Source organism: Lathamus discolor, chromosome 1 (genome assembly GCF_037157495.1).
Source record: "Lathamus discolor isolate bLatDis1 chromosome 1, bLatDis1.hap1, whole genome shotgun sequence".
Lineage (NCBI taxonomy): Eukaryota > Metazoa > Chordata > Aves > Psittaciformes > Psittacidae > Lathamus > Lathamus discolor.
In genome coordinates this window covers 85,942,382-86,003,329 of record NC_088884.1, presented here as the reverse complement: position 1 = coordinate 86,003,329, position 60,948 = coordinate 85,942,382, and the positions used below count along the sequence as shown (strand labels likewise).

Sequence of the window (60,948 nt, the reverse complement as noted above, 5' to 3'; positions counted from 1 at the left end):
GAGAAAGGAAGAGCTTGGGAACTATCTGCAATGTCTGCTTTAGCAAGTAGTATAAAGCAGTAATAGTTTATATGTGCTTTGAGACTCAGTTCAGAAGTGCGTTCTTGATCTGAGCTGAAATTTTATATGGATGCATTTGGACCATTAGTCAAACACTTGATACTAGTAAAAAATCCTTGCTGGAATAAATAATCAACAAGTTAGGTAAGCACATAAAAGAAATCAAAGCAATTAATAGCAGTCAATAATAACTTACCTAGAACGAGTCAAGTAAGTATAATTTCAACCTACAAAACCAGGCCTGTGGCTAGAGGAAAGTAAATACCATGTACCTTAAGCTTAGTAAAACTCTTGACAAGGTCTCACATAGCTTTCACATAAATAAACTAGAGGAATGTGGTTTACATGAAAATATTTTAAGATAGGGATAGATCTGGTTGCTGCAGGAATAAATTCAAGATAATGCACTTGGGCAGATACAGCCAGATGCAAAGGCAGAGGTTGGAAGCATCTGACCTATGTAACAGCTCTTGCAGAATCAAATATTAGGTCTTAGTGAACCACTGACTGAATCATGACAGTATTGTTCAAGAAAAGGTAAATCAAATCATAGAGAGATGTATGACTGAGAGTACAGCCCTCAAGGTATATGAAGTAGTCATCTTTCTGCTTTGCCCACTTGCAAAATTCTGTTTAATTTTGAGTATTACATTATAAGATTTCCAAAGGAGAATAATGGTGATGGTTGGAAGTCTGGAAGATTTGAATTAGGAGAAAGACTGAACTAGTGGGTATGATCCTGAAATGGAAATGTCTAAGAGGTGAGATGGTGCCCGTTGTACATGTACACATGTGTGCTACAGAAAGATAGGAAATAATATGTTCTCAAGATCTGTTTTGGATAAGATGGGAATTAATGGTCTTATGTTACAGAAAAGAAGATTCAGTGAAGATTAGGAAAAGCTTTGCTTTCATATGAATCTCTAGATTGCCTGGAGAGGTTATGTAATCAACATGACTGATAGTCTTTAGAACTGGGTTAGACTCATCTCTATGGAGAAGGACAAAGGTATTTAAGATACTTGCTTGAGGATCATTTCAGTCCTACGAGTGAAAGATTTACTTTTGAAGTGAAAAAAAACCAAACCCAAACAACCAACAAAACAAAACCACAAACAAACAGGTTTTAATTATGCACAGACCTTCAAAAGAAATTCTTACTAGATGAATTATGAATGCTGTCTAGATCTATGATGTAGGCCAGATCTTCTGATGTCATTTCTTTTCTCTGTAAATGAAAGTTGAATCCAGACTCAGCTCCCTGCTTGGGATATTCCTGGGCTATGAGAAAGTACTGAAGTGAATTATGTAGCTGAAATATTATTGTTGAGAAATCATCCAATTTTCACAATGTGATGAAGCAACATGGATTTTTTAACCCATTGCTACTTAACAGGTAGGTATTTTGAATATTGTTACAATTATCTAAGAAACTCTGAAAGACATTTAACACAGCATGTGATTTCTCATTCTTCACTTGTTAAAGCTTTGTATATTTATATGATAGAAGTGTCATCTCTGGCTGCTTTAAAGGAATTTCTCAGAGAACTGCCCAAAGTAATACGATTTAGTGTAAAAGTCAGTCCACAAATCTGACCTCAGAAGGACTTCTATCTTCTCAAAAAACAACAAAAAGGGCCACTGTTTGCAGCAGAAGTGCACCATGTAGCTGTTGTGTTTGTTCAGAAGTTTGATATTCTTTTTTCTTATACCTATGTCTAAAAGGGTTGACAGATAGGATCTAGCAAACTAGTTGTACCAGGTTAAAAAGTTAGCACTGACAGACTCTCCTGGAGATTCCAGCCTGTGCAGCAGAACTGGCAGCTCTCAGCAAGACCATCACACTTCACACTGAAGCTGACCTTGTCCAGGCACATGTTTATTGCACTCAGTCTGCTGTGAGCACAGAGGCCTCTAACAGAAAAGTAGTGCTAAGTAGATAGGAATTTACAGTGTGAGAAAGGCTTGAAACTCTAGAATTAAAAAAAAAGAATCAAGATTATGTGCATGGAAAGTAGCCTGCAGGAAACATTGTACTTAGCAGCTTACAGTTATGAGTTTCAATCTCATCTAAAAAAAGAAAAAAGAGCCCTGAAAGCTGCTGCCTTGATCTGCACAGCAGAAGAGCAAGCTGTCTCTCTGCTGTCTCTCATTCTTCGAACAGATTCCACTTCAGAAAGAAACAACAGAACACCCAACAGTTACTCTTCTCAAATGCCTGCTTACCGCTGAACATAACTTTGTTAGTGGTGGATGAGGTCCTTCTGCTCTGCAACACATTTCAAATAACCTGAAGAGGATTTCAGTGAATGGCATGTGATATGTTCCCACTACAAACTGACACCAGTGTCCAGGAGTGACTTTATGATGTTGTCCAACAGCCTCAACTTTCCATTTTTTTTCAAATTACATTAAAAGACAAATTCCTGTGCAGACTTATATTGGTTGTGGTATTACTTTATTTTATCTGTCTGGTTTCTACATGCAAATTCGTATAACTTAACGTCCCGGTTTTATGTTAGTTATTTGTTATTTATTTATGGTCTTATGCTTTAACACACTTTCCACGAGGTGGCGCAGTGAGGGAACGTTTCGCTTTCACGCCGGCGGGCTCCGGTGTGACCACGCTGCCCTCTGCCGGGATGCATTAGGCGGTAAGGGCACGACACAGGAGACACCCCCGAAATGTGAGGATTTACGCCAGTGGATGATGAAAAACCCACTGGATCCGGCCGCTTGGTGCGTGTACAGCTCTCCGATCGCTGCGGAGGCCACATGGACCCTCCGTCCCGCCTTAGTGTTACCCAAGAAGACACGGAGCCTTGCTCCCTCTGCAGGACAGGGCTTTGCACTGTGCTCCGTGACAAATAGGGTCCCTGTCTTCAGAACCAGGGAGAGGCTGCCTCTGTTCCCCTAGGCGAGGTGCCTCATGGTGCCAGACCCCTTCATCCAAGTAGCAACCCAGCCCTATGACACAGAAAGGCCCTGCAGAGCGATCTGGACAGGCTGGATCAATGGGCTGTGGCCAGTGGTATTGATGCAGAGGGTTGACCAATGTACAAGGGGGTTAGAGGAATTCGCTTGCTTAAACAAAAGTATTGTCTGTGGTAAATACCTATCATGCCTACTAAGCAGAACAAAGGCACTAATTACTGGTTCTATTGATTGAAACAGCTATTGATAAGGAAAAGCAGATGCCTGATTCTACTGATAAGGGGGAGAAGCAGATGGTTTATGGCTGGGACACCGACCAAACCCTAAGGCCATGTGTGAAGACTAAAAGGTGAAAAGTTTAAGAAGAGGAAGACTCATTTACTTCATTTTGAAGACCCCTACCCACAGGAGGAAGACTCATTTACTTCATCATGAGACCTCTGCCCATGACCAGAGGGGGCACTGTGCAGGCGCAAAGGACCTTCTAGCTCATTATAATACCAAGCGGGGATAGATACTAAATATGTATAGGTGTATCGAGTAATCTAATGCATATGTATACCTTAAGAGAATAAATGTAGAGGGAAAAACGACCCTGGGTGTGCATGCTTTGGAGGAACTATCCCCATGCACCTCAGCGCTGAGTAAAAGCATACCTACTTTACAACTTCAACGAGTTGTGGAGTCAATCAGTATGAGGTTCAACAAGGCAAAGTGCCAGGTTGTGCATTTAGGCCACAGCTACACCGTGCAACACTACAGGCTTGGAGAGGAGTGGCTGGAAAGCTGCATGGTGGAAAAGAACCTGGCGGTGCTGATTGATGGCCACTGAACATGAGCCAGCTTGTGCCCAGGCAGCCAGGAAGGCCAACGGCATCCTGGCCTGTACTAGCAACGGCATTGCCAGCAAGGCCAGAGCAGTGATCATCCCCCTGTACTCAGTACTGGTGAGGCCACACCTGGAATACTGGTTCAGCTCTGGGTCCCTCACTATAAGAGAGACGTTGAGGTGCCGGACCATGTCCAGATAAGGGCAACAAAGCTGGTGAAGGGTCTGGAGAATAAGTCTTAAGAGAAACAGCTGAGGGAATTGGGCTTGTTTAGTCTGGAGAATAGAAGGCACAGAGGAGACCTTACTGCTCTCTGCAACTGCCTGAAAGGAGGTTGTAGCGAAGTGGGTGTCAGTCTCTTGTCCCAGGTAACAAGTGACAGGACAAGAGGTGCTTCAAGCTGCACCACGTAAGGTTCAGACTGGGTATTAAGAAAAATTTCTTCACCGACAGAGTGATCAGGCACTGGAACAGGGTGCTCAGGGTAGTGATGGAGTCACCATCCCTGGAGGTGTTCAAAACCCACTCAGATGAGGGCCGTAGTGACACGATTTATTGGTGAACTCGGCAGACCTTGCGGTAGCAGCTGCACTACAAGACCTTAAGCTCCTTTTCCAACCCAGCTGGTCCCGTGACTCCCGGACACCCGCCACACCACCTTCCCCCGCCCCTCGCTCGCAGCACGCACGCGTGGCCAGGCCGGGGCGGGTCGCCCCTCCTTGGCGCAGGACTACACTTCCCAGCGTGCACGGCGGGCCGCGGGGCTGTGCTGGGCAATGGATCGCGGTGCGGCGGCAGGCGAGGGCCGGCCGTGCGCCCACCTGGCCGCGCTGGTGCTGGCTCGCGGCGGCAGCAAGGGCATCCCGCTGAAGAACATCAAGCTGCTGGCGGGGGTGCCGCTCGTGGGTTGGGTTCTGCGTGCCGCTGTCGACGCCGGCGTTTTCCACAGGTGCGCATGCGCCGTCCGGCTCCCCGCCGTCCCGGCATCGTCGGGCGGTGGGTAGGGGTCGCCGGCCGGCGGGTTTCGAGGGACTGCGGCGCTCGGAGGGTGGAGGGAGCGTTCTCTATCCGCAGCAGGCTCCTGGGGCAGCGTTCCCTTCCCTGCTGCCTTCTCTCTGACAGACTCCGAGGCGCCTGTCGTGGGGCGAGTGGCCCCACCCCGGGACGTCTTTTACGCTCAGTGAATGACGCGGGTGTGTAGTAGGAGTCCCTCACTGAAGGCAGAGGGGTGCGTCTAACGTGGCTTTGGGTTAGGGATCGCGCAGGGCAAGGCAAGCAGGCTGCGCCCTTACGGGAACCCTGTCATCGCTTCCTGGTTAGGGTGGACTGCGAGGGAATGAAGGAAGTAGTCGTGCAGTGCAGTACTTTGAAATTAAAGTTGTTGTGATTCGTGGTTGGGAGCCACTGATTGAGGATGTTTGTCAGTAAGTGTTGAACGGGGCTTTGAGCAGCCTGGTCTAGTGGAAGGTGTCCCTGCCTGTGGCAGGGGGATTGGAACTGGGTGATCTTTAAGGTCCTTTCCAACCCTAACCAACCAGTCTATAATTTTATTACGGTTTTACTTCTTTAAGATGGCTACATTAAATAAATCTGCCAGGCTGTAGGTAACATCGTATGATTCACTGGATTGCAGGCTGACTCCAGTGGCCCACTGTGCAAAGCCAGGCTCATTAGGATTGCTTGAGATCACATGCAGCTGAGTTTGAGTACCTCCAAGGACAGAGACTCCACAGCCGTTCTGGGCACTGGTTCCATTGATGGACAACCCTTAATGGAACCGGTTGAATTGGCCCTTCTGTTCTTGCATGTGTCTGTGTCCTATTACTGTGCTAATCCAGGAGAAGTTTCTCTCTTTTCTCTCTACCTGCTCACCAGGTACTTGAAGATGGCAATAAAGTCACCCACTCACCTTCTCTTCATAAGTCTGAATCGAGACAGGTCTTTCAGCATCTCCTGGTATGCATGTGCTCTGAGGTCCCAGTCATCATGCTGGCTCTCTGCTGGGCTTGCTCCAGTTTTTCCTTTTTGTAACAAGGAGCCCACAGCTGTACGCAGCACATTAAAGGCAATCTTCTAAATGTCAAATGGAAGGAAATAACCATGTGTGCCCATGTGACACAGATCAGAAGCTTAGTTTCTGGCAAAGTGCGGGAAACTTTGGTAGCAATGGTTAGAGCTAAATAGAAACAGTATTTTGTTGGTGCTAAGAATACGGGCATTAGAGATTTCTTTTTTTCTGCTTAGAACAAAACTGGGAGTCTTCTACCCACATACTGATAAACTTAATTAACACCAGTGCGTGGTTAGCTGCTGTACCATTATCTATTCTGAAAAACCTTTTTAACTGTATCTCAAAAGTTTAGGAAGTTGAGTTGATTATTTTTAATAAAGAAGCAGTCAAAACCATTTCTGACCTAGATTTTTTAAATAATTGATAATTATTTAATGCATGTGAATCTATATTGCTTAATGACCTATGGTGGATATCGTGGTTTGAGTGACCTTCTCATCTTCTATCTGGCACTTGAATTTGCACAAGAAGAAGCCACTTAGGGTTATGTAGCCTAACTCTTGAGGCATAACAGGTGCATTAGGTGGAATATTAGGTTTTTCTAGTCACCTTTGAAACAGCTGTATTGATGGGATATGTGTTACACAATAAAACTCTCTTAGTTGGCTGGGGAGTGTGTGTTTAAGCTAACCAGCCTGAAGAAGTTTATGGAGAATACCTCTTCTGCATTTGTTCAGCTGGGTGTGACTTGGCATTGCTGTTGCTGTCATACATATTTTTATTTTGATGATCCCATGATGTCTTTGCTTGAAAAATACTTAACTAAAGCACCATTTGCTATGTAGAATGCATTGAGAATGCCAGTGTTGCTGAGAGAAGGGCTGTTTTTCGTGTTTTTTTGTTTTTATGTCTCATATGCTTTGTTGTCACACTGATGGCAGTAATGGCCTCACAGTGCTCAGCCAGTGTTTATCATCACATAATATTCAGACTTGGCCCTTCCTTTTGTAAATGTTTATTAACCCTGAACAATCACAGTCTTGTTTTACCAGTACTGAAGGTTTTCTGTGCCAAAACATATGTGGTTGTAACTTGAACAGCTCTCTCTCTGGGATTGTATGGAGCCTAATTGACACATTTTAAAACACTTGCAGATAAATTCATCTTCTGTCTGTGTGGCAGCTCTTGTCAACCTTGTTTCCGAGCTCTTAGATGATTTTGAATGCCTCATTCAACCCATTCACAATTCATTGATCTGTTAGCATGCCTAACAACTTGTGGTGTGCTGACACTGGATTTTTCTGGTAACACTTCTGAATTTTATATTGCTTAAGCTTCCCACATGGCAGGTAGATCAAGCACTCTGCAGTATTAAACTGAAATGCAGCCCAAGCTTGAGATTTTTACAGTCTGGTGAATGTGAATCTGTATGTTTAATCCTTATTGTTTAAAGTTGCTTTATAATCTTACTAATGCAAGTAAAAGAACTAGTTCCTTTCATTGCAAGGTGTAGTGCGTACATAAGCCAGAGTGTCATTCAGGTTAGCTTATGGTGGGCAAGTCAGTAGTGCTGGGATTTATTCTTTATATTCATTTCTGTCACTGTCTGCCAACAGTATATGGGTTTCTACGGACCATGATGAAATTGAGAAGGTTGCAAAGCAGTTTGGTGCTCAAGTTCATCGAAGAAGCCCTGAAGTTTCTCAAGACTCCTCAACTTCTCTAGAAGCTATCAGAGAGTTTCTTAATCATCATCATGGTAAATCAGTAATGAAATATGCTGACCCTTTCTGTTGTAGCCCCAGAGCGAAGATGCACTTATTGTTCAGAAACATAAGTAAAACTACTTATTACTTAGAAAAATAAGTAAAGCCTTTAGGAAAAGGTAAAGATTCTCCTTTTTTCTTTTTTTTTTTTTTTTTGTGTGTGCGTGTAGCATCTACTCATACCAATTAAGAATATTGTTTCATAAACCTTTCTTTTTCTTTAGAGGTTGATATTGTAGGAAATATTCAAGCAACCTCTCCCTGTTTACATCCAAGTGATCTTATAAAAGTGGCGGATATGATCCAGAAGGAGGGGTTTGATTCTGTCTTCTCTGTTGTGAGACGACATCAATTCAGATGGAGCGAGGTAAAAAAAGGAGGTAATATTTAGGTGTTTCTGGTTACACTTATTTATTTTTTCAAATGGTTTATTTTCATGCCAATAATATTTACATTAGGAAGTGATATCCTTCCTAATGTAAAAGGCGGGAGGCGTGGAATAGCTTAGAAATTCCTTCTAAGTAGTGGTGTTTTGATATTACTGATCATTGCTCAGGCTTTCTGTAATTGTTTTGTAAAATTGCTAAGGTATTGAAAGTTAAACTGTTATTAGCTTACCTAGGAGCAAAATAGCTCCCAAAAACTTTACAGGTGAATTTCTGCTTAGTGGGTACTTGTGTGCATGTAGACATGACACTGAGTCCCTGTCTTAACTAAGAAGGTGTTTGTTCTTACTCTGCAGTAGCTAACAAATGACAAATAATGTGAGGTCAAGTCTTAGGGAAGATGGGATGGGAACCTCTTAGCCTGGAGACTTAGGGTGTGTTTCAGCCTGCTAATTTGGCTGCTGACATATGTGAAATTGCAGACTGCCTTTGAGTCATGAGGACAGAGCTCAAGTTAATTAGCTCATACAGAAGGATGTGACTATTTTTCCCAGCGAAAATATGCCTCTCAGCTACAGCTGCCTAGATGACTAAAGGCTGAACTCTACTTGCAAATAAATATTGTACTTTGTAGCTATAGAAGTACCTTTTGTCCTTATACAAATAACTATTCTGCACATTATCTCTATTAGTTTTGTTGCTGTGAGTGAAGTAGAAATGTTTGCTGCTTTTTCAAAAATAGTTGATTCAGATACTGTCACGTCATTATTTTTTAAAAATGAATGCGTTACTTCGACATTAGAATTACTCTGTGATATAAATTGCTTCAGATGAAAATTTTTTTGAGCTTACAAAGCATCATACAGTTTAATATTGTACTATTTTTATTTATTTATTTTTTTAGTCTTTGTCCAGATGGCTTTAAAATACTGATTATGTTAAAAGAATTTGATATCTTTTCCTGTGTCTTTCTGTTCTTTCTGCATGAAGGTTTAATATTGATGCATTCTGAAAGAGAAAGGTGTCTCTCTGGAAATGTTTTACTTCATTAAACACAGAACTCTAGCGTATTTATGAAGGATAAGGTGTGTGCATATATACTAAAGCCTCAGGATGTTTTGGGTGTTTGAGAATGCCCTCTAGCTTTTTTATAGTTCCTAGATCATGAGACTTGGTGAATTTTAGCTGCTTTGTGTGTGTGAATTTGAGTGGCATAAGGACAGAAGTCTGATTCCCATCTCAGTTTCTGCCTCATGTACTACTGGCATTGATAACAATATGGGATCTTACGGGATCATGTTTGTTCAAAGTCACTTGTTTATTCATTGTGGGCACTGATTAAACCATTTATGAAAAGTTAACATAATGTGTGTCCTTAAATAGGAAATATTTTGGGGAAGTGCCGAGATGTTTTCACAGGCAAAATTTCTTCTTGTATGCTCTTCTGGATTTCAGGTTAGTCCCCTCAGCTCCTGGAGTTCATTCAGGGCATTCCTGGTTTTAGGCATAGGTAGTTGAATTGGGTTTTTTGACTGTTTAGAAGAGTGTCTCTCTCTATGGCCAGTTTTGGAGCTGATGACCTCTCAGGGTCTTTTTTTTTTTGTGGTTGTTTTTTGTTACTGTTATTATTTTATTTTGTTGTTGCTTTAAAAAAAATTGGAATGAAAGATTTTTCTTTCCTCTCCTAGAACTGCAAGGCAGTCATCTGGTTTGTTATCCACAGCTCCAAGAAAGAGAGGCAACTCAATGATCCTTTATAAAGCTAAGCAGTGAGAGGACATAATGAAAGAAGTTGGTGACTGCATTGTGTCCTTCATTTTTCAACATAAAACTATTTCAAGAAAGTTCATTGACTCTGAACAGAGATGCTAGAATATTTATTTTGTAATTTTTCTTTGTTAACAGAAAACAAAATGACAGAACCCCAGAACCTGAATCCAGCAAAACGATACCGAAGGCAAGATTGGCCCGGGGAACTGTATGAAAATGGTTCATTTTATTTTGCCAGGAGACAATTGATTGAGAAAGGCTACTTGCAGGTTAGTGCTTCTGGTTTTCATGCTCTTTAGAATAATACACCTTTCACTGTTGTTGTAGAGGGTTCTAAATTCATTAATGTACTTCTGTTTCTGATGCAGTCAGTATGAAGTAACAGCACTTTAACCTCAGGACAGTTTACTTATTATTTGGAACTTAACAGGGCTAGCTGCAGTTCCAGGAACAGCATCCTCCACAGGAAAGAGATTTATACAGATAATATTGAGCAGTATATAGCTATAAGCCTAAAACAGTACATTACTGAGTTTTGCATCAATTCACCAGGATGTAAGTACACATCTTGTAATACATTTTAGTGTTACTAAGGGTGCAAAACTTCATGCAGTGTTATAGGCTTCTCATTTAATCTATAAACTTGTATTCTTGGCCAGTTTAGTCTTAGGCCATTTTATACTGTAACTTAAACAGTCTTTTCCCTTTCCTGATGTTTACATCCTAGTGTAGTAATGCAGAACAAATGCATTTATTTTAGCTTTCACTTTATTTGTTTATTTGCCTACAAATACAGTCTCTTCATTTTCTCATGCAAGACAAGTTCTCCATCTTACAGGTCATTTCCAGTATTTGTTAGCAGAACTGCAAAAAAGCCCAGTGTAAATATTTCCATGTTTCTAACAGGAATACCTTACTAGGTGTGTCAAGAACACCAGGTTCTTGCTTCGCTCTTTTCCAGATACATCACTAACGCAGAGATGCTAGCTTTAGGTCTGTAGTTTGTAAACATCCATGCAGTACCGGCTAATGCTGTGTGGATTTGCAGGCATTGGTCTGGATAGTGCAGTTGTGTTGAATTCTACATTTTCTGCAGATTGGGCCCCTAACTCTCAGAGGATTAGGGCTTTTAGTTCTTTTCAATTATATTGGGATGTAGTGGATATTTTTCCAATTGACATTATTTGTGTAGACAGCAAACAAAATATAAGCATACTCTTACTAGATAAGTGCTAAAGGCATTTCTATGCCTGGTAAAATCTGTGTGATGTAATGACTACAATGTGTAACAGCTTTCTTGAATACTTTCTGTAGTGGTAACATAAAAATACCTATTAACTGTTCCCTATAAAAGTTCCTTTGCATGCTTGGTTCTGTGTCACTGGCAAAAACATAATGATTGATGGTTCACGTATACAAGCTGTTGTGACCAATGTTTAACCAGATACTTAGCTTTCATTATGTGGTGCTAAATTGTACGAGTCTCTTAATTTTGTATTAAGCCAAGCAGAACATTTTAAAGGGTTCTGTTTTATTTAGGGTGGCAAAATGGCCTACTATGAAATGCGTGCAGAGCACAGTGTGGATATTGATATAGACATTGATTGGCCTATTGCAGAGCAGAGAGTATTGAGGTAAAACCACTTTTAATTCCTTTATTTCTTTGATATCTCTGATAGTTTCAGAGTGTGCTCAAGTGAATTCATAATGTATGTAATAGTTAATCAAAGATAATTGGACAACTTGCTTTCTGTGCATCATTTTTTCTTATATCTGTTTAAATCATCTAAATTACCTTTGCTGTATGTTTGGGTTTATGTTGGGTTTTGTTTGTTTGTTGGTTGTTTCTTTGAAAGCTCAGCCTGGGGAAAAATGTAAGCCTCACTGTACTATAGCAGTGTGTTAGCATCATCTCTGGCCTTTCCAGCTGAGTTTTCCTAGGCTTCCATGGTCTGGAGCAAGTTTGCTGATGCACGTGACTTGAGAGTGTTTGCATCTAAGGCATGAGCTGATTACATCTTGTCAGCTGCCTTTTGTTTGCAGCGACTCTGCACTTCTCTAAGGAGATAACTGGTGGGAAAGGAGTATGTTTCTGTGCCTTTTTCATCCTTTGCTCCATTTTGATTTTGCCCCAAATAAATGCTGCAGAACATAAGAGGGTTATGCTGAGGAAATAAATCTCATCCTAATCTTTAAATAGACAACATAACTGAGCTGTCTTTTGGATCATTCTGTTTTTTTCTTTGAAGAGGGAGAATATAGTTGGAGAGGGACGATGGTGAGAAAAGACATTAGAAAAACAATTTCAAAGTTGATTATCTGAAGATCACATTTGTATTTTAAATGTTTGGGGTTTGGAGTGTGCAGAAACTTCCATCCTAAAAAATAACTTCTTTATCTAGCTTTGGATATTTTGGCAAAGAGCCATTAAAAGAGGTGAAGCTATTGGTTTGCAGTATTGATGGATGCCTGACAAATGGTCGCATTTATGTGACAGAAGATCAGAAGGAAATGGTCTGCTATGATTATAGAGACATTGTTGGTATCAACCTATTAAAGAAAAGAGGAATCCAGGTATGTGGTGTTCTGAAGTGTGAGGCTTTATACGTGATGTAAACTGAACATTGAAAGATTCTAAAACCCTGCAGCATGTAAGTTGAAGTTTCTTCAACATAGTCGTGATCAAGCAACATAGTACATTGGTTCAGGGTTGGGACAAATGTTGTTCTTGGATTCTGTATTGGAAAATTAAAATGTTTTGACAAAGTTTTCCATCTCATTCACAGTAGCTATAGCATCTTTTTGTCCTGGAAAAATGTGTGAAGAAATCTTCATAGTGTTTTGCTAGCACTAGTCTTGTTCTGTATAGTCTAGACACTCATTAATTAGAAGTCAGCTTTACTAAGCAGGGATATGTTGTTACCTGTTCTTATAGAGAGGAAGAAATACCCAGACAAATCAATTGCTTCATCCTAGATCACCATAATTGTTGCAGAGAGGGGAAATCAAACCCCGAACACTTTTGTCTTCGTAGTTGTTTTAACCATAACTTACATGCTTTGAAGTTGTAAGAATTCAGTGTGAATGAAAAATTGAAACAACCCAGATCGTAACATGCCTACTTTCACTATTTTTATAACTACAGTTCTACTGATCTAAATCTTTGCTTGGATTTATGTAGCCTCCTGGCTATTTTCTGTCTGTGCTGCTGCCTTTGATACAGCTGGAACAATTTTTTGGGGGTAAGAACTAAGTAAAGATTTAGGTTACCTTCAAAGAGCCTTAACCCAGTTCTGTTGCAGGTAAAGATAGGCATGGATAAGACAAAAGCATCTATACCCCAAGTAGACTTCTCCAGATACATTTTTTTTTGGAGTCTCCATTGTAGGATTCTTTCAGAGCAGGTTAGACAAGACATTCATGACATACTTTGCAGCTGTTGCTGCGTTGGGGCAGTAAAATGGAGTAGATGTTTTTTCAGAACTCCCTCAGCTTGATGTTCTGTGAGGCAAAAGGGGTAGGAAGCTTGTAATAATTGTTTTGTTGTGTCTAGGACCCATTTCGATACTTGCTGTGACTAAAAACCTGGGTTTTGTGCCACACTTTATGTGTTTCTGGTATATGTTGCTGATCGACTGCTTTATGTACCACTTCTGTTCATTCTGTACTTAAAGTCCAAATATTTCTTAGTATTTAAAAGCAATTAGGGAATTTAAGCTTGTCCACAGCTTAAACAGAAAACTTGGAGGAGTTGTGTCTGAATTTTTTAAAAATCTTGCTGCAAAAATCTTCTGGGTTTGGCTTACCTTGTACATCATTTCCGAAATGTCAAATTTGGAATGAACTGCGGGAGATTTATCTGCTGTGCTACATCAGTTTGTTTGCTGTTCTGTTGATGTTCTGAAGTCCTACAGTAAGTAAAATGATGTTATTAGGTAAAGGAGTCATAGAAAATACTTTGTAATATTCTACTTCTGCAAGTATTACAGAAATCTTCCTTGGTAATTCTCGTATTCCACACTGTAGCTTAACTAGATGCTATTGCAATAAATAGTCAACATGCCACTGTACTGTGATACCTAGTATTTTATTCAGTGCATGCTGCATTTAAAAAAACATGCAAATTTATATTTTTGAACCTTATGGAAGCCTGCAGAATGGTGTTTCCCAAAGTAACTTCAGGACTCTAGTGTTGGTTTTGAATGCTAATCACATCTGCTCTGACTTTTGATTGAAGAAACCAGTTATTCAGTGCTTTTCTGATATCTGAGAGAGCTTTTATGAGAAAAACTTATGTTTTGTTAATAAATAATCTTATATGTTTTATTTCTTTGTATATCGAGTTTATTCTAACTTGACTTTATTTTAATAGGTTCGACTCATCTCTGACAGAGATTGTTCAAAAACACTGTCAGCCATGCAGCTGGGATGTATAGCAAAAGTTAGTGCAATAAATAAATTAGAAGTCCTAGAGGAATGGCAAAAAGACATGGGTTTAAGCTGGAAAGAAGTCTCTTACTTAGGTCAGTTCCTTTTTTTTGATAGTAAAACTTCATATGGTATACACAAATAAAAACTTGACAGTGCTGCTCAGCTTCAGAATGCTTTGCGCTTTGTTAATATGCTGAACTTAATGTGATTGACGTGTAAATTACAGCACCCAATCACCAAAAGCAGGTATGTATTTTTAGGCTTGTTAGGGTACAATCTGATTAGTAAAGGCATTGATGAATCAGTGTCTAATTTGGTAAGGAGGTATTGGCTGTTTTTATAGAATCATAGAATAGTTAGGGTTGGAAAGGACCTTAAGATCATCTAGTTCCACCCCCCCTGCAATGGGCAGGGATGCCTCACACTAAACCATGTCACCCAAAGCTCTGTCCAAAATGGTCTTGAACACTGCCAGGGGTGGAGCATTCACAACTTCCTTGGGCAACCCATTCCAGTGCCTCACCACCCTAACAGGAAAGAACTTCTTCCTTATATCCAATCTAAACTTCCCCTGTTTAAGTTTTAACCCATTACCCCTTGTCCTATCACTACAGTCCTTAATGAAGAGTCCCTCTCCAGCATCCTTATAGGCCCCCTTCAAATACTGGGCTCCTGTGAGGTCTCCATGCAGCCTTCTCTTCTCCAGATGGAACAGCCCCAGCTTTCTCAGCCTGTCTTCATACAGGAGGTGCTCCAGTACCCTGATCATCCTTGTGGCCCTTCTCTGGACTTGTTCCAACAGTTCCATGTCCTTTTTGTGTTGAGGACACCAGAGCTGCACACAATACTCCAAGTGAGGTCTCACAAGAGCAGAGTAGAGGGGCAGGATCACTTAAAGGAGATTTATGATGAGATACGGGAAAGAGATATTTTTATTTTATAATGAGATTTAGGAAAGTTTTTGGCATTACACAAGCATACAGCTACTGCTCACAATTTTGAGCTGGAGTTCATTTCAGATGGATGTTGTCTAGATTATATTCTGAAATGGAAACAAGTGAACAGAATTAAAATTGAAAGCCGTATTATTCTGTACAAAACTCTATTTCAGTGGCAGCTTAAGTGTACAGTTTGCAAATGCTTATTCAGCTGCTCAGATAATTTTACTGCTCTTAAAAGTACCATTCTCTTACCTGAAGATTGTGTGAAGTGTGATCAGCATTTATATCTAACACTTAAGATTTTCAAAGAACTCACATGTGCAAACTGCTGTTGAGCTGCTCAGATGAAAATTGTGGCACAAATACAAATTTTATTTTTTTATTTTTTTATTTTTTAATATGTACTCAATAAGATAGTGAGTTTGCTCAGCTTTTCTCCTCTGTGATATTTTGCCGTGTCTATTATCTTTCTCCATAGGAAATGAAGAGTCTGATGTGGAATGCCTGAAGAAAGCTGGCATGAGTGGTGTGCCTGCTGATGCTTGTGTAGTTGCTCAGAAAGCTGCTGGTTATATTTGTAAAAGCAATGGTGGCTGTGGAGCTGTCCGGGAGTTTGCAGAACACATATTCCTGTTGTTAGAAAAGGTGAACTCGTCAAGGAAGCAAATGGAAGAAATGAGTTCAGCAGGAGAGAAAATGGGGAAATGATAACAGCAGGAGAGGAAATAAGGACTGAATGAAAAAGGACTAACACAGTTGGTCAGTCCTGCCTTTCTTCTCTTCCTCTCTCAGTGAGCCTGTATCCCAAAGGATGGCTTATCTTTGAAGTTTTACATTGCCATGAGTTACAAAGATGTTTCCCTCTAATTTAAGCTCTCACTTCAATTAAGTGCCGATATGGGTAATTGTATGCTGATAATTATCATATTCAGGATTATTTTAAAAGCCATTAAAGAAATGCCTCAAAAAGTAGCATTCTGTAAATCTGATCTTAATCTTTACACCTTTCCTACAGGAATGATCTGTCTTTAGTTCATAATCCAGGCATTTTTCAGGGATCAATGATTTTGCATGACTTGAAGATCTGTAATTCAGACTTTCAAAAAAAAAAATCTGATTGTTTTTCTCATTCGGATTACATTTCCTTTATCAAATGTCAACATGGTATTGTAGTTGTGTGCTTGCTTTTTTGCAGAATTCATCTCCATAAGGAAGAGTTTTAACATGCAGGAGAGATAAGGAGAAAAATAACTATCAAACTTCTTCCTGTATTTTTAAAAGATAGCTCAGTTACTGTAAACCCTGTTAATATTAGTTAAGAAAAGCACTTAAGTGTGTGTTAAATTTCAAGTTCATAAATAATTAAATGGCATTTGGAATTGTGCCTCTTTGAATCTGTTTATATTGGGGTTTATGGAAGTGCTTAAAATACCTGAATGCCTTGTCAGATTTGGGGTTAAATTTCACACTAACATTGAGATTGTTCCTTTGTAGAAACTCAGTTTCTATCTATGAAGGCCTTTATTACAATAACTGAGTTAAAAACACTCTAACATTTAACGTGTATTGTATGGAAAACTAAATGCTGTTTAAAAACAAAAGACAAAAACCAGAAAACAACCAAAACATAGTTGTTGATTGTGGGTTTATAAAAACTATATATATACAGACTTTTTAGCTTTTTAATTTAAAGCTGGTGTATATGTATGCTTATATTTATGAAAAATACAGTTTTTACTGTGTCTTGCTTTAAAGAACTTGGTATCTTAAAAATTCATAGAACTAACTCTAAAAATAAGCATCGGTTTTCAACCCTAGTATTTATCAGTGAATCAAGTTCTGCTTTGGGTTATGCTAAAAAATAAAAAATAGCTGTGGTACACAGGTAATTACTACTGAGTTGAATAATAATGGCTTGTCATTTTGTTTCTCTGCTAAATAGACATTCCCACTATAATATCACTTGACAGATGGCCCTCTGATTAACTGTGTTTACTTCCTTTTACTAAGGAAAATTTTAAACTGAATTTCTTTTACTGCCTGTCTACAGTAGGAAGAGTAACAGATGAATAGTTTACTACTCAGCTCTAACTTATCATTGAAGTATTTCTTGTCAGTGAAGTTTTAGGGTTCTGTGCTGGATAAATCCTATGAACTTTGATAACAGGAGAGACACATTTTAGACCGAACTGTAGACTTTGGTATAGGGAGATGGATTACTTAGTTTTATAGACTTGTGTGGTAAAGCTTCAGAAGTCCAGACTCAATGAACAATTCAGGTTTTATAATGTCATAGAATTGGCCAAGTTTTTCAGTACTTCACCTTGTGTCATTATCAGTAACTTGCTGACTTAAATTTCAACAAGAGTTTACTGTGAATAGATTGCTTTAAAGAAGGTGACTGTGATTCCCATTCCTTTTATGTTAGAGAAAGCAAAAATGAGTAAGTACAATTGTAATAAAAATATGAGTTGGCAGTACGGTTTTTAGCTTACTGTTTGAATCAATAACTCTTGTAACATTTCTTCTGCTTGCTGAATGTGCTGCGTATACATTGGGTCTCTACCCAAAATTTCTGCATGAATCAAAAATAAATGCAGAGATGTTTTTATGCGAGTGTTGGTAACACTGGCACAAGGAGCAGTGGTTAGCCCTTCACCTACTTCTGGATCCATTAATTTATTTTTGTCTGATCTTTGTCCTATTCAGTGTATGCTTCTCTCCAGTTCTGTGCTGTTTCCTGTAGGGTAATCCAACGTGTTCTGACCTTAGTTCACTTCAAATCAATATGAATTATATATCGTTCAACCTTTTGAGGTTAAAGAGATTTTATAATACTTGGTGGTTTAAGCTGCTTAATACTTTTAAACCATGAGCACACATTAGTTAATCTTTTCCATAGCCCATGGAAGATGGCTGTTCTGGTGGTTTTTTTCTTTTTTTAATTATATTTTCTATTAGTATTCTCTTAAAACACTATTTTCTGTTTCCAGAAGTAACTCCAAATCAGTCTGGTTTATACGCAGCACAATTAATTACCCTAAATGTCAGCATTATAAGAGCAATAATAAAGTATGTCCAGTGGAAGAAAACCACCATTATGGAGAAACCTGTTGCATAGATGAGTTAGTTAGAAAAATCTTGTCATTAAAACAGTTGTCTTAAAAATCGTTGGTTGGTATGTTTGTTTCTCTCTTTTTCTCAGATAGGCTTGTCTGTCCCCATTGCTGATCCTAGATGCATTTGTGTATGTGGCTCTCTTTTAGTAGAGCTTTTCCCACTGCTAGGTACTGGAGGAAGGAGAAACATTTGAGAGCAGCCTCATTCTATAGCTGTCTCCCACACCTCTATAGCATTACAGACCACTTCCCTAAAAAGGGTGCCATTATTTCTTTTTGCAGATGGAAGGATTTTTTTAGTTGCTTATAAAAAAAGTGTTACAAGGAATGAGCAGTGAGCATTGTGGAGGCAATGCTACCAAATCATTTAGGTTAGTAAAGAACAGCTAGCAGTTAAAAAGCAAATAGAATTTTAGGAATTAAGAATAAAAAGATACAAAAGAACAAAAAGGTTAAAAGTAATTACTCCACTGTGTAAGTCAGTGATTTGCATGTATCTTGAACAGTGTTTTGTTTCTTGCATGTTGAAAAGGTTGTAGTACTCAAAAAGGTTTGTGGGAGGATAAAATGGATGACGAAGGAATCGGGTTCAGTGTGAGCAACAACCAGGTAAGAATTCTTCGGTTTGGAAGAAGGAGAGCTGCAGGGAGTTGTGTTAGGTATCTAACAGGGAAAGACTGCTGAACAAACTAGCAGAGACCAAAAGCATATGCTTGAGGAATATGAATTTGTTGTGTTGTATTAGGCAGTGCTTTCCAGTCTTCCTGTGGCCTCAAAACATTTGCAGCTCAGGAATTTCCATAGCTGGACATGGCTTACAGACATTTAATAAATGTCTGTAAGCACACTTAAAACAGCCTTTGGCCATGTGTTCCATGAGTCTGACACTTGGTAGGATTCCTCTGGTTCTGAGCCTTGGTTTCTTCCTCCTCTTAGTTGTACAGGAAATACCCAAGTGCATTTTTAGTCTTACTTCAGAATATATATTCTAAAATGCTCATTCTAAAATGTCAGTGTGTAGCTGTGACACAGCATGGAGCAGGACATGGCATTGCTATTACCGATAGGAATTAATCCTTTAATCCTCAAAGCTCATTGAAAATAAGGCAGAAGTACACACACAGAACTGTGTAAAAGTGCACGACATCAGCTGAATCAACATCTATCATTCATATATTCAGGAAAATACCACGTTTGTCCTGTCTGCTCACACGCTCTTGCAGACAAGTTTCTGCGCTAAATTGATGCATATCTGAGCTAACATGGCCACTTCTGTCTTAAATGTGGATATAGTCTCCTCAGGGGTGTAACTTCTACCTAAGGCTGTAGTTGCACAGTGTTTTATTGCCTGTACAGTCCACATAAGAGTGTGGCTGTTTTTGTTCTCCCACCTTTTTTCCTAGTTACATCTTGTCCTCAGCAGCACAGTCTCAAGTTGGAAGGGGATGCATCACCAGTCACTGATCTTTCTCATTAGTGATGCCCTTTGCGAGTGTTGAGATTGATTTGGTGAAGCCCAATCTAAAGAACTGAAGAATGGGATGAAGTAATTGATTTAGACAAATACAAAGCAATTAATCTGACTTAATGAACTTAAAGATTTCTTCAGAATGTTTTTCATGATCTGTCTTTAAATTCATTCAGTTTTATGAATTCTGCCATTTGTTGACATCTTTTGTGCACTCTCACTGTAAAAGACCTGTGGGCTTCACTGTAAAAGACCTGTGGGCTGTCTGCAAGCCATGCTGCTTTTTACTTCCTATTCTTGCATGCTTCATACCCTGCCAGGTTTTTACTAAATGTCATTGAGCACCTTGCAGCTCGTAAGAGTGAATCTCCTCAAGTTTCTTATTTGTTTAGAGAAAACACACATGTGATTTATAATGAAAACCAAGAGCTTTCAGGGGTTTTCAGGATAAGGCTGCAGGCAGTGCATGGCAATGTAGAGAACAAGCTAACAGGATCTGTGCCTTGCAGTGCATCTGTACTGATGCCCTTGCCGAGAAGCAGGGGAACTAAATTCTGGGCTGCTTCAGTTAAGGTACTGTTACTGATGTCTGGGTTTGGATAGCACAGAGATACAGCAGCTAGCTCTTACTGCATCTTACTGCATTTCATTCACCTGCTAATGAAGTTGTGCTGTACCTTTTTAATTATTATAATAATGTAGGTAAATCCTTAATTTAGCCAGTAGGCAATGCTGTAGACTAATTAATTTGTCCTCCCTCTTAAGTAGCTAGGCAACTAACTGCGGTTTCTGCAGCACAGTGATACCTACCTGGTTGTTGGGTTAGGTCTAAGTAGTTTACCAAGATCACAAATGACAGAGTACAACAAACCACTTTTATCCTTCATTTTAGTGAAAGGTCCTGCAGGCAGAAAAGTAAAATCTGATTTTATTACTCCTCAGCATTTATGTTTTTTTATATGGGAGTGCCATCATCTGTCCCATTGTTCTGTCTACTGTGGCTGCTGGTGGATTCTCAGTGGTGCGTATTGGCCATTCCTGGGTACAGTCTTGCAGACACAGGCAGTCAGAAATGAAAGAGTTCATAAGCAGGCTGTGCATCAGGAGTGTCCCTAGGTACCCAGACACAGACCTGCTCCCTCCAGACCTGTGTCTGATTCCCTTTAGAGTGCTGTTTTTGAGCATCCTGAAAAAATGAATGCCTAATTCTTGTGCAGAGCTTTGTGATTAAAACGCTGCAGTTAATAGATGTCAGTGAAGAGCAAGCATTTCTGTTCCTTTCAGAGGCAGCTCTGCTCCCCTTCTACTGTCAGGAAGCCTGAATGGCTGCGAAGCCCGCACCAGAGTGGACATGTCTCTGGTGCCTTGGGATTGCAGCTATTTCCAAGGCAGCTGCTTCTCTGCTTAGCATTGGCCTATGAGACTAGTTTGGAAAAAGGACAGAAGGAGGCACAGCGATGTAAGTTCTGACTTCATGCTTTTATGTTGCTGGGATTTTCACTCGAGCAGCTGTAGGGAGCTCCTGCTGGTTCCCTGCTGGGGCCACGAGGTGCCGCTGCTCCTCACTGCTGGCCAAGGAGAAGACTGTTCTGTAGGAGCCCAGGAAGGGCAATGTCTCACCACATGCACGCTATCTCTGCTCGTCCTTTCCTACAGTATAGTCTCTGTGGTATGCAGGACGGGCAAACAGATTCAGGAAAAGGGGAGGACTGTCTCTTATCCAAGTTAGTAGAGAAGCTGCTGAAGAATTGTGTCTTATGGTTGCAAGTCCCTTAAAAGACAGTGGCATGTTGTCACCTGTGAAGCTGGAAATCTTAAAAGAGTGACACAGCCACTCAGTTCTTTTCCCCTTTCTGAACCCGGTCTTTCAGTGATTGTCTTCACCACCATGCTTAGCTTTCTGTCAGGCTTTATTTCTTCTGCCCCATCCCCACTGGTCTTCGCAGCAGGAGCATTCTTGGCTCTTTGTCTGTGGTCTGTGGCTGTCTTTCATCAGCTGGTCATGAAGCAATCCCCGTGGAAATTCCTTCTGTTCCTCCACATTTACTTTTCCAGCTGACAGATGGTTACATGTAAACCCTTGTCTTGATCCGCTGAGCATCTCTGCTTTACTTAGACCCAGTGTAGAAACCCACCAATTGATCTGCCCTGCGTTTTCTCTATTTTCCTATGACTTATGGTTTCAAAGATTACCAGATCTGGCTCAGATTCCTTCTCCCATCTGCTTTTCCCCCCTCATTTCTCCATACTCACTTGCATCTTCTGCAAGGTGCAAGAAGTTATTCAGAGAGTTGGGTTTTTTTCACCAGTCATTGTTTTCCTCCGAGAAACTGCTTTATGTATCAAACTTACTGTATTAGAACTAGTATAACTTTAAGTCAGGTCACTAGGATGTTTATCTGAGCGCCTTTTCTTCTTCAAGAGCTACTTCAGAAGCTAGTTGTGTGCTGTTTTCAGGGGAAAGATCCTTGAAGCAAGGCCTGAGTTCTGCCTCTCCAAATGATCTTGCTCTCTTTTTGATCTGACCTGAAGGCCGGGTAAGCCTGGGTAGCAAGCAAAGCAGGCTAACTTCAGCAAGAGGTGGTAGAAGCCTCTTGTCTCAGCTCTGATGGCATAAATATTTAATGCTGTCTTCTCTAATTAAATCAGTCTTTAGAAGAGCCCTTAATCAGGAAGAAGGAATATATTACCCAAATAGTAAAGCGGTATTGTAGCCATTTATATGTAGTAGAGATTGCACAGGGCTTTGTTTCTTCCAAACCTACTGTTGCTGTAGTCTAGGTACATTTTGGACCAATGTTTTTATATTTTGCAGGATTGATATTTCCATCTCTCCAGAACTTTTAACTGCCATAAAAAGAAAGAAAGACGGAGAGGGGAAAAGTAATTTTTACAACATCTTACTGTGGAAGTTTTGAAATTTTTTAAAACCTCTGTAACCTGCCAAAATGACCTGTGGAGCCAGACTGACAATTCTTTGCAAAGTTCAGTTTGAATCCTTCCACTACAGTCATGGGAAGGGGAGGGGGAGTAGCAGCACAGTGGAGAGAGCAAGAGAAAAGAGGATGAAAGAAATTGTAAGCATGGCAACTGCTGGGAGACCCTGGTTGCCAGTAGCTAGCATCACATCCCCCCATCCTTTAGTAACAGTACACAGCCTGGCTTTCTGGACCTCTGATGTAAGCACATTTTGCTATGCTGTCCTCAGTGGCACTGGGCTGTGCCAGTGCCTAGCATGAACCTGCTACCCTTTAGCTGTACTAGCAGAAGCTGCTTTCTTTCTATTACGCACTGCAACAGTTGCTGTCCTTTACCTGGGGTGTGGCGGCATTGCATACAGCTTGAGGAAAGCTGTATTTGGAGATTAAAAGTGCTGTAAGAGTACGAAGTATTACTGAGAGGAACTTTATTTTGAAAGTACATTTAACTCTGCAGTGCAGTGCTAGAGGTCCCACAGCTGGCAAAGCACTCGCTACTTTATATTCTAATGCTATCTCTTCAGCCAGTTCAGGACAATATGCTTTAACCCTTGATCCACGTGGAATGTCCTTACCCTCTCCCTTCACACACGGTTTCATATGGTGAATATATACACTGCTGCTGGTTTTCTTAATGCAGTTAATAAACTTGCTTGCAAACTTTGTTTGCCCAAGGACCCTTGGGCTTTTTTCCGTACTGAAAGGGTTAGAAAAAAGTCTTTAAGTAAAAAAGTCCAAGCATCGTCATTAGCTGTTCTCTTGCCACTTACTAAGAGTGTTAGAATGACACCTGAAAGGAAGGTAATGGTGGTCCATGGCATTTTAGTGGGAGAGAATGTGATTTTAGTGTCAGAATTGCATAGTACACAGACAAACTTCCAGTTTCCAAATGGGCATTTGCATAAAACAGTGCTCAGGGCAGCATCTTGCTTGGATTGTGTTGAATTGGCAATTGTCAACAGACTGCAGTTGAACAAGCTTTTCTCTCACTGATTTCTTCAGCACATAACTTCTGTATCATTTGTGCAGATGCAAAATCTGTAGGTCACCTTGCACAAGCAAGATATGAAATAAGAGGGCTGTGTGGCAAGTGTGAAATGTGTGGCTAGAGAAGGCTTTAGTGTTTTGCTGTAAATAAGGCCATACCTTAGCTTCTCAGAAACAGAGGACAAAGCTTGCCTTACTGATGTGTACCTTCAGAGCACACAAGAGTCAGAGTAATTGGGCTTGTCTGCATGAGTTTCTTTTCAAACAGCTTCTGCTATATTTTTTTCTGTCTGATGATGCCTTGGCATTGCATGGTTGGGGAGATCTAGTTTGGGGAGAAGAGTCTTTGAAGCCAGCCAACAAGGCAAATCGAAGGTGAGGACAGAAAACCTATCATGGAATAAACCAGAAGAAAAATCCTTTCTGGGTTCCTAGAGCAGTCCCTCAGATATGAACACAGACAGCTGATTCTTGGAAAATCTGTCTTATCAGGGCAGGGTAAATAAGTAAGTCGTGTTCAGATTGAACTGTCTCAGTGCAGTCTGTTTACCACAGTGGAACTGTTGAGTTCACAAGGACTGTGAAGTAAAATGCTTCTCATCAAAACACTGGAAACAAGCATTTTGCAGGAAGAAAGTCAAATGGAAAAAAAACCCATGTTTGTAGTTCCTCAGCATATGGTGCAGAAGTTTACATGGATTTATATTAGTTGCATTTAAGACACAAACACTATACGGTACTTAACCCAGAAATGTTACATCAAAGAACTACATGTTATACATATATATAAAAAAAAAAATATTTGAAAGACATTTTATAAACAAACTTCAGATTATCAATTGTAAAGCTGCAGTTTTCAACTTCAGTATCAATAACAGTCTGATAAAATAGGCACTTTCCAAATCATGATAGATGAAGAAGGGAACAGGGCTGGGATAAAATCTTTGGTCATTTTCTTATGATGTGGGTTTAGACTTTACATATATTCAGATTCTTATGGGTTTGGTTTTAGACTTTTTAAATTAACATCTTATGTAAAATTCCTTAATTACATCTAAGACATCCATTCATATCCGTCTAGAAGAAAAAATAAATAAATTATAAGGTAGTTTTGGTTGTAGAAAAACGAGTCTGACTCCTGACTCTCTAAAACCATATACATCTGCCCACTGAAAACTGATTTCAACTCCGACATAATGTCAGAAATGTCCTGTCCCCAAAATCTCATGTTTACAATCCTTTCTGTTAGGAGGCTTATAAACTGAGTGGGAGCTCCCATTCAGAATTTCCCACCAATTGTTCTGTCTGTGTTTGTTGATAACTGGGTATTGTTCTTCACATGCAGTCAAAATTCGTAGGTGAGACTTTTTGCCATTTTGCTGAACTTCATTTTCTCATTAAATATCTCCTCAAACCTTCGATTCTGTTTTGGAGTGAAATGGTTCTTCCAATCACCAACAGTGCCTAGGAGAGCAGGAGCAGAAAAAGAACAGTAAGGTTAGCGATATATAGTGCCGAAAATTATTTAAATGCAGCCCAGGTTGGTTAATGTTGCTGTTGGCACAAATTGTTAATGTATTATTAACCATAGTCTCTGTGGTAGGTCATGATCATAAGTAATTGTTTTATTGGTCTGGTGGGGCTCTGAAGGAAGCAGCTGGTTCATCATCCATAAAGGCTGTTAACCCTCAGTCCCATACTTGGCTAGTGCCAACAGCCAAGTGGTACATGAAGAGCAGCAGGTTTCCCAGATGGATTAGAGCTCTTGGTCATCTCAGCAGAGAGGCATCTTCTGCACCTTAGCTGCATGCAGTTAAAGGTCTGCCTTGGCTCTTTCACAGGCAGTAGAGGAAATGATTACTTCCTTTCTAAACCCATCTCATCCTACTCAATGTAAAACTCATCAAATGAATGGTGCCTCAGAAGCAGCCGTATGTCTCCATTGGCTAAAGAAGACTTCTAAAAAAGGAGCCCGGAGTGAACTGATAGATGAATCCCACCCTCACACCCACTTCTATTCTCTAAGGCTTTCTACAGAAGAGATGTCCCACTACATAAGGGGGCAGTTAGGTGCTTCTGGGTGACCATGCACAATCATGTTCAATAAAGTGTTTCAACTCTTAGCCAGTTTCAGCAAACAGGAAATTGTTTATTAAACTGATGTATTTGCATGAGACAATGTGTACAATGCATCCCCTAAAGACCCTGCATCCTGGGGAGATTCTGACTGGACACTAAAGGAGATTTTTTCACCATGAGAACAATCAGCTGTAGGAATAATCTCCTCAGGGAAGAGGTGGATTCTCCAAAGTTGGACACTTTTAAGATTCGGCTGAACAGGGTGCTGGGACATCTAGCCTAGGTCATTCTTTGCCAAAAAAGGTTGGACTAGACGATCCCTGAGGTCCCTTCCAACCTGGGATTCTATGGCTCTATGATTCTGCAATCCCGAAACTGCTAACTAAAATAGCATTCCGGACAGCAGAGACAAGAGAGTCTGAAGAATAATGCATATGTGTAAATCTTCTGTAAACTGTCTGCAACTAGCTAAACCGCTGGGATTTGCATAGGAATTACTTGGAAGTGAAACTGTTGGTGTTTTTTCAACATTTTCAACATGCTTCTGTCAAAGTTCACTGATTTAGAAAAGTGTATCTGAAGGTTTTGTTTGTTTTTTTACCGAGAGATTGTATTTTGGCATTTGCTTTAGCCCATTGGTAAAAACAGTCTGAATTAGCAAAATGTAAAAAAGTTTCCCTATTTATTAATTGAAACAACTCTTGGGTTTCAACTATCAATTATTGTTCAAAAATTAACTAAGTAAAAATAATCAAAACCCAAATAAACATGATGGTTTGATCTACTTATTCAAATCTGAGGAAATGGTAGGAGCAAGAAAACAGCTCCTGCAGGTATTTTCAAGTCCCATCTGAGCTAAGCACTGTTCAAGATTTTACCGCAGATTCCAGCTTGGCCAAGGTCTGAAAGCTACCTGTGAGGCCATCAAGTGATTGAGTCATCACTTCTTTTGTTGTTGTTATTGTCAGCATATTCCTTTTTCAGGAACATTTCAATAAGACAGGAGATAGTATGGAAGATAAAGGCTACAAGCAGTCTCCTTTGGAAGGAATGTGTCTAGCTCTTTCTAAAACAAAGTGACCTTTGCAGGTGATATCAGAGGAGACATGTTGTAAAAGACTGAAGTGGTCAACTTTTAGATGAAAAAAAAAAAAACAACAGAATAATGCTTCATGAAGCTTTCCTTTTAGCATAAAAGCTCCCAAGGAGCAATATGAGACTGTTTTTCAGACTCCCCCATGCTTCCTTAGCATAAGTCTGTGTTTGCGACCAGAGAACATAGAAAGAAAGCAATTTTTAAGATGGCTTCCAATTGAAGGATCCTGTCACTGCTTCCTGGGGCTGATTCAAAACATCACTACAGTCCGGGAAAGATCTGGACTGTAGCCTCTGCCTGGATTCCCACTCCTTCTTCTGCGTTAAGCCCATCCAAAGGAGCTCACCTTTTCGGAAAATTAGCTTCCTGTTGGATGTCAGTGCACAAACAGTGTGATTGGGATTGCTGTTCTCCTTTTCTGTGTCTCTTTTCATCTCTGAGAATGAGGACTTCTTGCAGATGTCCTGGATATCATCATCACTGATGTTTAACCCCAAGAACAAACTCATGTCCTTTACAACCTTAGGGAGATCCTGAGATACAAGAAAAATGAAGCTTTTATATTTCTGAGCTGATTATCAGGCTTCTGGTTGATACAAAAGTGATTCTTTTTATTACCTACCAAGTTTATCACACATTGATTTGCTTTCAAGCAAAATTAAAGATGTTATTGGACTGTGTAGATGATGAGTGCAGTAAACTTGATTCCCCTCTTACCCATGCTCACAGAAATGAGTAAATGCTAAGTATGTGATATCAAACACAGTTAGTTACGTTGTCAGTTTTACTCCCAGTGCAGGTAAAGTGTCCTCCTGTCTCTCAGAATTATTTCATTATGAGTAGAGAAATCGTTTAAGCGCAGCTTCTGTGTAAATAGCTTGTTTAATTGGAGGTGCTATATCTACAGATCCAACTGGTTTATTTATATACCTTAGTGGATTCCCTAATTCTACCCCCCATCCCCCCAAAAAAGGAACAAAGCTATTTTAATGGAAGCACCAGAAAGTGTTTTCTATACACCCAAAAATGTATTCTGTGAAAGCTAAAGTTTGCTGGTATTTGTCTTTTTTAAAGAATAACAAAGCAGTTTCTGCATAATAATCTCCTTTCATCAAAATCTTGTTCCTACCTCTTGAGCCTCTACTTTTTTTGTATATTGGGAGCACAAGTCCTACTGACCATGAGTAGTTCTGTTGTCTTGCATTACTTTATGAAAATTTCACCCAAAATGTCAGGTATAGCAGGTTAATGTGTGGCCCTCAACAGATGTCCTTGGTTGATCTTTCCATAGGAGCAAGAACAAGGAATTTGAAATTCTTTCTGTAGCTTGGGGAAAACAGTGTAATATATATCCCACTCCTACATCTATGAAATGCAGCTCTCATAGGATTTGATATTTATATAACTTCTGCAGTCAGAATTAGTTCACTAATATAAAGTTCTGTGCAAATAAAAGATATGCCCAAAGAAAAACATTCACATTTTCCTTCTTTCTCTTTTTTCATTATAATTTGCTCTTTGATATTTTAATGATGTAAATTTACAAGTAATGCATTCTGAAATAAGAGCAGAGAGCATATTTACCTTCTTCATGTCTTCATAGAATAAAAACAGGATGTTTTTGTCATTTTCATGTTCTTCCCAGCTTAGGAAATGATCAAACCAGGATCCACAGACAACTGAAAAGAAAACCCACATAGAAGAGATTCATATAAATTTTATTCATAAATAACTCTGATGGTATCTCACACATTTAGGGGTATGACTCCTTCACAATATATACCCTGTATTCCCCTAAAACAGATTGCATTCTTTTTGTGAAGTGACTCAAGTTTACCATTCTTGTTTGAATACTTTTTCATATTAAAGATGCAGATACTGTTCCAAGATATGATTCTGTAGTGGGAACAGGCTCCAAATCTAAGAAAAGGCCAGTAATGAGGGAAAACATATTAGCCTAATCAGATCTGAGCATCTCAGCAAATGTCTGTATGACTGTGGTCACAGCTAGAAATATGATCACTTCACTAGGCAATGAAATAAGGAGTCTGTTAAATGGAACACGCTTTTGTTAGCTGTTTTGTCCCAGCAGGTGAGAATCTGTATTATTTTTAAACATCAAAGAATCATGTAAAGAAGTTATGCAAATACATCATTCAGCTAATGGCATAGATACCTTACAGTTTTACAGCTGACTCATAGTACTTGTTTTGAATATTCCTTTTGCTAAGCCATAGGAGGACAGCTAAATTTCAGCTTTCTTTTAAAAAACAAAGATCTGACCCTTCTGCTTGAAAGAGAAGATGCACTGCATTGAAAGCTGAGTTGAAAGCCTCTTGTAGGGTGATGAGAAAAGCTAGCATTCTTGAGAACTGTGACTCTGCTTTATAACTAGCACTAGAAAAATATAATATTGTAAGGGACATCAGTTTGTTTGCAAACTGTGAGTTGTAACTAGGTATTTTGCTGAATACTCCAGTGCGTAGACCTCTCCTGCACATAAAGTACTGTTTAATTGCAAATCACATATGCTCCACAGTATGCAATTAAACCCTTCTCTCCTGGTCAACCACACTGTGGTCAGCAAGCACTGTTGGCGTCAGGGGTACAGCACACAGCCTCGGAGACTCCAGGGACAGCATCACAGTGGTCACTGTCCTCACCCTTGTTCTGAACTGAGATTAACTTTGCAAGAGTACTATAGGATCTGAATGACCTTAATATGTTTCTATGAGGAGCAAAACCAACATCTCTGTATCACCTCTTACGTAAATTTCTGTTGTAACCAGCATAGTTATCTTTTTATGCCATATGTAAGGACACAGAAAATATAAGGTGGCTACTAATTTACAGATAAATTACAGATTAATATAATCTTCTTTAATGTTTTTCACTATCATATGTTGAGAGTCGATACTAAACAAGCCAAGATACTGCACATCACTGAAGGATGTGCATTAGGGCTGCCCTGAACTAGGAACACAAGATCTGAGCCAAAGTGTATACAGGGCAGTAGGTAGATTGACTTCTGGAGCTCTAATATTGATGACTGCAGTGGCACTTTTCTTTCAAAGTTTTCAAGCTAATCTATCATTGTTGCTGTTATCTTCACTATGCTTGTATAGGAGGAACACGTCCTCGAAGTCATAAAGCACTAAAAATGGGAGTGGATAAGTGCAATATGGTCCTGTTGTCAGTTTCCATGCCAGAATGGCCACTTGTAAAAATCTTACTCTTGTCCTTGGTCTTTGGACCCCGCTACTAAGACAGCACATCAAGCAGAGCGTGTGCAGCTGGGCTTTATGAAAGCATCTAGACTCCCTTTGAAGGTGCAATAAAGGCTGTCTTCAAGACTGGAGAAGGCACTAGACCTGCAAGCATAGCTCTCAGTGCAGCCTGGGGATGATCTCCCCATGTGCCCCATTGCCCACACTTTGGCATGGCAGAGGAGCTGTATACGCACACCTCCTCTTTCACAGTTTAAACATGAACTCTTGATGGGAAGCAGCCTGTTACTGTGGTTCACAAGACAAGGTTGAAAATGTTTTAACACAGGCAAATCCACATCAGTATCAGCAAATTGTCAGGGATTTCAGAGTGTTTGTGGGAAGAAATAAAACCAGTATCTTGTCTGTGTTTTTAAGCAGAGATGTCAGAGGACAGCAAAACCCTGCAAAGAGCAGTTGTGCTGAAATAATGCAGCCACTTATCAAAATGTCTCCTTGCACGGCTGAGGATAGTATCCTACCATTTGTTCTTGTTTAGTTTGGCATTAGAATTCATCCTGAAAAAGACCCAACAGCTAAAGATGTATGAAGAAGGAGTTCAATAAGGAGTTTTCACATAGTACACATTTCTTGATTCTTCCTGTGCGTAATAAGCTAACGTAAACTGCAAGGAGAAAATGTAACATTTATACTTACCATCTCCTTTTAAGAACAAATCAAAGAAAGCAGTCCAGGTGTCTATAGTGGGAAGGTTTGGGTTATCTCTGTAGTAATGATACATGGAAACTGCAGTATCTTTTGGATTTCTGCTGATGTAGATCATCTGTAAATGAAGATGATGCAGGTATTAATGATAATACCTGTGTTCATTTTACCTCATCAGTCAGTATGGTAACTAACACATGAAACCAATATCTAATTAACATTCACAGGACTGCTGCAAAACATAAATTTTGACCTTTCATTCAAACTAGCTGTGTCCCAAAAGTCTGGATCTGAGTAATCCTGAAATTTTGAACTTCTAATATAAAATCTGAGACTCAGTGGTTAATTTTTAAAGATCTCCCACGTTAGCATGGGAGGAACTCAGAACTGTGATCTGAATCTGCTTCCCACATTTCAGTTCTCTGTTTGCCCCACAGATCTTTACAAAAGTCTTCACAAAGCTTCAAGAGGAGGGGCAGAGTACCTTCACCCACAGAACAGCCCGTAATTACCCAAGATAACTATTTTCTAAGCCAGTCCTCCAGTGAAACAGGGCCATGGGAACACCCCTCTCACCTCCCCCCCATCCTTAATAATTTATTTCTGATTGAAAGAGGTTGAAGTTCTATTATTTTTGTGGTGTCTGGTATACAAATCACCCCATGGGAGCAGTGAGGCAGGAGCAGAACACAGTCTCTAGCCCAGGTCTCTGCTCATGGTACCTTTGGCAGTTGATCAGCTGTGTCTCCAAAATTCACAGCAAAACACTTCAGGAAACTGTAAATAATTTAAAAATTAATGAAGATTGTCCTGGTTTCAGCTGGGATAGACTTAATTTTCTTCCAAAATAGATTCCTAATAGACACTTAACATATCTTGCTGCTTTTATGTCTTTTTGCCTTACCTTGCATTTCTTATTCTTAAAATTTGGAGGTAACATGTTGTAGTCTAAGTGAGTTGGAATGATTCTCTTTGATGAGAGTTTATTCAGCTCTTCTAGTTTGGAAATGTCTCCAAATTCAATGGGAGATGTTAGTGTAACTTGAGTATTGTAAAGCTTTGTTATAACTCCTGCAAGCCAGTGAGTGCCTGCAGAAAAGTAATTTTAAGGAAAAAGCAAAGGAAAGAATATTTGTTACTGAGAAAACATGTGGAACATGCATTTTGAAAGAGCTTCCTAGTGCACAAGTAATACTTCTAATCCCCTAGCTTCAAGAAACTTTACATAGCTGAATCATCCCATTGACTCCAAATGTATAAACACTGGAAAATTTAGGGCTGTAGCTGAAGTATAGAGTAACTCTGTGAGAAGTGTTCATGTTGGTACCAAACCAGTCTCATTAGACAAATGCTTGTCAACTGGGACGTGGTTATGTTATTTTCATTATTTATTTTACAATGATCTGGGGGTTTTCTCCTTATCATGTTTGGAAAGTACTGCTTGAGCTTCCTCTTTGGTATGTGCTTCTGTGTGCAACGAGGCAGAGAGAGAGGGAATAAGAAATGAATACATCTAGGGCCGAGATCCATACAAATAACTTAATACAACTCCTGACTTGCTCATAATTGTATGTAGAAAGTCCTTAGGAAAATCCTTCAAGTACAGATTTTGCATACAAGAAAGAAATATTTATTTGCTTTCCAACATGAAAACACCTGAGATTATTTTCAATTAAAGGATCAAATTTAAATAAATATCACTTTTTTTTTGTACTTGAACACTTACAAACAGAATAATATATTCATATGCTCAAACAGCCTTTCCTGTTTCGTGTACACAGACATTTCCCAACTAGTTTAAGCAGAGAAGAAACAATTGAGACTTACTGCAATTATCATCTAAAAGTAGAACTTACCAGACTTGGGATAGGAAACCAAAAGGACATCGTCTTCTCTGGCATCAAAAGTATCCAAGGATTTTAAAAGTTCTGGAGAAGACCTGGTGGTAAAGGGAATCCCCTTAAACATGTGAATGAGTTCTGCCTCACTAGGGTTGGACATGTTTGCTTAAGTCTTGGATTCCTGCAAATCAGATAACAGTGAAATGAAGAGGATTTAAGAGTCACTTCTCAGTCAGATGGTCTTATGTCAGAGGTGACAAATTGAGACAAAGCAATAGAAACTTCATGCTTATATACTTTGCTACATGCCATAAAGTCATATCAGGCATTGATTTGTCCAGGTGTTTGATAAAGGCAACTGAAGTATTAGAGGTAATTTGATAAATAACTGAAATGTTGTCATGGAAAAGTACGTCATTTGTTACCTCTCCAGATAAAGTAATGAGGTGATAGTTAAAATGTATTAATTATGGTAAATTACAAGAATGAACATTATACGTTGCCTTAAAATATGTTTAATATGATCATTCTGTAAGTTATACCTTGCTGGAAGCTGTTTTATCTTCCAAGGAAAAAGCTGCGTCTTAAAATACTTTTTATGAATACAAAACCAATGTCTTATTTTATGTCAATGAATTTTTTTTGTTTCATTTTACCAAGTACACAACAGACTGAATTTTCAAAAGTACACATCAATTCCAAATTCTTGAATTCTGTGATGTTAAGGTACTAGACTTTTGAACATTTTAGAATTTCAGCCTGAGGCATCTTAAAAACAGAGGCCCTTAGAGGCATAATCATTTTTTAAGCTGTCATGTGTGTCCATAACAGTAGTATAGACAACAAAAATCACAAATTTAAAATAGATATTTAACATTGGCTTGAGTCCTGCATGTTTCATGTCTAGAAGTGGTTGAAGACATTTTAATCTTTCAACAGAATATCATCAGTTATTCAAAATATTCATCAAAATAAGAATTCCATGCAGGAAAGAGACACTTCTCAATTAATTATCTGCTTTGAAATGTATTTTTGGGAAAAAAAATAAATAATTGAATCTGTGGAAAAATATTATTGGTTTTTGAAAGCTCCACTTCTGTCTAAAGTGATCTTAATGCACCACAGGGAAAGAAATAGCTCAATTTTCAATCAAACCTTTTGTTTTCTTTTTTTGAATCCTGAATATTTTCAATTTTCCTTTCAATAGCCACAAATTAATTTACTAATTTTTACATAATTTTCCTCAAACATCCACTCTCTTCAGTATTTGTATTGAAAACCTCCTACAATATATTCGGCTGGGGCCTTTCAGTGTCTTCAGCTCAGATCTTGGTATAAAATAGATCAAATTGCCTTCAGGAATTTCCCAAGTTTACCAAGGTCCAAGACCTTTTTTTAATCATGAGTAATAACTTAGGTTTACCTAAGTACCTCCCTTTACCGAAGGTACCTCTTATGACCCCTTGTAAGAAGTTAATGATTAGAGAAGGCCTTCCAAGCAACACCTGATCAGTCAAAATTACAAGGAGTAAGGACAGTTACCAGCTTCTCTACTTCTCTTTTTCTAATTCAAGCTCCAGAAAAAAACAGCAATATAGTATTGGTTCTCCCTCCCCTTTCTTTTCTTTGCCTTATTGCCATCCTACCAGTCATAGAATCATAGAATCATAGAATGGTTAGGGTTGGAAAGGACCTCAAGATCATCTAGTTCCAACCCCCCTGCCATGGACAGGGACACCTCTCACTAAACCCTCCAACACAAGGTTTCATCCAACCTGGCCTTGAACACCGCCAGTGATGGAGCACTCACAACCTCCCTGGGCAACCGACTCCAGTGTCTCACCACCCTAACAGGAAAGAATTTCCTCCTTATATCCAAGTCAAAAATACGTGAACTCAGCAAGACCAGATCTCTTTGTCTTTGTTGCCTATAAAGTTGCTCTTAAACAGTTATTACCTGCAAAATGTGCCTGGTACCATCAGTAAACTATGAGTTCCAGTTACACAGGTCCAAGTGGGGATGAAAATCAGAGAAAATATGGTATGTTCCCTATCATTAGGGATGAGAGGAGACTGGGGAGTCTTTCCAGGAGGTGATCAAGTGAGTCAGTGAGGGTACAAAAAATACAATGGGTACTGATGCTCAGGTAGGAGTTAGGCAATCTCTCAGTGGTGAGGAGCTCAGTGTTTTTCCGTTGCTCCTAGTCTGAAGACCTAAGCCATCGCTTTCTGTCTTAAGGTGTAAATCCTTAAAAATCTGTGCTCTTTGAAGAGATACCACTTTGGTTACTACAGGTCTACAAAGTATGCTTGGAGACATAAAGACACCTGTATTTTGGGTTATTCTGAACATCTGTATTAGTCTGAATACAGAGATTTCTAAGGTTAATTTTGTTGTCATCAGTCCAGCCATATGCATTTAATATAAGCTAATAAAACTGTGTTACTGTGACCTAGCAAAAATAATCTTATTGCAAAACGTGTTGCATATTTACTTTGTTTTTTCCATTACTTTGCCTTTTCTCTTTCGTTTCCTCCTGCATTCCTATTATGTTTTGACTCAGCACATTTGCCCAATCTAATCACTTGGACCTTAATTAATCATTCACAAATGAAATTGCTAAGGTGTAAAACAGAAGCTATACAGTAGCAAGGAAAATTCCCATTCTCTTAACTCATCTCAATTGTTTTTATACTAGCTTCTCTTTTCAGCATGCATGTTAATCCAGGGGAATCAAACTGAAATTGGTCTTCCCATTCTCTTAACTCATCTCAATTGTTTTTATACTAGCTTCTCTTTTCAGCATGCATGTTAATCCAGGGGAATCAAACTGAAATTGGTCTTCCTGAAATGCTGCTTGAAAGTAGGGCGGATCCCTGCAAGTGTATAGTATCCTGAATTGCTGTGACTTAAGGAAAAGAAAGGTATTCAGCATCTTGCAGGAAAAAGTCATTATAAAACTACACTAACATTAGCATAAAAAGTACATTATTATAGCTACATTATGCAAAAAGAGCACGGGCTTAAAGAATTTCATGTCAAATCCTCCATCCAACTTTAATTTTCTCCTGTATCAGCATTAGAACAAAGAATGGAGACTACAACTGATACATTTTGAATCAGGTGAACATAGGCATGGCAAGCTAATACAGATGGATTCCTGTACCTGTTGCCTAGATCTCTGCCACAGGCTCTGAGGAGCTTCTCCCAGAGTCCTTCTCCTTGTCCTGGTCCTGGTCTCTGTCTCTGTCCCTGCTATCAGTACTGATGGCGTGCATGCACATTTTACCAACAGGTTTCACAGATACTTTCTAAAAGAGAGCAATGTTAAACTTGGAGTTTGGAGTTTCTGTATGGTTTGATGAAAATACAGCTTGGTAGCTGGATGCTGAACTCCTGGGCTGCTTCAGTGATGCTGCTTCCTTCTGCCTCCATGTCTGACTTATGTTCTCCCATCTATACCCTTGTCTGGGTGAGTAACTTCCTTCTATTGCTTTAAATGACTCAAAGAATTTGACTGTTCTGTTCCTGGCTCTATCCTGTCACCTCCACTTCAGGCTCACCATCCACAATACCACATACATCTCCTTCAACTGCAGGTTTCTCAGCTGAGACAAATCGCAATACTGTTCCATCCCAACACATCTCAGGCTGCATGTACTTAAAGAAATAGAGACATTGTGAAAAATATGCAGATAAAGTCCTATGTTACACAAGTCAGAATTTGGGTGTTCATCCATAGAGTTCTGAAAGTTTTTAGCCAGCTCTGTCAAGCAGCAGATTTCTCATTTTTTGAAGAACCTAAAAGCCATGAAATATTTCAGTCTTGTCATATTGACTAATTAATGGAGAGGTAAAACTAACAGGTCTGGTCGTACGGTTTTGTTGCTCACATTCTCCAGCGGATGTGCCAGTCACCTGAAATTAGTAGAAGTTACATCCAGAAAGATTGTGCTTGTGCATCTATGTAAAATTTGTATTCAGGCACTGCAACCATGATGAAGTAATGACATCTTTCGAGACTATTTTAGTGCAGAGCATCAAATACAGCTGCTGTTACAAAGTGTGCAAGACTGACCTCCAATACTAAAGCTCAGCTAGGAAATCCACCATTACAGGTGAGCTGTGTAGTCCTTTCCACAGCTCCATACTTTCTTTTCCGTACCTCCACAATGACCTGAACCCCACAGTCTTTTCTGTAGGAATCATGCCATCCAACCTTTGCTTTCCTATAATGCAGAATGACATCCCTATTTATTTTAATGTTACAATTTAGGCGTCTATTATAAGTTTATGGACAATGACTGTTTAACAGAGACAGACAGCAAAATGTTACACACAGAATGAGTGTTCAGACTGATCAGGAAGTTAGGGCACCTCAGTGCCTAGATGTCAACAGTTTAGTAACCTGACCTGTGCTACTATGTGGCTCTAAAAAAGCCCCCAGTTGCAGGGTGGCTATAGGGATATCCAGAACACATGAAGACTCAGATGAGCTATACTAACTGTCCATCTGTGCACCCCAAGCTGCTCCCTGATATCAGGTAGCGTGACTTAGCCAAAACTGCTTCACTGGGATGGGCACTGGATTGCTTTACAGTTCCAACAGCAGTTCCGTACCTGATAGGCTTTCTTGCAGTGCCTAGACTCTTGCAGAGAAGCCTTCCTTCACTGTCCCATAGTTCAATGCTAATCGAGTTCTGTGATTTAACAACTCTGATTTCAGAAGTCTCTGATTTCATAGGCATTGCTATCTGTAGCAGCTATGCCTCCATTTAGGTATACTGTGAAGAAAGTCAACCACGTGTACAGTCATATTGCGTTTATGGCATGTCTGTTCCTTGACCTTCTTTTATCCCTCTCACAAGAAATCATTGCTTTAGGTTATTATGTGCCAGACCCACAACTGATAGAACTAATGATAACAATCCCATTACTGCCAATAAATGAGCTGTGCCTTTCGAAGAGCTGGCAGGCAAATGCCACAGCTGAGGTTACCTCTGCTGCCCCAGTTCCTGTCCTGCAGCTTCACATAATGCAAGGCATGAACACAGACATAATGAAGACATGGTGGGGGTAGGGGAGCAAAAAAGAAAAGCGACAGGATTTTTACCTTCATTGGGGTAACAAAGATAATGCTGTGTGCATGCAGGAGGGCTCATCCAGGTAAGTACTCTCCCTGGCAAGTGCTTGTCTATCAGGTTGGGATTGCCTAGGGACGTTCCTAAGTCCCCATAGTGAGAGGCCTTGGAGACCTGGTTTGGTTTCTGTTTATCTTTATTGTCATATCTAATGTGGAGGGTTACTGGGATAGGATTAAATGACAGAAACTTATGAGTCACCCTGTTACTGCTAATACACTAGCACTCAAAGTGATTCTAGTAACTTCACCAGTGATTTGAAATGGTTCCACCTTTTGATTTGTTAGCATAACTGCATAGAAATTGTCTGATATTTGAAAGCACACATATAATAGTAGGCTAAAGTATTCTGTAGAGAGCCAGATAAATTCCAGAGGGAAAGCCTTTTGGGATGTATGCATGTCCTTCAGAAATCTACACCCTGTGGTGCATCACTGCACACAGCAATATCAGAGCAAACAAGTCTGATGGCAGACGCTATCCTGTTGGCTCACACATTGCCTTCAAATCCAGCTGCTCAGGAAACCACCAGTCCAGCTAACAACAACTACCCCTGTGAAGGCTTATGGGCCACAACTAGTGGAAGTGTAGCAAAGGGAAAAGGAGCACGTGTCCATACACACAGTGAGGCAGTGCCCAGCACGCAGGCTGTTGTACTTTGGGCCAGCTCTCTGGTGGGTTCAACCCAACGAGTGGTGTAATCCTGAGGTAAGAAGCAATGTAGTTTGCATTTGAGGGAACTGACTGGAAACCTTGGGTTCATGCAAATGCCAGAGGGAAGCCAACCTTGGCCACTATGGGATGGAGGCCTCGAGGTCCCCAAGCTGCACATAGAGCTTGCAGAGACCCTGACACAGGACATGTCTCATTTGCCCATGTCCTCATGACAGCCAAGGGCCAGCTAAGGGGTTGCAACATAAATCTGGTGGCCAGGAGCACACACAACTTCCTTTTTTCTATCCCTCCAGCCAGCCCACTATGACAACTCTGCAAGCATCTCCTCCCAGAAGGAAGTAAATCCACAATGAGCCAGTGCCAACCTCAGCATTACCTCTCCCTGACCTAAGGAGACTGACCCATGGTCTTTACTCAGATACGAATATGAGTTAGAAGTGCACCCTTGCAGTGATGAAATGCATACCGGGCTGCACACGGAAGAGCATAGCCAGCAGGCTAAAGAAAGTTATTATTCCCTCTGTGGAGCACTTCTGAGGCTACATGTGGAGTACCGTGTCCAGTTTTGGAACCTCTGGTACAAGGGAGGTATCAGCAAACTGGGATAAGTCCCCCAGAGGACTGCCAAACTGGCCAGGGCTGGAGCACATGAAGCTGGGAGAGCTGGGTCTGTTCAGCCTGGAGGTCGAGACTGCAATGCTATCTGCAACTACTTTGTGGGTGCTTGTAGAGAAGGTGGATCCAAACTCTTGTCAATAGGTGCACAGCAACAGGAGGTGTGCCAACAAACACAAGCTGTGATGAGGGAGATTACAGTAGATATTAAGAAAACTTTTTACCGTTTGAAATTTTGACCATTTGAAGTGGTAAAACATAGGGTTTGCCAGAGATGCTGTGACTTCTCCGTCCTCAAAATGATTCAAGACTAGAGTGTCCAAGGACCTGACAAAACCAGTCTAAGTAAGGACTCTGGTTGCTCTGAGCAGTGGTGGAAATAGATGTTCTCTTGAGTTTCCTTCCTACCTGGATTGTTCTGTGGTTCTGTATTTCAGAGCTGAGTGGTAGGGTCACTGCTGAAACACAGTCCTCATTTGTGTAAATCCAAAGGAGGTGGTGTTTTCATCTGATGAATGTTGTCTTGATATATATAGTGTTCTGTGAACTGCAAGATAATGTAAAACTTCAGTAAAATAAATGGAGTTAAAATATTGCTAGGATAACAGACAGTGCAAGATCATATCTTTCTGAGTTGGATCTTAAATGTGACATTTCCATCTAAATAAGCAATAAACGAACAGCCACCCCAATTCTAACTAATATTGTGGCCAGGTCACGGTGTTTTTACTAGCAGCCACTTTATTCTGCAATTTATGAGAGTACAAGAAAATCTCCAAAGTTAACTTAAGCAGAGTGAAGATGTCTTCCCCAACACCACTAATAAATGGTCACTTTCGGCCCTAAAAATGTTGGGTAAGGCCTCTAAAATCTTTCTAACTTGTATAATATAATTGAAGAATTACATATTATATGTAACCACACCACAAAACTGTGGTGTAACTTGGCTGAAATAGTTATCCTTGTCTTATGAGATTAAAAATCAGCATCTGATCCAGATGAACCAGGTTGAAAACCTTTAAAAACTGCTGGGCCAAAATCCACATCAATTTTTAAAACTATGGACCCATATTAAGACCCCTTAAATGTCACCCAGCCCTCTAGGCCTAATACTTCATGTTGGTTTTCTCTCTGTTTTCAGAATTATCTTGTCATAAGGTATAGTAAAGTCTGTGATTAAGGTGTAATGTGGGATGATCTATTCTTTTTTATTCTACTTGTTGTCTTGTGGAGTTTTGGGCTTCATCAGGGCTAGCCAGCTTCAGTAACTTCAATCCACAATAGCAGCATCTCTATTAACTGGCTTAGTGAACAATTTCTTCAGATGCACTTTAATGAGCAAACTTTCTCAACATTCTCTCATGCTGTCAGCTTAGTAATAACTTCATGAGCTATTTTATTTTTCTCTGAAGAAAAGCAAATGCTTCTGAAGAGCGACAGGTTAAATGCAAAATCGAGCAAATTAGTGCCAGCATTACAGTTCTAGAATTCTAGCTGCTTTTCACAAAATTGCCCTCAATTTCCTGCATTTTCAGATCATTATTTCTTGTACCATCGTGTTATGGTTATACAAAAAGAAGAAAAAGTAGCTGGCTGAGGGATACAAAAAAAAGTTAATGGAAGAGAAATACTGTGTAGTTTATTTCTGTGCATTGGATTGTAGTTAAATTCATAAAATGATCCTTAAAATAAAATAAAATACAGATAGCAAATACAAATATCAAAATACAGACTCGTGTTTCTTCAGTGTTCCAAGTGTATCCAGAATTTTCACTCAAATCCATATACTTAATTAAAAAATGTTTCTTCCTTTTTTGCCTGAATGTAACTCTAGGCTCAGTATATGTTTTGTATTCAAAAACAGAAAATAACTTTGAGTTTAGTGGGAGCAGAAAGTTTATGCCGGGGTGGCAGAATCTGTATTTTTCATTACCAGGACTGACTGATGGGAGAAGATATTTTGGAGGACGGAAGTAAAAATATTAAACGTTCCCAGCTGCAAGATTGTTTCTTCGCAACAGTTCTTGATTGCTGAATATAAAATGAAATAGTTATGTGCATGAATTCTTTAAATATGTATGCAGAACTCATACACATATGTTAGAGATATGACTTTATATATGCATACATAAAATGAATATATGTAGTTGTAATCTGGATTTTCTTTTATTCTTAAAATCAAAGAGTTCTTCCAACAAGAGGCAATATAGGCCCACTGCTGAACGAAGTGGGTACCCTGGAGACAGAGGATATAAAGAAGGCAGAGGTGCTGAATGCCTTCTTTGCCTCTGTCTTTACTCCTGCAGACTCTCCCCGAGGGCCCCGGATTTCTATAGCCCCAGAAGGAGTCAGGACAAAGGAGGAGTTTGCTTTGGTAGATGAGGATTGGGTTAGGGATCAGCTATGCAATCTGGACATCTGTAAATCGATGGGTCCGGATGGAATGCACCCACGGGTGCTGAGGGAGCTGGCGGAGGTCATTGCTAGGCCACTTTCCATCATCTTTGGTAAGTCGTGGGAAACGGGCGAGGTGCCTGAGGATTGGCGGATGGCAAAGGTCACACCAATCTATAAGAAGGGCAAGAAGGAGGACCCGGGTAATTATAGACCGGTCAGCCTTACCTCCATCCCTGGAAAGGTGATGGAACAACTTATTCTTGACTCCATCACTAGGCATATCAAGGATGAGGGGGTCATTAAGAACAGCCAACATGGTTTTATGAGGGGGAAGTCATGTATGACCAACCTTATAGCCTTCTATGAGGAAGTGACTAGGTGGAGGGATGATGGTAGAGCGGTAGATGTAGTTTTTCTTGATTTCAGTAAGGCATTTGATACTGTCTCCCACAGCATCCTCATAGATAAGCTAAGGAAGTGTGGGCTTGACGATCAAGTAGTGAGGTGGATCGAGAACTGGTTGAAAGGAAGAAGGCAGAGAGTTGTGGTCAATGGCGCAGAATCTAGCTGGAGGTCTGTGACTAGTGGAGTTCCTCAGGGGTCGGTGCTGGGACCGGTGCTGTTTAATATTTTCATCAATGACCTGGATGAGGGAACTGAGTGCACCCTCAGCAAGTTTGCTGATGACACAAAACTGGGAGGAGTGGCTGACACACCAGAGGACTGTGCTGCCATTCAGCGAGACCTGGACAGGCTGGAGAGTTGGGCGGGGAGAAACTTGATGAAATTTAACAAGGGCAAGTGTAGAGTCTTGCATCTGGGGAAGAACAACCCCATGTACCAGTACAGGTTGGGGGTTGACCTGCTGGAAAGTAGTGAAGGGGAAAGGGACCTGGGGGTCCTGGTGGATAGGAGGATGACCATGAGCCAGCAATGTGCTCTTGTGGCCAAGAAGGCAAATGGCATCTTAGGGTGCATTAGAAAGGGAGTGGTTAGTAGGTCAAGAGAGGTTCTCCTCCCCCTCTACTCAGCCTTGGTGAGGCCGCATCTGGAATATTGTGTCCAGTTCTGGGCCCCTCAATTCAAGAAGGACAGGGAATTGCTTGAAGGAGTCCAGCGCAGAGCCACAAAGATGATTAAGGGAGTGGAACATCTCCCTTATGAGGAGAGGCTGAGGGAGCTGGGTCTCTTTAGCTTGGAGAAGAGGAGACTGAGGGGTGACCTCATCAATGTTTACAAATATGTAAAGGGTAGGTGTCAGGATGATGGAGCTAGGCTTTTTTCAGTGATATCCAGTGATAGGACAAGGGGCAATGGGTGTAAACTGGAGCATAGGAAGTTCCACGTTAACATCAGGAAGAACTTCTTTACTGTAAGAGTGACAGAGCACTGGAACAGGTTGCCCAGGGGGGTTGTGGAGTCTCCTACACTGGAGATATTCAAGGCCCGCCTGGACAAGTTCCTGTGTGATGTACTGTAGGTTACCCTGCTCTTGCAGGGGGGTTGGACTAGATGATCTTTTTAGGTCCCTTCCAACCCTTGGGATTCTGTGATTCTGTGATTCTGTAATGAATATTTATGATTTGTGCAAACATCTCAAACAGTTACTAGTTCTATGTCTTTTCTTTAAGCTTGTAAAGTGATTTATCCTGCTGACAATGAAAGATGTAGCATCGGAGGTCTGTTCTCATTATCAGGCAGCACAATAAGCAGGGACTACATCACTGTCGTTTGATGAAGACATATTAAAATCTTCAAGCTATTTTTCAATTACTTTTGTTGCTCTTTTGATGAAATGTGAAAGAGAAGTGCACCAGAAGAGCAGTACAGCCAGCAGTGTCATGCACCTTAATGCAGAATTAATACTTATTAATTTATGAGACATAAGTCTAGAAGTGTACTTTTTATCCTGGGCATTGTGCCACTGTTTGGTTTTAAATTATTAGAGAACATTTTGATTGATTTGAATTAATTTCCAAATAGCCACCAAATTAGATTTATGCTATTTATTTATTCACTTACTGAACAGAGGCCAGTTCTACAATTAAGGTATATTTCCACTGACCAGCCACAAATGGTATAATAGACAGTCCTTTTTTAAAAAAACATATAACTTAAGATGTGGCAAATGTTAGGGATTGAATGCAGTACCTTATCTCTCAGTCTTGAGCTCTGGAATGTGAAGATCCTGGATTTAGATAGTAATACAAAAACCAAAATAATATAAATACCAAATATAGTCAGTCTGAAGATCTTAAACATGTGTTTGTCTTCTGAAGTTGAGCAAATTATTTTCTTCCTCTGGTGTGAAGGCTAACAACATTTATTATGATTACCTGATGCTGGTAGCTCTCTTATAGTGCATTGGTAGACAAGCTTTGCATGTCAATCTCAGTCCAGGTGTGGAGCAGCACAATGAGCAGCAAGCCACCTGTCATGCACTGGATGGGGAATTGCAGGGCCTCTTCCCTCAATTCTTGTGTGCTGTCAGGGAAAGAGGAGGATGGGTCTATGCAAAGGGACTTGAGCTTTGCCATGAATGTGCTTTTGAATCAGATCTGCTCTGCACTGGTGCGGGTTACAGCCATGACAAGCCAAACTCTACCCGCATATATCTGTATAGATAGATACAGCCTTAGGCAATACTCCCAGATCTTGACATGCATTATCTGTAGGGAGCCTGGTATCTTGCTGGGGGAAGCTGGCACTTCTCTGTTGTTCTACAGTAATTTCCCTTCAACATGTATGTCTCCTTCTCCTCCCCTTTCCAGCAATTCTTACACCACTCCCTTGCAGTTACGCTCTATTGAGCTATTAGTCTATTAGTAAAGGCAGAGAAAAAAAGCTGATCTTTGCTGACTGACACTTCTTGCTGCTGTGTAGGCACATCACAGCCAACAGCTTATTAGAGGACATCCAATCAGGCTGTTAATAGCGACTGCATCTCTCCTGCTGACTATTCCTCTCTCCCTTCACTCACCATCTCTGAAAGATAAAAGATGTGCTCTTTCTCATATGAGGGAGGTAATGAGAGGTGCAAGACCCAAAGACAAACCAGACAATTATAACTTGGTAGGTGGTCTTGGAGAGGTGTCCAAGACTCCAAGGCTAAGTCCCCCACCTGTTTATATATTAACATGTTCAGAATAGGTGAGGGTCTCCCCTAGACTGCAGGCCAGTTTCCCACATGCAGGCAGTGGGCTTCTATACATACCAGCACATGTGCTGTGGTCAGTGAAAGGGGATCAGTCTGTCTAATTTCTAGCCAGGAGATCTTAAGATTTCTGATCAGAAGAGGGAAGAAGAATGGTTTAGCCATGCCTTCACCTTGGAGAGATGCTTTCTGTTATTTTCTCATACCTGAGACCCTGCCCGCCAGCTCAGGATCCCCCTTTCAGATCCCCCGATATCCTTCATCTCACTCTCATATCCACATCAACCTCAGCCATACCTCTTCTCTTCTACCTTCTTCTCTTCTCATCCATATCTCTCTTCTCTGTTTCTGGTTAGCTGCAGTCCTCATAATCCCCAGTTCAGTTCAAATCAAATAGTGAAGTTCAGATTTGATAACATGACCTGGCCTTTTGGACTATACAAATCACACAAAAAAACAGCCTTGTTGAAGCCATCTTCAAAAGTCCTTCTGCACATATGCAGGACAGTGTATTGGTATGTGAGCATTTTACGTAGACATATACAGACAGCTTCATTCTCTTTGAAGGTTACTCTACTGGTACTGCCCCACATGTTTAGAGTTAACTATGCAGCAAATAAAAAATTATGAATGTCTAAGATCTGGGAACCATTATAAAAACACAGAAGAATAAGAAATCCTTTTTTCCTTTTTCATAACAGCATGATTATACGGAGCACCCTAAGTTTCCTTTTTCAAAACAGCATGATTATATGGGAGAAACTCATGATTTAAATGACCCCATAGAGCTTTTATAAGCCATTAATATGCAAGCAAATTTCAAGAGAACAAGGATTTAGAATACTTCAAATTTATGTTTAAATTGTCTTCTTGTCATGCACTGATAATGCAAATGACGATCCACCGTGATAAAGGATCACAGGCAGGATGATTTTGTGCTTGAAAAGAACAAGATACTTTTATGACCTGTGTCTCATACAGAACTTAAGTCCTGTGGATTTATGCTGAATATTTATAGTTTATCAGCTACACTTTGGCATGTGCAGGAGGCAGTTCAGGCCAAATAACAGGAAAGTCTTAAATGCATCTGCAACCTAACAGATGATTTGCTATATTGGAAATGTTAATAAACCAAAACTGCTGACAGTTGCATGATGAGATGGATAACAAGATATTTTTAATAGTGATCACTTCAGGAGTTACAGAAGCATCTACTCCACAATGTACTAGATCATTTGCAGCATCTTTTTGCCATGAGACAAACAACCAAAACACTGTTAGGGAAATATTTGCAACAGGGGATTGGAGGGAGCACAAAATACTCAAAATAGATGAGATTCGCTGAATGTCCAATCTTTCAGCTCCTTCTGAATAACATTACACCTGTTGGGCCAAATTCTCCTCTCATGTCTGCTTCTACAACCGCATTATCCTCTCTTGGCCCATTGTGTTAAACAAACCAAAGAAAAAATGGGAAGTAAAATGAGCATCTAAACAACATTATTTCTATGGATTTGCCACAGGTCTCATATTAAATTAGTTTCTGGAGAATGCTGCAGCTGCTACCTAGAAGATCAATCACTTGACTTTCATTAGATTTGACAGCTATACAGGCTTCCAGATACAGAGTCTAGCAGGCTTAGATTAGTCACCTTACAAGTGAAACATCACATATCAGTGCAAGCTTTGGATAATTGGCCGGTCAGGATTTACAGGGGGCTAGGAGAAAAATGTTTTATATTTGGGTCAGTGGGTATATTTGCAAAAGAACAAAGTAAAATTTAAAAAAGTTAAATCTTGGAAAGTAAAAATACAAATACCTGAGTTACTACTTCTGCATAGTAGAGCAAAAGACACCAGAGTGAGATCAGGCTCAGAAACCCAGATTCCTTGCTCTGGAAAGTTATTCTGCTATTGATTTTTGTTTGTTTCTGTGTTTGCTGTTTATTTTTTGCTTGTTTGTTTTTTTATTTTCAGGGGGTTTTGTTTCTTGTTTCTCTGACGTACAATAGAACCTTTTTGAAAAGCCAATGGATCAACTGTACTAGGTAGATTTCCAAAGCAGATATATCTTCCAAAGCATATTGAAATCAAAAGAAAGACCCTCATGTATTCCTCTGGTCCAATGTAAATATAAACCTGTTCTTTTATTTGGAGACAATCCCATATAATTAGCTGGCTCAGGCAGTCCAGTCCCCTGGGTGCTCAGCCCAAATGGGCTTAGTTAGAATAACGTATACTATGTTGAAAACCATTAGAAAGAATACTAAACAGCCCAGGACATGCAACTGAGCCAGCTCGAAAAATCTTCATTACACACCCTTTTCTGCAATCCTCATTGTAGAATTACTATTGAAATTCATGGGAGTGATGAAGAATTGAATAGTTTGGCTTAACAAGCATTAACTGAGAAGGATCCTATTTCCAGTAGAAATCTTTCAAAGCTTCTAACCTTTCTTTCAGTAAAGAATCTATCAATCAGCTGAATTCTGGGTAATAATAAGAGCTGCAGAGAAAACAAACTATTTAGTGAAAAAAAAAAAAAGAGATAATTCTTCCCCTGTTTTGGTTGTTGGTTTGTTTGTTTTTTCAATATCCTTTAAAAAAAATGAACTGTTACAATTTTTTCTCTGCAAAAAAAGGCAAACTCCAATCAGTCACTTGCCAACAGCTGGGTCAGGCATTATGTTCACATGAACACTGAATATAGTAAACTCCTTTCTTCAGCTCTATAAAAAATGGTCCAGATCCTTACATTATGTATATCAGCTACCTTCTTAAATTCTGTGAACATTTATATTGGAAAGTACATGTTTCTGTAGACTACTTGGGTTTTCATGGGGTGGCATTTTCTAGCAGAAATAATGTCCTCAATTCTCTAACCAGTTCCATTAACATCTTCGGCAGCTCTGTCTGATCACTTAACAACATCCCCAGCTGTGGCAGGTATGTACTCACACTACTTAGCACAGATGGTACTTATGCACAAATGGTACTCAGTGCTTTGTAAACACTGAACTTGGTGAGAAATTAGGGTGTTTGGAATTTGGGCTGTTACCTAATCAATCTCTGCATAACCTCATGGAAGATAGTGTGGGTGTTTTTTTCAGTTGGTGGTGGTCTTCATTTTGTGCTCTTTGAGAAGTATGATGTTGTCTTTAATTCTCTGCATGGCTGTACAATCCCACTGATGCTATTTCATACAGACTAGAGGGTATGGAATGCTGTCACAGGGTAGTTGAACTTGCTTAAATTAGATTAAGTAAGGTGTAGTGAGGTTATAGCAGAAAAAGTCACAGATAGGATTTACACAGTGGATTTCATGAAGAAACATTAAAAATGCATGGAGTCCAAAGAGATTAGTGCCCAGGTGTCTTCAGTAAGTGAAGTCCCATAACAGCCATAGAGAAAAGAATGTGTGTATTTAGGCATTGACAGGAGAGTGGAACTTCCCTTGTTATTAACCTGAGCTAGGTTTGAGCCAGTGATGGAGACGTGCAAATCCATTACTAATCCTTCGAGCTATTCAGTCCTTCTGTGTGCATTTTTGTTTTGGCTTCCAGTCTGATTTGTTGCTTAAGAATTTAACATCTTACTTAGGGTTTTCTGATGTTTCTAGATCAAACCTCTACTGACTGTCAGAAGCCTGTTTGGCAGAGTTTAGCAGAAGAACTTCCATTGAGCAAAGAGAAAGAGATGCAATCTTTAAACAGGTCTGTATTTTAGTAGGGATTGTATCCCAAGAAAATGAAAAAAATGAAACCTATTAAAAATTCAGGTGTGACAGTCTCTGTTCCCCAAGTGCCAGAAGTTGCATTAGGGAAAGTTTTATGCAATTTATAAAAGTATTCTCTCTAGATCATAAATAAAATTTAGTCTGAGGATAGGGAAAGGGACTTCAGTGCCCTTTCAGCAGCTTACTTCCATCGATTTCAGTCTTCACCCTTTGCCCATCATAATGTTCCCACTACCTTCTGGAGTATACCCAAGGCAAAGCTAGTGTGACAAATACAGAGCTAAGGACTTTGGAACCACTCCATTACTCTTTAAAACACAGCATAATTATTAAATCCCAACTCAAACCTGTTTCTTAGTCTTAGTTTGCTGTCCCCAGTTGTCATCACTGTAGCTTTTTTGTTCAGGCAGAAGAGAAGCCTACTGAAAGAGAGTATGTTTCTCCCAGTGAGAAGAAATTTGATACAAACTCAAGTTCCCCAAAATGTGCTGGTGCTGAATTTCAGCAAGGAAAGGTCACCAGATTTTCCTAACCCCACTAGATAATGCTTTTATGGGTATCATATGTATATACCTACCTATTAATCCTTAGGACTGAGCCATAATGAAGACTAGGAGGAGGGCAGGATATTGACTGATAGAACTGAAGAAAGCATTATAATGTTAGTGGAGATGTTTGGAAGAGGTATAGAACATAAAGAAAAAAGATGTTACAATAACAAGTGGATTAAAATGTTACTGGCAGAGAATGTGTGCAGGGAGAAGAAAGAACATGTAAACAGACACAACACACAAATATCTGGCAAAGGAAAATGACCTGAGGAAGGACTTATGAGGAAGACCTAGCTTAAGCAGATAGATAGATTACATTAAAACCCAGCAAATATGGATGTGCCATCAATCTTTGCCTCTCATGGAAATGTTTCATCTACTTACATGGTACTTTTTGAAGTTAGTATCTTTATAACATGTGTTGTAGGTAACACTCTAGGATTCCAATTGCAATTGGAGCCACTGTGTGCAGCTGTGATATATAAATGGCATAGGATATAAAATGTTTTAGGAGGTATATAAGAAAAAGGGAGAGCAGAGGTGGGCAAGAGGAATGTTTGTGGCAGCCAACATACTCAGCTTGCAAAATGCCATGAAAATAAAAATTCTGAGATCTGCTCAGCTCTAGCCATAGGAGAGCACAATGTCAGTGATATGAGAGGAGACAAATGTATGATTCCCATTAGCATTACCAAAATACATGCAGCTAAGTCCCCCAGTGAGAGCCTCAACAGCTGGATCTAACAATGTGGATAATTTACTCTTGTCTGTTTTCATGTACTTCTGTCTGGTTGACCTCCTAGAAATTTCTAATGGAAACATAATCTAAGTAGATGAAGCACTTGTGGGCACAAATGTCAGATGTGTTATTATTCATGCAAAATCACTGCTGGAGGTAAGTCATTGTAAGCAAAGGAATTACAGCAGGGAGGAATTAGCCCTGCAGTAGTTTATACAGTTGTTTTAGGTAGCTGCACATTATGTTAAATTTCTTACATGATGGTGCTGGCGACATCATAGTGAGGAATGAAAGGAACAATACAGGCAATTTAACTCTTATCTATGGCCACAGCCATATTAGTCTCATTAACTGAAGTAAAGTGTGACTTTTATTCATTTTTAAAAAGAGTAAAATCATACTTATAGAGGGACCATTTCCTGTTGTAGTTATCAAGTGAACTACTGTAAATAAAACACCACCAATACATGCTTTATGAAGATATAAGCATTTATTTTTCTGGCAAAAATTTAGCTAGGTCAGGGTTTTTCACTTCTGAGGAAATTTGTATCACAGTAGTAGCTTTGAGTAAAAGGATATTGATTCTGTAATCTGTCAATATGAAAAGGGTCATGTTCAAAGGACTAGAAAATAAAGTCCTTCTCTTCAGCTTTACCTATCCATTGTCCAAGCAAAACCTACAGGGAAAATCTGAGTCATTTGCGTTTGACTCAAACAACCTCCCATTCGCCCCGATGTGCAGCTGTCAGACTGGTAAGTTTAGTAGTCATCTCAAAGGTTAATTGTTATGAAAAGATGAATAAGTCTTTTTCCCTTTTGACCTACTGTACACACCTAACTCTTCCCTCTGAAATGGGATAGCTTTTTTTCTGAGGCACATCCTGAGAGAAGTACTGCACTGACAATGTGCATTGCTCAGCCTTGTGAAGGGAATTGAAAGCAATTAGAGATGCACTCCCACTACACAAATCCAGTATCTCAGCACTTGGGCATCCTGAAGGTACCTTGATGGCTGGAAAAGAGACCCTTCCCTCCCTTGCTCTCACCTTAGAGAGGTTTTGGGGAAGGCAATGCCTTCTGGTGCCATCAGAGCAGCTAAATGGGCATCACAACTCCATCCTACCCACGATACAACTTGCACAGCTCATCGCTGCTTTGCTGATACTAACTGGAACCAACCACCCTAAGTTAACTGAGCTTGGGGACCCCTTTCAGGGTGCCATCAGCCTATAATGCCAGTTATGAATTTCTAACCAAGACTACAGTCATATGGAGCAAAGCTCTGGAGGATTTGCTCAGATGAAGAAGTGTTTCATAGCGATCAGGTCATTTGCAAAAGCAAGTGAAATCAACACTGAGGTTTGTCAGAATAAAATGAAACATTATATTTGGGTAAGAAGCTTAATATTCATCAGGACAATATCTTCAGGTTATAGTTTTCGTACAGCTTTTGGAAGTATGAAAAATGTCACCCTCCAGCAACATCTTTTCAGCAGAAGCACTGCATGGAAATAATAACAGCTCTTGCCTTGTTGACTGTGGGCCTACAGGAGAAATACTTATTTGTTTATTCAGACTTATTACAAAGTGAACTAAATGGAATCAAAAACCACTGATTCCTGAGCAGGAAATATTGCCAGCTTGCCTACGTCTCACTGCTACCTTCAGCTGCTCATTGCAACCTTTATTTTACCTTGTGCACAAACAAATATATAACTAGTGTGAGGGAACACTGAAGATGCCAGTCGTACGTACCCCCTGTTACGTAGTCAGCAGCAAGGACACCACAGTCTCCAAACCAAATTATTATTTTAGTAATCAAAGGAAAGAAAATTGCGAGGGGGAGGGAGAGAAAAAAGGTGTGATGTGGAAAACGGGAAGTGGGATAACATGTACAAAAATATGTAAGCAAAAGGAGGCCATCCAAAATAACTGATGTGAAGGAATAGAAGTGCAGGAACCTGAAGTCTGACCCAGCAGTTCTGCAAGCTCACTTCTCAGAAATGAGCCTGTGGACATACACAGGAGAAGCATTGCAACCAGAAAGCTGGCTAGAAGTTGCAGAAAAGCAGGTGACAGGTTGGTAAGAGCTTTCTATTTTTATCAGCAACTTTAGAAGAGTGGCTGTAAATTGCATGTTGTTGTAAAGCAATTTTGATAACATGCAGGTAGGACTGCTGCAGGTATTAATAACAAACACTTAGCAAAGGATTATATAAATTTCCTAAGTGACCATTACCATATAGGGTGAATTATCAATGATCCTAAAATAAGAACGTGTAGAGTGAACTCTCATAAGAAGATAGGTTTTGAGACTGCAGGCACAGGATGAAGTCAGCAGCCTCAATGCTATACATAGACATTTTGAGTGGCTGATTACTCATCACTAAAAGTATACAACTATGAGAGGGACAAGTTTTAGGGCCTAACAAAATAAATAACCCTATAACAAAGAGGTATGAATGGTTAGATGGTGTTAATGAAGCCAGTAGTTATGCTATGAGGAAGTTAAGTCTTGAAGGCTGTGGAAGCAAAACAGGAACCGAGTGGTGACTAATCGTAAAAGCATCCCCCAATTAAATCATATAAAACCATATATGCCACATATGGCTATAACTGATTATTTTGAACAAAGACATCTTTTAAAATGTATAAAGACTGTAACAGAAACAACTAGCTGAGCAAGCATCAGTGCTTGAGAATCAGGTATGCAGAAATGATCATTCTGGCAACCTGCAGCACTCTATGTATAAGTATTACCTTCCTACTGCTGAAGAGAATTGTATCTCTAATGCTTCTGTTTGCTCTAGTAACCAAAGGTTTGGCTGTAATATGGATGTAGTGGTATGAACTGGTAACAAAGTGAATTAAGAGGTCTTACAGCTAGAGGTGATGAGCCAGTTCCTTATGGAGATTAATTTTTCTGATAAGGAAACAATCTGGGGATGCAACTCTCCCTACGTCTGGGCTGGACTGGGGGATTTAGAAGCCTGGGGTTGGTGGCCTGACAGAGCCTTGAAATGAAGCCTGTCACTTACTGCATCTGTAACAGAGCTCTGCCTGTACATCTGCCTATTCGGATAAGCTAACGTTGACTTAGCTGGGCTGCGAATTTACTTAGAAGCTCAGCTTATCCTGAGCTAGCTTCCAGGGTGATCTCTGTAGCTGTGCTCAAAGGCTTTGAGGTGTTTAAAGTGAAATTTAGGGACTTTTAGTAGAAAGGTAGAAAATCGGAAAAATAACCCGTGCAAAAAAGTTGGGAGAAGTTATTTCAAAATCAGTATATTTTGGTGGGTCCTATTTCTTAAGCTTCTGTTATGTCTATATAATCACATCAGCCCCAGTTGCTGTAAAGTAATGTAAAGACTACTCAAGCAATTTTTCTTCAGGATCCCCAGAGGCATAAACACTACATTCTTCCCAAAGCAGAGCAGAACTCAATATTTTAATTTGAGGCAGCATTAAAATTTTCAAAGTGAATTGCAGAGGGGAAAAGCACATTTCAGCTTCATAGGACAACACCCCCTGCCTGTTTTGAACAAAAGAGTTGAAATTCTTTGTTTACAGTTACCATTTTTTGATTCACATGTTTTAGCAGTACTACTAACATATGCTGGTTTGTGCTCCATCTGCTATTTGAAAGAGGAAAATGGGTTCTAGCAAACTGAAGAAAGCTACAGATTACCTAATTTTGAGGGGTATTGATATTAAATTTCTCCATGTAAAAACCATTTTGCTGCTGTTTGGTTAAACACAATTGTAAATCTAACAGTTATTTCATTATTTTTGTCAAAAGCCTGTTACTATCCTTGATGCTGCTAACATACTTAGCAGGTCTGCTCTGACCTGAGGAGAGCGGATCCAGTTCCCCAAAGCTTTTATTACTGAACAGTAGCATCCCTCCATCCAGGGCAGGACTATCTCTGCCCTCCAGAAAGAGGATAAATCCCCTTTTCACTGACAGCAGTTCATGGCATGTGCACTGCTCACCCCCAGGAACAGTCTCAGCACAGAGCAGTGTGCTGGCTCTATGTCCACAAGACCAACCAATTTCTTAGCTGCCTCAACACTGCACTTAAATCAGAGCGCAGCTTCCCCAACATATATATAATGGCTTCCCTCCAACATGTACAGGCTTTCAGATTTAACACCTGGCTCACATTATAGCAGCACAGGGACCAGGAGATGTCTAGCCATGCACCAGAGTAACTGTGACATACAGCTGTGTAATGGATTAGTGACATACCAAGAATTTTAGCATCAGATGAAATTATCATTAGAAGAAAATGTGTCTGTTATCTTGTATTATTTCTACCTGAATGTCTAATTTCAGCCTTGTAATTGTACAAAGCTTCCTTCTCAACTAACTTGTGTTGGACTAATGTCATTGATTGATACCATTAACAAATGAGCCAAATAGGGGTCAGGCCAGTTGAATTATTCTGTCTTGCATCAGAAGACATAAGCATGCATATAACAGGCTGCTGATTGGCCAACACTCTGCCTGACATCATTGTTTCTGAAGCTACCTGTCTCTGAGAAATGCCTTTTAGAAAGCAGGAGCTCAGCTAATAAGGTCAGGTGTGAATGACAATCAGTTCTCTCCCTCTTGAGCCCACTAGCAGAAATTGTGGAGGCTGAGCTTTTGCAAACACATTGTCTTGCAGTGGCTACTCCCTACACTAAAGCTTATTGATTTTCTGGGATATCTATTTTACATCTTAGAAACATTCCCCGGCTGCCCACACAGCAGATTTCTGCATCAACAGTGAACCTCACTGTTTGTGCTGTGAGGCATCCAGTGACTGTCAGAGAAGTTGAAGAGATTTCTATTTCATGTCTGTCTCCTGCAAAGAAAGAAGTGCTGCTTGGAGAGACAAAGATTTTACTAGAAAATCCACTGAGTATTTAAAGAATTCATTCAAATTCTCCTCTGTATGATCCCTAAGCAAAATGATAGCAAATTTCATATAGACGGTGTTTTGGCATTTTGCAGACTGTGGGTTGTATATTGGACTAATGCTCAGTTCTTGAATCAGCAATTGCTGGGTGGCCACAGCTATCCCTCTGTTTGCACAGCAGAGGTGAAGCAGGGATATTGATATAGACCTCCTGTGCAATCCAGAGTCAAAACCCATTACAGAAGTATAGGGTATTATTCTCTTCAAAGTGGTTAACAGCACCATGTCATGTCTTTTCACAGGCTGATAAAATTGCATTTGGGAAGTTAATTTGGAAGGTGGAAGCTTGTTTTGATAACTGAAAGCTCTGCAGTCCTGCTCACTTCCTTTTTTCTCTTCTAATAGAGGACTATGTGTAATTTAACTAGATGTGGTATTGATCTGGTAAGACGCAGAATAAAACCCTAACAAAATAATCAAGTGGAGAGAAGGGGAGGGGAGGGGAGGGAAGGGAAGGGGAAAAAAAAAAAAGATAATCCTGGCTTTCATTGTCTTGCAATTTGGTTCAATGTCCAAAAAAGGATACTTTTATTTGACATTAATCAGTTACCTAAATATCATTTTTAGCTAAAGTCAGGCCAAAGTAAGAAGAAACCAAAGTGTCTATGAAAAGCAGACAACACAGCTTGCAAATGCTTCTGAAAACATGGGAACAGCCAGGTGCACTGCAGTTCATCTTACCCTACTTTAGTGTCCACCCAAGGGGACCTGTGAGCTTGCTCACTAAGCTCCCTCTGATAACAGGGAGCTAGTCTGCAAAATGTGTACAGAGGAGGTCCAATATAGTCATTCTCAGATGACTTTGTCCATGAAAAGACACAGGCATTTAAGAATGCAGCTCACTTAATTTAGAAGTCAACAACAGACTGATATAAAGTATGCCCTAGAAATGCTAATTTCTTTTTGCTGTCCGGAACAGTAACTTGGAGAACAGTCTACACAGGATATCTCTGCCACAGAAAACCACATTGGGTCAGATAATTACAGCGAGGCCTTCCCACTGGGCTAGGAAACATTTGAGCAATACTGTGAAGCCTCCTTATACTTTACCATTTGTAGTTCATTCACTCCCAAGAAGAACATACAGGCAGTTACTTATAAATAGGATATTACTGTAGGAAGGTACAGAAACAGCCACTCACTAAGGGCAAAAAGAATTTCTGAGTCATGTCTTTGACAAATATTGTAACAGGAAGTTCTTGTGTTATGGAGCCTGAACAATACCTCACGCCACGAGTATCCCTAGTTATATAAATCCTGAAAATAACAGATTGCTCTGTAAACAAACACTGGTGCAAGGTCCTGGACCAAAGAGGTCTTTCATGGTGGCAGGTCACTAACTCATTAAGCATATGTAGTTCCAGCTGACTGCTAATGAGCATTTATAACTAACAAATGCTTTCTATTTTCCTTTGAAGTGACCAGTTTGGCAAAGAAAGAGCACAAACAGTGCTCACCCATCATCTTTGAATAAAACTGATTGATAAATATAATTAACTCTTCCTATCTGTGAAGCTGTTGAAAAGAGTCTGACTTTGTCTACTGCAGCTGCTGTCCTTGCTTTTTGCTGAGTAATATCTGCTGACAACACAGGAGTTCTGTCTGTGTACCAGGAAGCAATGCCTGGTGTACATTAAGCACATGTTTTAACTGTGTGTCTGGGAGTGGGGAGAGAAAAGGGGGGAGGGGAGTGAGCAAGCGGCTGCATGGTTCTGAGTTACTGGCTGGGCTTAAACCACGACAGTTCTTTGTGGCACCCAACATGGCACACGAAGGGTTGAGGTAACAACAGATCTGACTGGAGTGTGTCTAATCATTATTTGTGATAAGCATTTATTGTTTTGGATTCGTAGCCACTCGTCACAATGCTGATTTATGGCTCTCAAAGTCGTTGCTCTTGATCTCACAGTTCCAGCATGTCATACCTTACTTACAGCCAGTATTTGCTGGTTTAGCGTTTATTGGCTGGGGGGCTTGGGCTAAGGTTCTTTTTTCATTGTACTTTATGGTAATGACTTGTAATACAATAGAATCATTGATTATGAAACTGATTTGGCTTGCATTCCTGATGTGGTCACAGAATCACACAGAATCACAGAATCCCAAGGGTTGGAAGGGACCTAAAAAGATCATCTAGTCCAACCCCCCTGCAAGAGCAGGGTAACCTACAGTACATCACACAGGAACTTGTCCAGGCGGGCCTTGAATATCTCCAGTGTAGGAGACTCCACAACCCCGCTGGGCAACCTGTTCCAGTGCTCTGTCACTCTTACAGTAAAGAAGTTCTTCCTGATGTTAACGTGGAACTTCCTATGTTCCAGTTTACACCCATTGCCCCTTGTCCTATCACTGGATATCACTGAAAAAAGCCTAGCTCCATCATCCTGACACCTACCCTTTACATATTTGTAAACATTGATGAGGTCACCCCTCAGTATACTTTGGGTGGTATATAATGGAAGTGTTTAGCAATTACACATCTTTTTTCCCTCCTCAGGCGGTCAACCTTACCTTCCCAGCAGCCCCACCAGACTGTTTACTGTGTCATTTGAGAGTTCTGAAAGTTTTGAATGGCCTTTGGGTACCCTTGAGACCTGCCTGCTGATTGTGATGGGGATCAGCATGTTGGCACGCATACAGAGTGTGTTTTATCTATGACCATTCTGTCTGATCTTGAAAGCTAAGCAAAGTCATGTTTGGGTCCTGTCTAGGGTTAGATGACAATATAGGAGGACCAAGAGATTTTCCCTGAGGCTGGACAGTCATGAGTGGCAGGGTGTGTGGGACAGTATGGGCAAGTATCTAGGCCAGTGGGGCCCTCCAGTGCTTTGGAACTTCACCACTGAACAAGTGCAGCATCCAGAAAAATTGTGTTGTCATTCTGGTAATACCAGACAGAGACAAATCATGGCAATGTGCTGGGGCTTGGCTTATGCTTACAGAGCTCCGTTCAACACTATCCAGCACCTTCAAAGGGAAAAAAATGACTCTGTATCTGATGGCAAAGCAACAGACAGTGCAGCTACTCCAGCTCCAAGCACAGCAGCTACACCAGCCCCAGTGACAAGTACAGCAGCTACTCAAACTCTGACTACAACAGACAACGCAGCTAATCCAATTCCAAGCACAGCAACTATAACGACCCCAGCGACAAGTACAGCAGCCACCCTAACCCGACAGCAACAGACAGAACAGCTGCTGGTGCTACTCAATCCCCAAGCACAGCAGCTGCACCAACCCCAACAACAGATACTGCGGCCACTCCAACCACAGTGATAACCACTGCAGCTAAACCAGAGGACCAATTCATGAGTATATTGGTTGCCCCTGTACACAAGGGGAAAAGCAAAAAAAGAGGCACAAAAAGCAACACATACAGTGAAGAAAGAGGAAGGAACAATGCACTTACTACACGGGGCAGCATCTGACCAGGAGTTATGTGAATCAGAGGAAGAAGAAGAAGAGGTGACACCCCAGACCTCAACCGAGTTACAGAATATGTGAAAAGATTTTACCCATCAACCAGGAGAGCACATCATCACCTGGTTGATCCGATGCTGGGACAATGGGGCTGACGGTCATGAACTAGAAGGCAGGGAAGTGAAGCAGCTGGGATCACTTGCTAGGGAAGGGGGAATTGACAAAGCAATTGCAAGAGAGAAAAAGTCCCTCAGCCTTTGGAAGCGGCTCTTGGCAGCTGTGAAAGAAAGGTTTCTGTACAAGGACGATGAGTCATTCTGCCAAGTGGACTATGCTAGAGAAAGGCATCCAGTCTCTGAGGGAATCAGCCACTATAGAGAGGATCTATTGCAGGCTGGATGCCGGGAATGCACCCACAGATCTAGATGAAGTCGAAGATACATGATCCATGTGGCGGAAATTTACACGGCATGCACCATCATCATATGCCCATTCATCGGCAACAGTAACCTGGAATGACATAGTACCACTAACAGTGGATAAAATGATTCATAAACTCCGAGAGTTCAAAGACAATCTCACCACTTCCATCATTTCAACTGTGGACAAACTGTCCCAGGACCTCAAACAATTGAGAGACGACCTATCCGATCTATCCAGCCCCCCACATGTACCAACCCACATCTCAGCTATTAACAAAAGGCTTCCTAATGCTCCAGAGAGAAGATATAGGAGGTACCCGTGATGGGCCACTCTATGGTTTTACCTGCGGGATCATGGAGGAGACATGAGGAAGTAAGATGGAAAACCTACCTCAGCTCTGGAGGAATGGGTGCATGAACTGAAAAGGAGAACAAAGGCCAAGGATGATCATCCCATGAAAGCTGTGGCTTCAGTCTCTGGTGAGCAGGAGGTTACCAGATGGAGTGGAAGAGCTGATTATACTCCAGCACCTGTGATAAAGAAGACTAATCTCTGTCTACCATATGTAAGTGACCAATATTGTGATCACTCTTAGAGGGGCCCTGCCTCCAACCAGGTGGAGTTAGGGGACTATCGGATTTACTGGACTGTGTGGATCAGATGGCCTGGCACATCAGTCCCACCGAAGTATCAGGCTCTAGTAGATACCCGTGCACAGTGTACCCTGATACCATCAAGCTGTTAAGGGGTGGAACCCATCTGTACTTCTGGAGTGACAGGAGGATCCCAAGAGTTGACTGCCCTGGAGGCTGAAATCAGCCTGACTGGGAGGAAATGGCAAAAGCACCCCATTGTGACTGGTCCAGAGGCTCCATGCATCCTTGGCATAAACTACCTCAGGAGAGGGTACTTCAAAGACCCAAAAGGGTACCGATGGGCTTTTGGTAATGCTGCTTTGGAGACTGAGGAAATTGAGCAGCTGTCCACCTTGCCTGGTCTCTCAGAGGATCCTTCAGTTGTGGGGTTGCTGAAAGTCAAAGAACAAGTGCCAATCGCGACCACAACAGTGCACCAATGGCAATATCGCACCAACCGAGACTCCCTGATTCCTATCCATCAGCTGATTTGTAGACTGGGGAGTCAGGGAGTGATCAGCAGGACCCGCTCACCCTTTAATAGCCCCATATGGCCAGTGCGAAAGTCTAACGGAGAGTGGAGACACACAGTAGACTATCGTGGCCTGAATGAAGTCACAGAATCACAGAATCACAGAATCCCAAGGGTTGGAAGGGACCTAAAAAGATCATCCACCATTGAGTGCTGCTGTACCGGACATGCTAGAACTTCAGTATGAATTAGAGTCAAAGGCAGCCAAGTGGTATGCCATGATTGATACTGCCAATGCATTTTACTCAATTCCTTTGGCAGCAGAGTGCAGGCCACAGTTTGCTTTTACTTGGAGGGGTGTCCAGTTCACTTGGAACCGACTGCCCCAGGGGTGGAAACACAGCCCTACCATCTGCCATGGACTGATCCAGACTGCACTGGAACAGGGGCAAGCTCCAGAACACCTGCAATACATTGATGACATTATCGTGTGGGGCGATACAGCGGAAGAAGTCTTTGAGAGAGGGAGGAAAATAATCCAAATCCTGCTGAAAGCTATTTTTGCCATAAAACGGAGTAAGGTCAAGGGACCTGCACAGGAGATTCAGTTTTTGGGAATAAAATGGCAAGATGGACATAGACAAATCCCCACAGATGTGATCAACAAGATAACAGCAATGTTCCCACCAACTAATAAGAAAGAAACACAAGCTTTCTTGGGTGCTGTGGGGTTTCGGAGAATGCATATCCCAAATTACAGTTTGATTGTAAGCCCTCTCTATCATGTGACCCAGAAGAAGAATGATTTTAAATGGGGCCCTGAGCAACAACAAGCCTTTGAGCAAATTAAATGTGAGATAGTTCATGCAGTAGCCCTCGGACCAGTCTGGACCAGGCCAGATGTTAAAAATGTACTGTACACCGCAGTTGGGGAAAATGGTCCTACCTGGAGCCTCTGGCAGAAAGCTCCAGGGGAGACTCAAGGTTGACCCCCCAGCCTTTGGATCTGGGGATACAGAGGATCTGAGGCCAGCTATACCCAAACTGAGAAAGAGATACTGGCAGCCTATGAGGGGGTTCGAGCTGCTTCAGAAGTGATTGGCATTGAAGCACAGCTCCTCCTGGCACCCAGGTTGCCTGTGCTGGGCTGGATCTTCAAAGGCAGGGTCTCCTCTACACATCATGCAACCGATGCTACATGGAGTAAATGGGCTGCACTAATTACAAATAGGAAATCCCAGTCATCCAGGCATTCTAGAAGTCATCATGGGCTGGCCAGAGGGCAAAGATTTTGGAATGTCACCAGAGGAGGAGGTGATGCGTGCTGAAGAGGCTCCACCATATAACAAACTGTCAGAAAGTGAAAAACAGTATGCCTTGTTTACTGGTGGGTCCTGCC

The 60,948-nt window shown here is 40.6% G+C and overlaps 2 protein-coding genes across 2 annotated transcripts; one reads left to right on the top strand and one right to left on the bottom strand.

Annotated features, from left to right (window-relative positions):
- Positions 1 to 4,507: 4,507 nt before the first annotated feature.
- CMAS (cytidine monophosphate N-acetylneuraminic acid synthetase) lies at positions 4,508 to 16,523 on the top strand. The gene is made up of 8 exons (XM_065684228.1): positions 4,508 to 4,773; positions 7,452 to 7,594; positions 7,826 to 7,981; positions 9,893 to 10,026; positions 11,297 to 11,391; positions 12,160 to 12,331; positions 14,130 to 14,280; positions 15,608 to 16,523. The coding sequence occupies exons 1-8, from the start codon at positions 4,601 to 4,603 to the stop codon at positions 15,835 to 15,837; spliced, it is 1,254 nt and encodes a 417-aa protein (XP_065540300.1). The 5' UTR covers positions 4,508 to 4,600; the 3' UTR covers positions 15,838 to 16,523.
- An 8,503-nt stretch (positions 16,524 to 25,026) lies between these two features.
- LOC136007235 (sulfotransferase 6B1-like) lies at positions 25,027 to 32,789 on the bottom strand. Its single transcript, XM_065665157.1, has 6 exons — positions 32,645 to 32,789; positions 31,693 to 31,877; positions 30,780 to 30,906; positions 28,441 to 28,535; positions 27,203 to 27,389; positions 25,027 to 25,145 (listed from the first exon to the last, which is right to left on the bottom strand). The coding sequence occupies exons 1-6, from the start codon at positions 32,787 to 32,789 to the stop codon at positions 25,027 to 25,029; spliced, it is 858 nt and encodes a 285-aa protein (XP_065521229.1).
- Between the last annotated feature and the right edge of the window lie 28,159 nt (positions 32,790 to 60,948).

What these genes read in the sequence shown, in the direction of transcription:
- CMAS (XM_065684228.1), top strand. Translation starts at nt 4,601, where the DNA reads ATGGATCGCGGTGCGGCGGCAGGCGAGGGCCGGCCGTGCGCCCACCTG. An exon ending in GTTTCTTAATCATCATCATG is followed by an intron (nt 7,595 to 7,825) that starts GTAAATCAGTAA and finishes CTTTTTCTTTAG; the next exon opens with AGGTTGATATTGTAGGAAAT. An exon ending in TAAAGAAAAGAGGAATCCAG is followed by an intron (nt 12,332 to 14,129) that starts GTATGTGGTGTT and finishes TTATTTTAATAG; the next exon opens with GTTCGACTCATCTCTGACAG.
- LOC136007235 (XM_065665157.1), bottom strand. Translation starts at nt 32,789, where the DNA reads ATGTCCAACCCTAGTGAGGCAGAACTCATTCACATGTTTAAGGGGATT. An exon ending in TTAAGAATAAGAAATGCAAG is followed by an intron (nt 30,907 to 31,692) that starts GTAAGGCAAAAA and finishes CTTCATTTACAG; the next exon opens with ATGATCTACATCAGCAGAAA. An exon ending in GAAGCTAATTTTCCGAAAAG is followed by an intron (nt 25,146 to 27,202) that starts GTGAGCTCCTTT and finishes CTGCTCTCCTAG; the next exon opens with GCACTGTTGGTGATTGGAAG.